The sequence below is a fragment of the Schistocerca americana genome, chromosome 11 (assembly GCF_021461395.2).
Source record: "Schistocerca americana isolate TAMUIC-IGC-003095 chromosome 11, iqSchAmer2.1, whole genome shotgun sequence".
Taxonomy (NCBI): domain Eukaryota; kingdom Metazoa; phylum Arthropoda; class Insecta; order Orthoptera; family Acrididae; genus Schistocerca; species Schistocerca americana.
This window is the reverse complement of record NC_060129.1, coordinates 34,714,094-34,786,182: the sequence shown is the minus strand read 5'-3', so window position 1 is coordinate 34,786,182 and position 72,089 is coordinate 34,714,094. Positions and strand designations below refer to the sequence as shown.

General features: G+C 42.3%; 1 protein-coding gene across 1 annotated transcript; it reads right to left on the bottom strand.

Moving 5' to 3' along the window:
• Window positions 1–16,608: 16,608 nt before the first annotated feature.
• LOC124553208 lies at window positions 16,609–64,045 on the bottom strand. The gene is made up of 6 exons (XM_047127101.1): window positions 63,884–64,045; window positions 63,259–63,506; window positions 55,709–56,001; window positions 45,481–46,054; window positions 25,437–25,574; window positions 16,609–17,130 (listed from the first exon to the last, which is right to left on the bottom strand). Exons 1-6 carry the CDS (start codon window positions 64,043–64,045, stop codon window positions 16,638–16,640), a joined length of 1,908 nt encoding a protein of 635 aa, XP_046983057.1. The 3' UTR covers window positions 16,609–16,637.
• Window positions 64,046–72,089: the final 8,044 nt, after the last annotated feature.

Sequence of the window (72,089 nt, the reverse complement as noted above, 5' to 3'; positions counted from 1 at the left end):
AAAACCCCATCTCGTAAAACTGAATTAAGAATTGCAAGACTCATGGATTTTCCTTGTCCACAGACATACAGAATTTTACTGTTGCGATTCCTCTGTGAAGCAAGGAAGGAGGGGGAATCCTTATGAGGAATGGGGAGAAATAATTGGACATAAACTGCTTCCATCTTTATGACATGTTGGTAATTGTGAAACGGAATTCATGCACAACAGAGTTGGACCAGATCCTTTCTTCAGCTCGATAATGGCTGAATGAGGTGATGTGAAGGGCAGGTGGGGGGGGGGGTAAGGACACTATATTAGGATTGGTCCGTAAAGGTTAGCGTCCAGCTTCGTTTCAGTACAGTGCCGAAACCACAGCTCACAGAACTGTCACAATTTCTCAAGAACTGCTTTACGCAGTTGAATCACTTTTTGTTTCATCGTCGACATCTCGGCATATACTAATCAGATATCTCTGTGCCGTGATGCTTTATATATCCAGTCATTTTCTTCCTCCTCCTACTTACCTTCTCAACAACAAGGAAGTGTACATATATTTTCCCTTGAATAGCATCAGCCTTTTCAGTTATGTCGGTTACTTTCTTACTGACTTGATTAACTAGCTCATTTAGCGCATTCAACATTCTCAGAAGAGTCTAGTAATATGTCTGTAGTTCCCTGCACATACCTGCAACTTTATGCGCCATAGCCTGAAGTATCGCATCCAAGTACAAGCGAATGTTCTGTCTGTGTACATCCATCCTATCGGGTTGAGAGGTAGACATTCGCTCAGATTGGTCCATGGTGTGGAGTTGACTGATGTACTAACATCTCTTACCATGCTATATATGTAAAAACTCTTGAAAGTTTCGCCTGTACCTCTTGTTTTATCAATGACGAGAAATCCATACTGTGAATTACAAAATCAATGAACAACATGTCCAGTCCCACATGTGCTTGGTAGATGTGCTTTAAATTCAGATTGTCTTGCTTGAAGGCTATAATGAGGTTTGTGTTACCCTAACAAGCTGTTTGGAGATTCTTGAATATGTTTGATTTAGATAAAATACGTCAGCACCCATACGAAGACCGACAACAAAGCCCTGCCATTATACTAAATGAGTCATGCACGGTCATGTAGTTTACCTATGTATGTAGAAAATACACCTGGAAGGATAATAATAGATTTATGTGTGTAGTCAGTATAGTTCCATCACTTAACCGATTGAGCTATAATGACTACATGAAGAAAACAAGTATATATTTTACGCTTGAAGAGTAGCATGATCATAACCTCAGAGAATATTCCCAGAAGACTATGTCCAGCGCGAGTATAAGGCCCAAGCTGTGACATCAACGGGGCGAGAGTGAAAGTTGACGATCTTGAGCCATCGGCCGACATCGCTGCACCAATAGGAACTAGGCCGACACCACATGGTGGATACTCTGGTCGCAGCCATCTTGAATAACGGTATACGTGTCATGTTCTGACGTCCAGGTGGCGCTCGCTGGTGGCAGAGATATTAAGTACACTCTGGACCTCATACTGGTGGACAGAGTAGATGCAGCCATCTTGAATAACTGTACTTGGGTCATGATCTGATGTGACAGTGGCACTCTCTGGTAGCAGTGACATGAAGTAGTTTCTAGACCTCATGGTGGTTGACACAGTAGGTGCGGCCATCTTGAATAACTGTACCTGCATCATAAGCTGACGTCACGGTGGTGTCCTCTGTTGGTGGCGCTGTGTACTATACCTCGTGGAGAACACACTGTTTGCCGCAGTCTTGGATAATGGTACTTGTGTCATCATCTGACATAACGGTAGCGCCCTCTGGCAGTGGTACTGTGTACTAAGTTATTTGGAGTTCGGACCTCGTGGCGAACACACCTGCATGAAATTGTTTAAATAAAGTCTTACGCCCAAGGTAGCTCACTTGGCCTATCTTCCCCCAATTTTCTTTGCTTAGTGGAGATAAATGGGTTTTGGTGCATTATCTTGTTGGAATCTGACCATGCCGGCTTTTTTTTCTGGAGTGTTAGATTAGTAGCCCAATTGACCTATCTTCCCGCCAAAATACGCCATCTTGGATGACGTCATGCACTGTTGCCAAGTCTACATGACGCCACCTTGGATGACGTTATCGCCGCACTTCTTGGATACATCTGGCAATGGTGGAATGTGGGGTAGCATTATCCTTGTCCCACTACTCCCAGTAAGTTGTCCCCGACAGTGAGTCTTCATCATAGGCATGGATATTGTCATGTGTGCCCCAGGGAAGTGTAATAGGACCACTGTTCTCTATATACATAAATGATTTGGCGGACAGGGTGGGCAGCAATCTGTGGTTGTTTCCTGATGATTCTATGGTGTATGGTAAGGTGTCAAAGTTGATTGACTGGAGAAAGATACAAGACGACTTGCACAAAATTTCCAGTTGATGTGATGAATAGCAGCCAGTGTTAAATGTCGAAAAATGTAAATTAATGCGGATGAATAGCAAGAACAAAACTGTAGTGTTCAGATACAGTATTACTGGTGTCCTGTCTGACATAGTCAAGTCGTTTAAGTATCTGGGTGTAACATTGCAAAGCGATATGAAATGGAAAGAGCATGTGAGTATTGTAGTAGGGGACACGGATGGTATTGGGACAATTTTAGGAAAGTGTGGTTGATCTGAAAAGGAGACAGCACGTAGAACACAAGTGCAACCAACTCTTGAGTACTGCTCGAGAGTGTGGCATCCCCACCCAGTTCATATTAAAGGAAGACACGGAAGCAATTCACAGGCATGCTGTTAGATTTGTCACCGATAGATTGGCTCAGCGGACAAGTCATACAGAGTTGCTTCAGGAACTCAAATAGGAATCCCTGGAGGGAAGGCTATGGTCTTTCTGCGAGGCACTAATCAGAAAGTTTAGACAGCCAGCACTTGATGCTGTCTGCAGAACGAATCTCCTGCTGCCGACGTACATTAGGCATAAGGATCACTAAGATGAGAGAAATCAGGGCTTGTATGGGGGTGTATAGACAGTCGTTTTTCCCTTGCTCCTTTTGTGGGCAGATCAGGAAAGAAAATGACTACTAGTAGTGCAAGATACCCCACGCCGAACTCCATGAGGTCACCTGCGGGGTATATATGTAAACGTGTGTATGTATTTCTTTGGTTGGAGTGCATACAGAGTGCATCCTCATGACTTAAACAGATTAGCTGCAGGGTCGATGACTTGTCCTCATCCCCAACCTTTACGCCAAAGTATGCAAAGTACATTTCACGGACAAAGTCTGAAATGATACGATACTGGAGTCCCTTTGTTCTCTGGAATTATGACGTAATTTCCTTCAGACATGTATGCATGTTCAAAGGAACAGGTGCAGTGGTGACTGCAGCCGATATGAAATACGTGAACTGTATTTGCAGTTACAAATACTGACAGCCATCAGCTTTACAAAGGAAAATTAATGCCAGTACTGGGACTCGAACCCGGATTTCCCACATTGTGTGAGGGGTTGCTTTACATTTTTTTTTGTTTTTTTCGTTTTTGCTGATCTCAATCTGTTCTATATTGTTCGTTATGTTTGCTCATGTCGGACGTCCGATGAGACCCATTTAGGTTCTTCGTTGATACATTCACACACTTTTTTGCTACAGACGGTAGCAAACCCTCTGACCAAACACGCTGAGCTACCGTGCTGGCACGTTTAGGCTATCTGAGCATACTACACGGCAAGAGACAAACTTCCGTATGTGGCTGTAGACACATGGTTGACGACATACACAAGTTTGGGTCAGTGCATGTAGCGTGCTGTGGTACCGTAGTGGTAAGGTGAGTGCTCGCGAAACGTGGGAAATTCGGGTTCGAGTCCCTGTCTGGCCAAATTTTCATTGTTATTCCTTTGTACAGCTCATGCTTGTACATGTAAATCAAAAAGTACCGACTGGTCCTTTTTCATTACAGGTTTGCAACACTTGTAGCAGAAGTGTTCAGGTGTACTAATATGACCTCTCGAAGAAATGAAACTTCAAAGGACAGGCATAAGTTGGCTTACCACCCGTCACTGAAGTACGTGTGAAAAACTAGATCTGAAACAGAAATATGTTCCTAGATGATACACTATCATATATATATATATATATATATATATATATATATATATATATATATATATATATATATATACACACACTCCGGGAAATTGAAATAAGAACACCATGAATTCATCATCCCAGGAAGGGGAATCTTTATTGACACATTCCTGGGGTCAGATACATCACATGATCACACTGACAGAACCACAGGCACATAGACACAGGCAACAGAGCATGCACAATGTCGGCACTAGTACAGTGTATATCCACCTTTTGCAGCAATGCAGGCTGCTATTCTCCCATGGAGACGATCGTAGAGATGCTGGATGTGGTCCTGTGGAACGGCTTGCCATGCCATTTCCACCTGGCGCCTCAGTTGGACCAGCGTTCGTGCTGGACGTGCAGACCGCGTGAGACGACGCTTCATCCAATCCCAAACATGCTCAATGGGGGACAGATCCGGAGATCTTGCTGGCCAGGGTAGTTGACTTACACCTTCTAGAGCACGTTGGGTGGCACGGGATACATGCGGACGTGCATTGTCCTGTTGGAACAGCAAGTTCCCTTGCCGGTCTAGGAATGGTAGAACGATGGGTTCGATGACGGTTTGGATGTACCGTGCACTATTCAGTGTCCCCTCGACGATCACCAGTGGTGTACGGCCAGTGTAGGAGATCGCTCCCCACACCATGATGCCGGGTGTTGGCCCTGTGTGCCTCGGTCGTATGCAGTCCTGATTGTGGCGCTCACCTGCACGGCGATAAACACGCATACGACCATCATTGGCACCAAGGCAGAAGCGACTCTCATCGCTGAAGACGACACGTCTCCATTCGTCCCTCCATTCACGCCTGTCGCGACACCACTGGAGGCGGGCTGCACGATGTTGGGGCGTGAGCGGAAGACGGCCTAACGGTGTGCGGGACCGTAGCCCAGCTTCATGGAGACGGTTGCGAATGGTCCTCGCCGATACCCCAGGAGCAACAGTGTCCCTAATTTGCTGGGAAGTGGCGGTGCGGTCCCCTATGGCACTGCGTAGGATCCTACGGTCTTGGCGTGCATCCGTGCGTCGCTGCGGTCAGGTCCCAGGTCGACGGGCACGTGCACCTTCCGCCGACCACTGGCGACAACATCGATGTACTGTGGAGACCTCACGCCCCACGTGTTGAGCAATTCGGCGGTACGTCCACCCGGCCTCCTGCATGCCCACTATACGCCCTCGCTCAAAGTCCGTCAACTGCACATACGGTTCACTTCCACGCTGTCGCGGCATGCTACCAGTGTTAAAGACTGCAATGGAGCTCCGTATGCCACAGCAAACTGGCTGACACTGACGGCGGCGGTGCACAAATGCTGCGCAGCTAGCGCCATTCGACGGCCAACACCGCGGTTCCTGGTGTGTCCGCTGTGCCGTGCGTGTGATCATTGCTTGTACAGCCCTCTCGCAGTGTCCGGAGCAAGTATGGTGGGTCTGACACACCGGTGTCAATGTGTTCTTTTTTCCATTTCCAGGAGTGTATATATATATATATATATATATATATATATATATATATATATATATATATATATATATATAACGAATACCCATATTTTATTATATTTTCGTGTAGCACTTAAAGTAATATGAATGTTTTAGTTGGACCACTTTTTTCGCTTTGTGATAGATGGCACTGTAGTAGTCACAAACACATGGCTCACAATTTTAGATGAACAGTTGGTAACAGGTAGGTTTTGTTAAATTACAATACAGAACGTAGGTACGTTTGTACATTTAATATTGGTTGTTCCAATGTGATACATGTACCTTTGTGAACTTATCATTTGTGAGAATGCATGCTTCGACGACCAATCCACCTGTCATTAAATATGCTATTCAATACTGCTTCAACCACATGAGAGCTATGTGCTGGACATCCATCATGTTGGAAATACATCGCCATTCTGTCATGCAGTGAAACATCTTGTAGTAACATCAGTGGAACATTACGTAGGAAACCAGCATACATTGCACAATTTAGATTACCATCGATAAAATTAGGGCCAATTATCCTTCCTCCCATAATGTCGCACTATACATTAACCCACCAAGCTTTATTGGTGTTCCACTTGTCGCAGCTATAGTGCATTTTCCGTTGCCCAATAGTGCATATTATGCTGGTTTACGTTACCGCTGTTGGTGAATGACACTTGTCATTAAATATGCTATTCAATACTGCTTCAACCACACGAGAGCTATGTGCTGGACATCCATCATGTTGGAAATACATCGCCATTCTGTCATGCAGTGAAACATCTTGTAGTAACATCGGTAGAACATTACGTAGGAAACCAGCATACATTGTACCATTTAGATTACCATCGCTAAAATTAGGGCCAATTATCCTTCCTCCCATAATGTCGTACTATACATTAACCCACCAAGCTTTATTGGTGTTCCACTTGTCGCAGCCATAGTGCATTTTCCGTTGCCCAATAGTGCATATTATGCTGGTTTACGTAACCGCTGTTGGTGAATGACACTTTGTCACTAAATAGAACGCGTGCAAAAAATCTGTCGTCGCCCTGTAATTTCTCTTGTGCCCAGTGGCAGAATTGTACACGACGATAAAAGTCGTCCCCATGCAATTCCTGGTGCATAGAAATATGGTACGGGTGCAATCGATGTTGATGTAGCATTCTCAATACCAACGTTTTTGAGATTCCCAATGCTCTCGGAATTTGTCTGCTACTAATGTGCAGATTAGCCACGACAGCAGCTAAAACACCTACTAGGACATCATCATTTGTTGCAGGTCGTGGTTGATGTTTCACATGTGACAGAACACTTCTTGTTTCCTTAAATAGCGTAACTATCTGGCGAATGGTTTGGACACTTGGATGATGTCACCCAGGATACCGAGCAGCATACATAGCACACACCTGTTGGGCATTATGATCACAACAGCCATACATCGAAACGACATCGACCATTTCCACAATTAGAAATGGTCCATTTTAACATCACGAAGCAAATACCGTCCGCACTGGTGGAATGTTACGTAATACCTTTATGACTGTTACAGCGCCACCTATCACAAAGCGAAAAAAGTGGTCCAACTAAAACATTCATATTTCTTTGCGTAGTACACGAATATGTAATAAAAATGGGGGTTCCTATTTAAAAAACGCAGTTGATATCCATTTGAACTATGGCAGCGCCATGTAACAGGCCAACCATAGCGCCATCTGGTTTCCCCCTTCAAGCTAGAATAGTTTCGTTCTTTGTAGTTTTTTCATTTGATGCTTATTTCTTGAGATATTTGGCCCAGTCACTATCAATGGACCACCCTCTATGTGAAGGATATCGATTTATTTAATTTGCATAAATTTTTTATATCAATGTGGTGTTAGCGGTACAATACTTAAGGGGAGGCTGTGCGTGAGTGGGTGACATGGAGCAGAACAGCAGGTTAAGTGCAGAACATTAGGTTAAGTTGCATATTTTTTATGTAAAATGCAGTACAGTAGTTTAAGGGGGTGGGTGACGAAGATGACTGCACCAGAAATGTCATTCAAAAGCATGTGAAATTCGGAAGGTGTACCAGAAAATGGTGGGAGGACATAACTAATTACTTAATTTGGTATCAAATCCGGTACAATAGCTTAAGGAAATGGAGGTGACATGGCAAACCACTTAACAGAACAATAGGTTAAGTGCCGACAAAGGACCAAACATAAGGCTAAGATACCCAGAGTACAGTGCCAAACATCGGGTCATGCAACATGTTTGCCCCATGTAATTAGTTTTTACAACACCTACATGTTTCCAAACAGCACAGAATGATGAGCAAGAGAAATCGAACTCCCACAAATTGAATTTTTTATAGATAAACAATATACCCTTGAATTTCCTGTTATGAGATCCTTCCTCTCCACCAAAGAGCCTCCAATTTCTGTGTATTCCATACACTGCCTTGAGTCCCCTGAACTGTTTAAATAAACAATATTCCACACATTGTCTAAATTGTTTGAACTATATTCCATACACAACAATCGATTTCCAGACAAATTCTTTAACTAATTAAATAAACTATGTTCCATACAGTGCCATAAATAATTAAATAATATTCTATACATTGTCTAAACAATATTCCACATATTACAACCGAATTTCCTCCAAATGACCAATCAACTCAGTCTTTTTCCTGCTAATCTCTGGGAGGGAGGATGGGAAGGGAGGGGGTTTACCAGAGGGGGAGATCAATTTAATCAAGTAGTCAACAAATTATTAAGAGTGAGAGGGGCTATTGTAGCAGCGATGGGGGAGGTTTCCTGACGAGGGGGAGGGGCGTGGAATGGGGAGGGTAACCATAGGTTAAGTGCCTGTCAGTCAAAAGGAAGGATCCTTTTAGCAGAACAACAGGTTCATGACCTGTTAATCAAAGCAGAATGACAGGTTAATTATCTGTCAATCAAAGCAGAACAATAGGTTTGCCCGTGAGAGGATACCGGCTCCAGATGTAGGCAAACTGCACTAAAGAATTTCACTGGCGTCCTTGTTGTCCTACTACCAACACGTCTCTCTTAATGGAACAAAATCAACAGATGTGGCTTGAATTCAAGGAAATAGTATCAGCAGCAATTGAGAGATTTGTACCAAATAAATTAACAAACAATGAAGCTGATACTCCTTTGTACACAAAACGGGTCAGAACACTTTTGCAGAACCAATGAAGAAAACCATGCCAAATTTAAACACATGCAAAATCCCCAAGATTGGCGATCTTTTACAGAAGCTCGAAATTTAGTGTGGACTTCAATGCGAGATGGTTATAACAGTTTCCACAACGAAACTTTGTCTCGAAACCTAGCAGAAAATCCAAAGAGATTCTGGTGGTATGTGAAGCATGTCAGCAGCAAGAATCAATCAATGCCTTCTCTGGATGATAAGTATGGTGATACTATCGAAGACAATGCTGCCAAAACAGAGTTACTAAAAACAGCCTTCCGAAATGCCTTCACAAAAGAAGACGAAGTAAATATTCCACAATTCGAATCACACACAGCTGCGAACATGAGTAATGTAGAAGTAAATATCCTCGGAGTAGTGAAGCATCTTAAATCGCTTAATAAACGCAAGTCTTCTGGTTCAGACCATATACCAGGTAGGTTCCTTTCAGAGCATGCTGATGCATTAGCTCCATACTTAACAATCATACACAACCATTCGCTCGATTATTGATGTGTATCCAAAGACAAGAAAGTTGCACAGGTCACACCAGTATTCAAGAAAGATAGTAGGAGCAATCTACTAAATTACAGGCCCATATCATTAACGTCGATATACAGCAGGATTTTGGATCATATATTGTTTTCGAACATTATGAATTACCTCGAACAAAACGGTCTATTGTCACACAGTCATCATGAATTTAGGAAACATCGTTCTTGTGAAACACAACTAGCTCTTTATTCGCATTACGTGTTGAGTGCTATTGACAAGGAATTTCAGATCGATTCCGTATTTCTGTATTTCCGGAAGGCTTTTGACACTGTACCACACAAGCAGCTTGTAGTGAAATTGCGTGCTTATGGAATATCGTGTCAATTATGTGACTGGATTTGCTATTTCCTGTCAGAGACTTCACGGTTCGTTGTAACTGATGGAAAGTGATCGTCTGAAACAGAAGTGATTTCTGGCGTTCTCCAATGTAGTGTTACAGGTCCTTCGCTGTTCCTTATCTGTATAAACGATTTGGGAGACGATCTGAGCAGCCGTCTTCAGTTGTTTGCAGATTACGCTGTCGTTTATCGACTAATAAAGTCATCAGAAGATCAAAACAAATTGCAAAACGATTTAGAAAAGATATCTGAATGCTGCGAAAATTGGCAGTTGATACTAAAAAAAGGAAAATGTGAGGTCATCCACATGAGTGCTATAAGGAATCCGTTAAACTTACGTTACACAATAAATCAGCCACATCTAAAGCCCATAAATTTAACTAAATACCTAGGAATTACAGTTACGAACAACTTAAATTTGAAGGAACACACAGAAAATGTTGTGGGGAAGGCTAACCAGAGACTGCGTTTTATTGACAGGACACTTAGAAAATGTAACAGAACTACTAAGGAGACTGTGTACACTACACCTGTCCGTTCTCTTTTAGAATACTGCTGCGTGGTGTGGGATCCTTACCAGATAGGATTGCGGGAGTACATCGAAAAACTTCAAAGAAGGGCAGCACGTTTAGACTCATCGCGAAATGAGGGAGAGACTGTCACAGAAATGACAGAGGATTTGGGCTGGACATCATTACAACAAAGGTGAATTCCGCGGCGACGGAATCTTCTCACGAAATTCCAATCACTGACTTTCTCCTCCGAATGCGAAAGTATTTTGTTGACACCGACCTAAGTAGCGAGAAACGATTACCATCATAAAATAAAGGAAGTCAGAGCTCATAAGGAAAGATATATGTATTTGTTCTTTGCGTGCGCTATACAAGATTGGAATGATAGAGAATTGTGAAGGTGGTTCGATGAAACCTCTGCCAGGCCTTTAAATGTCATTTGCAGAGTATCCATGTAGATGTAACTGTAATTTCCAGAGTACCCCAAAGAAATATCATATCATAAGCTGTTGCTATTACGGGAGGCTGGCGAGTAGGTAGGGTGGCAAGGCAGACTCGTCGGAAGACGCGCCAGATGGATGCACAGCGTGAGAACGGCCAGGCTAGCGAGAGCCGTGTAGTACTGGAGGGGGGAGAGAGACAGCCGTTTAAGAAATATACTTTTTACCCCGGGCGAAAATACACCTTTCCCGTGCTAAATGACAAGGTTTTCCGTAGATTTTCCGTCGGAACTGTAAAGCCCATCAATCCTTTGAGCGGTTAACGTTTTATACACTGGCGAAGTCCTTCCTGGCAAAAAATGGAATGGGGGAGAGGTTTTGAAATGGCGGTTGATGAAAGAAAAGGAGAGAAGTTTTGGAAAGACTTTTGATACCAGCAACATATACATTGCATATTTTCGTATTACAAAAGTATAAATTCGAATTGCACCGAACACACCACGTTTCTTTCCAGAGCTTTGAAATCGAGATTGCGAGACCCTTTTGGAAGCCAATCTTATCTTATGCCAAGTTACCTCTCCAGCTCATGGCAGCAGATATTCAGTGCATAGGACACGTGCTGTAATAAGCCAAGAGCAAGATAACTTACGTAGAGCGAATACACAAAGAGGAAAAGTTAATGGTTTACATTAATATACATAGAGTAGCAACAAGAAAAGCCAAGCTTTCTCATATACTATTGGTCTCTAAGATTAATAAGCTACAAGAGAATCTAAGTTTTCACATGTAATATTGATCTTTTTTGCGTGTGTCATACTTAAGGTACGCCACATCAATGTGCCAGTAAATATGAAATAATGATGTAAGTGTATGGTCTTCTGGGCTCGAAATTATTCTATGTGGTTGGTCCTCAACGTGTTCAGTTATAAACGAGAATCAAACGCTCTGTGATTTAAGAAATTCATCCCAGTTTTTCACACGTAACATTATGCATCTTCCATAAAAGGAAATTTACTTTGAAAGCAACGCTTTTCAAATTACCATTCATTCACAAAATTATCCCGAGACTGTCAGAAATAGGTTCGGTTTAGCAGTTGCCAGAGAGCACCAGAAAACAGGCGTAATTGCGTGTGTGCAGGTGCACTGATGTAGGAAGCTCGCATGTTTGTATGTATAAAGCATAAAGAGCTCTTACATTACGCCATAAAAGAAAGATGACATCAGAGGATACTCCATAAGCATCGGAATTCCTTAAACTGTACTAAAGTGCATAATTCGGCCTAAAGTGCACTTCGGTTTGTCCACATTCACAATGAAATATGTCCCACCTGACATTAAGCTTTTCAGTATGGTTTTTGGAACGTAAGTTTTCTTGGAGTAGCAGTACAGTACTAATCTCATGTTGATTCTTCATTATGGCATAATGCCAAGTCATTGTTCTGCACGGTGAATAGTGTTTGACTGCTAAAAACTTTGAAATGAAATAAAATCCAGGAAACAAACTAATATGTTTTTGCCTTCCATAATTATGTGAAATTATTTTAATTCTCTTGATAGTTCTCAGCCAAAGAAATACATTTTTTCATTTGACGTGGCAGCTGTAAACGAAGAGGAAACAGCAAAATCACTGAACGCAAACATGGGTCATGTGTAGACTACCCCCCCTCCCCACTACAACTCAACTCTGCACATGCACAAATCTGGCAGCTAGGGGCCTGAGAAAAAACTCTCAGTAGCATTTGGCTGCTTGCTGCTACTGCTAATACAGTTATCAGCCACACTTGAAGTAATCGGAAGCAGGAGAAGGTATTCCTCATATGCAAGTGAACTGCGCATGCGGATGAGCCCGCTAGCAACTGCTCAAATGAACCTGATGTAAGCGGTTGTGACATCATGCTCATAGAAAGGAGTTTATTGTTACTAAGTATTACATAGTCTTCACCCTAAGGCCACTTGTCAGTGGCTGTTTGCAGACTTGTGGGAGCACAGTGTTTTCTTGTTATAAATGGCATTATTTCATTGCAACTAAAGATTTATTTTTTTTTCATTTATGTTTCATTGCTGCAGTATCATTCTACAGTGCCAGGATACAGCAGCATTCTTTGCTAGAGAATCAATTCTTACCAGTCAAAATAACAAAAATTTAACAGAAAACTAAAACAATGAAAAATTCCTGGGTTTTCACTGTTTTCTACCGGATGAACAAATTTCCGGGTTCTTCCCAGATTTCTGGTTGTCCTGGGTTGTATCCATCTTTTAATTTTGCACACCCATTCTTTGTACAAATATTTAATCCTTAGCTTCGTTCCAACGTTTTCTTACGTGCTGACCCCCAATTGGTACCCAGTCTCTGAACATTTTCCTAAATTTAGCCATGACTAAAAAAAAATTGTACACACCATTCTCCACCACTGGTCATTACTTCCCACCCAAGACTGCTACAGTCAACTATTTCCTGTATAGTCTTAATGGGTTGAAGCACCGCATTTCCTCCTTGTTCTTCATGGGTCTCTCAATGTAGTCACTTAAGCATTTCTTGTAATGTAGCACTATGGATTCCTGTTGAGAAGCAAGTAGACAATCTGTGTAATTTGAGAGTAAGGATAGCTAACCCATTTGAAATAAATTCAGAGAAGCCATTATAATGAATTTAATAATGAATGCAGTGAAACAGTTAACATTTAAATTGGTGAAACTGTTCAACACAAGTTACTAAAAATCAACGCGTATATGTCAGGAGTTCACTGTGATCTGTGATCTGTGCTTGGATGAAATATTTTTCTGTGCCCAAAGCCGAAATTGCAACTGTGGAAAATAACTTTTACAGTAAACGGTGAAGATACATTAATTTTTTGGAAATTGGTCTGCCTTTTATGCAAAAACACTTGTTTCTTGGTACCCAAATATTGTTCGGCACCTCTGTACCATCTCAGTGGGATTTTGTTATTGGAAACTGTAAAAAGTGAACATATTTATGTTTCAATTAATCTAAGAAAGTGACATCTAAAGAAAATTTTTATTCTTCTGTGATTTTTACATTATACACTTTTTGCAGGACCATCTGTATGGTGTCCTGGACTGATAGCTTGTAATCTGCCAACCAAATGCTGGAAATGTGATGTTTATCAGCAACTTAACATGTCTTGATTCCTAAACGACGTGATTTTGGTGTGTCAAAGTATTTTGCATACATATTTCTTATTACTCAGGTTCTATTGTGACAGTCTCTTTTTGCTTTATGAGGGCACTGCACACTCACACTCATGTACTTCGTGTAATTTTGTTCTTACAATGTTCTTGTGTTTTCTAATTCTGTTGGCATTCATTTGTTATAAACGAATTTGAATTTCGTTTCCTCTCTCTCTGTCTGTGTGTGCGCGTGCGCGCGCTCTACAAATGTTTGATTTCTCTATCATACGGGGCTTGCAACCATTTTCCTCTTCTACATTTTTTATTGTGTCTAGCTCCTGTGTCTGATCCTGTTTGCTTATGGATGTTCTGTTCAACCCGTGGAGCATGAATCTGAAGCTCTCTTGCTTGCTTGCTTGTGATTAGACACATCATGAATGGTGATGCTCATAGTTGTCAGTTTCCCAAATATTGTGAAGTCATGTGGACTGTTCTTTTTCATATGGCGAAATTCAGAATTGTCAGTTTCTATTTCTATTGTGGTGTGAAGTTTTGAGTATAAGTTGTTTATTTCATCATGTAGCAGTTATACATATGACCACTTACCATGCCACAGCTGCACTGATGACCGATACTTACTGAAGGAAAGTTCCAGATCACTCACCTGAGTACTGGCAGCACCCAATCACAGAGGCCATGGGCTGCGAGTGTCTCACGGCTCCACGGCTGACTCATCGTCATGCCGCATGGTGAATCTCCTGCAGCCGCCTGCATGGGAAACGGCTTCTCGTTCATCACCGCTGGTGTATTCTGCACTGTTCCATTAGCTGCAGTGTCACATTAAAATGTAAAATTTACAAAATTGTTGTGGATAGTAAAAGCAACCACACATGCTCAATTCAGACAGTTCATTTCCAACTTCAACACTTTATGAGTCTTTCACATCACTTGATGCTTTAAAAGAACCTCTTCTCTGCGCACAGGACACATATCTCTTCCTTCCCTGTAACTACCAATCATGTAGTACTGCCGTCAAAGGCAACATCTAGTAAAACTGTCATAGTGTGTTTTGTTTTTCACATACCCACTGGTTGTTCCATCATTTTTATTAAACACTATACACTGAAGTGAGGAAAGTAATGGACTAGAAATATGCATATATAAAATGACAATAGTATCACACACACACACACACACACACACACACACACACACACACACACACACACACACAGGGTATGAAAGGGCAGCTGTTTGGTGAAGCTATTCCTTGTACTCAAGAAATTTGTTTGATGTGATTACAGCCATGACAACAATACTAGTTTCAACACAGAATGGTAATTGTACCCAGATGCATGTGACATTCCATTTCGGGAATCATTAGGGAATTCACTATTCCAAGTCCACAGTGTCAAGAGTGCACAGAGAAAACCGAATTCCGGGTAGTGCCTGATGGACTTCACTTAACAACAGAGGACAGTGCCATTTGCATGCAGTTGCCAGTGCTGACAGACAAGGAACACTGCCTGAAACGACCACAGCAATCAGTGTGGGACACACAACGAACGTATCCATTAGGGCAGTGCGGCGACATTTAGCATTAATGCGCTGTGGCAGCAGACGACCAACGTGAGAGCCTTTACTGAGAGTGCGACAGTCTGAACTGTGAAATGCTTGCTGTCTGCAGAGATGGTCACCTGCTTTGACACAGAATGACATATTCCTCAAAAATTCTAAAAAATTATGCGAGTTTGACACTCGATGCAAATTACATTGACACAGACATCTATAGTTCAATTAACTAACCTAACAATAAGTCGCTTACTAGGTTCACACCAGTTGGAATTACTTCACTTATGGGTCAAAGTCGAGAATTTTATTTCTTTTAATTTTGATGATAATGTCATCTGTACGAATCACCCTGATCTGTGACACATTCCGTGTACATTATTGTTAAGTGTGTGGTAGAAGTGCTGCTACAAATGTGAGATTGTGATTAAAGACAAGTATTTGCATACTACAGATACAGAAGTACACTCAGCATGAGATCGCAACTGAAGATACGTTCTAACTGAACAACTTGTATGACAGTAGAATGAGATTTCCACTCTGCAGCAGAGTGTGCACTTATATGACACTTCCTGGCAAATTAAAACTGTGTGCCGGACTACGACTCGAACTCAGGAATTTTACCTTTCATGAGCAAGTGCTCTACCAGAAGTACTGGCAGAAGTGAAGCTTTGAGGACGAGGCATCAGTCACGCCTGGGTAGCTCTGTTGGTAGAGCGCCTGCCCACAAAAGGCAAAGATCCCGAGTTCAAGTCTCAGTCAGGCACACAGTTTTGTATGACAGTAGTTTGAGTATCGTGCAGTTTACACTGGTGCAACATAGCACCATGCATGCTGCCAGTTATCAGGTAATGTCGGCGACTGGTTCGAACAACAGACGTTAATGCAACTGCATGATGTGCTAGACAATCAACACTATTGTGCCATTAGTGTCTTCAAAGAGATTGGGTATTCACATTTCAAAATGCAGGCAGTCATGATAGGTACTGTCTGTATCCTTGTAAGTAACTTGATTATGTTGTATACGGTGAGACAGAGAGGTGATGTTTATTAATAATGGAGTGTTTTTCAGTTGTTGACATTTTGAAAAATCTATCGTGAAGTATTTTACAGACTCAATCCTCAAAATAATGGTTCCTCATGTTAGTTTACAGCTATCTCTGATTGTTGTAGTTGTCATGTGTTACCGGAGTAGTGATATGCAGCACGAAATGTTAGGTATAAATGAGTGAACAAAAGATCATTTTTCTGTGTTCTTTATTTATGACTAAGACATATGGTAAAACTAATTATGTGGTGTTTAATGCTGTACATCAGCGTTGTTGCAGCATTTCCACCAGCTGCTGCTCATTGTTCTGCATGGCGAGGTCCAGAGGGGTCCTCCCCCCGCCATCCCTGGCCACACTGTCAGCTCCCGCCTGCAGCAGTTCAACCGCCACCCCTGTCTGGTCCCATCTTGCCGCCAAGTGTAGTGGCGTGAGCCCCAAGTCATCTCTGCCATTTGGGTCAGCAGATGCATCCAGCAGCACCTGCACCAAAGCCGTGTGGCCATTTGCTGCAGCGAAGTGTAGGGGTGTCGTCTGCCTGCTGCCCCTGGCGTCGACCTCCGCGCTGGCCCCTATGAGGCAGCTGGCTGCCCCCACATGGCCCCAGACTGCTGCCCAGTGCAGGGCAGTCCGGCTGTACCACGCTCTGTCCCTCACCCCCACGTCCGCTCCTGCCGCCAGCAACCTGCACAGCTGCTCTACCGCCCCCTCCTTGGCTGCTTCTATCAGCCTCCTCCCTCTCTCTGCTTCAGAAAGCAACCTGCACAAAACATCAACACTCTTACACTCTGCTATAAACACTCAGACACCAAATGAAAAAACCATCACAGACGTAAAACTGACCAGTCGTGTATACACTTCTGCTTAACGACAAGTTACAAATCTAGAAATCTCCCCTCTACAATACAGATCTATCAGCATATTGCTGACAGATACTTACCAGTAGCCCACAACACAAATCTGCAGCCACTTCCCATTAAAAATTGGTTCACTCCATCTCATTACTAAATGAGCTGTAACTTTCTCCTAATTCACTCCAAAGAGTCACCTCCTTTGACCTGTGAATCCTGTTGGTAACCAATGGTTGACCTCCACACGAATACAACTCTAACACTACCTTCTGTTGGCAGCAATCCCTTCTGATACTTAGGAAGAAAACACAAGTAACTAATCACATTTCTAAGTAGTGAAATACGTCATCGCCTGTCAACAAAACGTAGGTGCCAACACTGACAACATTATTGAAAGCGAAAGCAGTGAATATTGGATCTATTACTGGGTTTATGTATTAGTCTACATCAATGTCTTCATCAAAACATTTCCCATTACATGTTATACATTTATTCCAGTGTTTGTACCAGTTACTGAAAAATTCTGGAATTGTCTATGAGATAACCCTTATCTCTCAGGGATGTGTTTCGAATATGATCTGTGTATGAAAAAGACTGGCCTTTAAGGTTTGTCTTAATTTTTCGGAACAAAATTTCATACGGGATGATCGTGGTGCCAAGGGCATGACTACAGTATGGTTTGTAGCCAAACATGGAAGAACACGCAACAAATTGTAAGCAGGTGCATTATCACAATGCAGAGATGTTTGTTCCACAACAAATCTGAAGGCTTTTTTTTTCTTCAGGCCAGTGGCGATGAGTTTTAAAGTTGCACTGCTTGCTGACCATTTCACCTTGTGACAGGAAGTCGTGGTGCACTAAACTGTTGAAATCTAAGAACACTGTGAGAAACATGACATTCACTTTTGACCGTTGTTGGCCATCTGGAATATTATCACAGACGATTGATTGTTAGCTCAAACATCATATCGTGAAACTTATTTCGTCTTCTTTTATGAACCTTTTCATAATCATCATCTTCGAAACATGTGTATCAGTCGTAAAGACTAGTTTTACTGATGGTAGACTCACCAAAAGCAGTATGTAATATTTCTAAAACCTTGATGCATTTCATTCCATTCTTGTAACAACATGTAATACAAATGCACTAACCGCTTTTACCTTAAACAAATAATCACCACTACTACTAACACACCAATAACCCTGTTAACATCTGACAACACACTAAATAACCTATATGCCTGGTGTACACATACTTTTGAGATATGTTTACCAACATGACAAAAAAGTCATGCAAATGAGTTGTAGAACATGCAAAACAAGTTTTACATCACTTTTGAGCACAAGAATTGTCGCATTTCAACACATCCCATGAAAGGAAAGCCTTAAATTCTCCAGTATACCTGCAGTGTTTTTTGTTTAATATCTTATCAGACGGAATATATATGCCAATTTTGGAGGAAGTTGTAGACAAACACATATTCAGTGGAACAGGCATTCGGTTTTATATTTGTAACATATACGGGAGCCCTGACTTTTGATTCCTGTTCCCATGTTAATGTAATTTACTCCATAACATTGCATTTCAGGAGTGGGCAGTTGTCTGCTGCATTATGATAGTGTCAACTCATTTACATAGCAGTAAACACTGCCAGGATGTGTCTCCACACTGGGTCACTGCTGATTTAAAACATGCGTTGTGGTACAGCACTTTGAAAGAGCGCACAGAAGCATCTCATGACGTAGGTGGGTAGGCAGAGTGGGCACTCACTGGCTCGTTCACTCACTCACTCCACTGACCGACAACACTGCATCATGAACAAAAGATAGTCAGGCAAGGCTGCACCAATGTAAGTGACCTTTCAACTGTTTACTTGACTGCACTGTAGAATTAGCACGAACTGCCAAGTCTATATGCGAGTCTCTTGTGCTTCAGTATTCTTCGAATGCAGGTATGTACAGCAATGAGAAGTCAGACATGCTAATTTTATATCAAGGATGTCAAAGAAATTCTGTTGAAACAGGAATATCTTCTTTCCATCATTGTCCATTGCACCAGAGCCTTGCACGAATAATTAGGTCACCGGTGCGATCAGAGAGCTCCAGCATCATCACACAGAGGACAAGGACGAAGACTGTGGCTGACAGAGCACTTGAAGACGCTGTTCCAGCTACGATGCTTGTCAGTTCAAACAGTAGCATGAGACGTACCGATAGGAATGTGGGAGACGAGTGTCATTCGCACTCCACATTCACATAAATGTCATCCCTACTGTCTGTCAGTACATCAGAAACAGTCGAAGACATTATTTTGAACATAGCATACAATTATATCTATCTGATCTGCAGTGCCTGCACATGACACTAAAAATCCATGCTGGCTTGGTCAGGTACAATACTAACGACCTTGAATTGCGAATGTATGGTGTGGTATGATAGGAAATTACATTGTGGGACCTTACTTCATGAAAGGGGGGAGGTTAAATGGAAGTACATATGGACATGTTCTTACAAACATTCTGCCCATTCTTCCAGATGAAGTACCACTGGATAACTGACAGTGTATGTGGTTTGAACACGACCATTGCCCAGACTCTTCTCCTGCTGTAAAGCAACCACCAAATAAGTTTCCTGACTTCTGGGCAGGATGGAATGCTGCAGCACATCAGCAGGCAAGCTACCCTGGTTTCACTCCTCTATTACTCTGTATGGAGAGCACTGAGATACGCAGTCTGTAGTGAACTGCAACTATGTCAGATGATATGAGCCATCGAACCGCCATACAATGCAACTGCATATCATCCAACACATCTCCTTCTGTTCATCTATTTCTCAAACAGCAATTCCACATGTGGCTTGAGGTGGATGGTCCACAACTTGAGTACATACTTAAATTTAAAACCGCATTTTGTTCACAAAAGTATGTAGTTTGTGGGTGAAAAGTCATCAGTTACTTTGAACAAAACGTTTCACTTACTTAAAGTTCATTGCCTCTGTTTATAATGGCAAGTAGTTTATAATTTCGACCTGACAGTATATGTTTCACCATTAACAAGCACTTGTGTGCCTTCAAGCAAAGACAGGTCAAGTATTACACGGAGCTGACGAAAGTCGTGGGATACCGATGTCTACATACACAAATGGTGGTAGTATCGTGCACTCAAGGTATAAAAGGGCTGTGCATTGGTCGGGCTGTCACTTTTACTCAAGTGACTCACATGCAAACATTGCCGTCGCCTTAATGGCTGCACGACGGGAATAAGCAGACTTTGATTGCAGAATGGCAGTCAGAGCTAGACTAGGAGTGTTGATATTTTTAAGAATATGGAGTATCCAATACATGAGTATTTATTAAAATGTTTATATCGACTCTTGACATATTGAAACATATGTGTCTATCGGTGGACAAAATATTGGGGCTCTCCTGCCTATAAAAATATCGGCTACACGTTGTAAATATACTGCTGGTTTTCGAGCTGTAGAAGTATCTATTTATTATTACATATTCTGTACATCAATAAGGTAGCAACCCGCCCATCTCCTTTAGAGCAAGAATTGAAACGAAATGTTGGATGTTCACGCATGCCGATAAACACTTTGTTAAAAGTGGTAACTCCACGCAAGTGGCACAATGAGAGGCATCTGATGGGTCAATTGTTTGGTTTTGTCGCATATATAGGATTTGTCTGATACACTTCATGTCGCCTTCCCTGTTCTTTCATTTCCGCAAATGCCAGCGACCTAGCAGCTGTAGTGTCAAAATTGCATGGTGAATCTAAACATTTGCAGTTACTGTTGGTAGTGCTAGCCACCAATTATGTCAGCATTTCCCCTCACACGTCTGCGCCCACTGCAACTACCATTCTCGACATTTACATTTTTGTTGTTGATTTTCAGCAACTGTTTTTAAAGAATATCGATTCAAAGAAATAGCACACTAGTTGCCACAAAAATTGTGTTTTAACGCCACTGGTGTTCTGTTTCTTATCAGTCTTGTTACTCCATTCAAACCACCACCCCCAGTGCAATCGAAATTGTTCTGTGCCACATATACTTGCTTTACAGTGTCAAACAAAAAGATCGGAAATGATGAAAGCTCAAAATGTAGTAGGACCCCTTCACACAGTGGAAGTAAAATTATGTCCTACTACAATTTAAAAAATACTTCAAATATTTTTGGAAAATTGTGAAAAAATATACTATAAAACTGAAATATCAGCAGTTGATATTGCTGTTTTGATATCGATACAATGATATATATCAGTGTCACATTTTCCAACAGTATATCAATATTTTTTGGAGAAATTAATGATATATTTTCATTTCATCCTGCAACTAAGCTAGATGCATGGGAAATTCCATTTTCGAACCATTCCAACATCCATAGTGTCAAGAGTGTGCTAAAAATACCAAATTTCAGGCACGGCCTCTCATCACTGAGAACACAGTGACCTACTGCCTTCACTTAATGACCGAGTGCTGTGGCATTTGCATAGAGTCGTCAGTGCTAACTGACAACCAACACTGTGTGAAATAACCACAGAAATCAATGTGGGACATTATGAAGAACACATATATTAGGACAGTGTGGCAAAATTTGGCCCTAATGGGCCTTGGTAACAAGACCGACGTGAGTGCCTTTGCCAACAGCGCAACATCGCCTGCATTGCCTCCCTGAGGTTCGTGGCTGTATCAGCTGGACACTAGATGACTGGAAAACTGTGGGCTGGTCAGATTAGTCCAGAGTTCAGTCGGTAAGAACTGATGGTAGGGTTTGAGTGAGGCGCATATCCCACAAAGCCATGGACACAGGTTGTCAATGAGGCATGATGCAAGCTGGTGCTGGCTCTATAGTGATGAGGGCTGTGTTTATATAGAATGCACTGGTCCTCTGGTTGAACTGAGCCAAACATTGCCTGGGAATCGATATGTTCGGGTACTTAGGGGAGGCCATCTGGAGCAATTCATACACACTTCATTTGCCCAAACAATGATGGGATGTTTGTAACTGGCATTGCACCATGTCACTGGGCAACAAGTATTTGCAACTGGTTTGAAGAACATTCTGGGAAACTCAAGCGGATGATTTGGCCACCCAGATCACCTGACATGAATCTCATGCACTATTTATGGGACATAATTGAGAGGTCAGTGGTAACACTTTCGCAATTATAAAGGGCTGTAGCAGCAGCACGGCTCTATTTCTGCAGGGTACTTCTGACAACTTGCTGCGTCCCTGCCATGTCTAGGTCCACCACAATTCAGGAAGTCTCCCATGACTTTTTATCACATCAGTGTATTATCATTGACAGTATTGCAGTGGCTGTGTTACGAAGACCAACAAAATGTTCGTTTGTGAATTTGTGCATATCCAAAGAAAAATGCACTCCAGCGGCTGCAGCCATTATGAAATGCGTGAAATGCTTTTGCAGATGTGAGTACGACAGCCTTCAAGTCCATAAGAGAATGTTGGCAGTGACAATTCATGCCAGACCTGGACTCGACCCCAGATTTCCCGCTTTACGTGAGTGCTCGCCTTAACCACTTTTGCTATACATGCACAACTCATGGCCAGACCCAAACTTCCAAAATGTCATCATTCATGCATCACTAACTGTACTCATACACACATCAATTTCTGTACTGGGGAGGACGCTTTGATTGAAAGCCATTGACTGATGTGGGGAGATAAAACAATGAGGCAGTGCCTCTGTTGATCAATTATTTCGTTCATAACAGATGTAGCTGTCGCAATGCCTGCTCCTTGAGACATGCATGCATGTCCGAATGAGCATTTCATCATTCTTCTTAAAAAGTTTGGAGACTTGAGCAAGAAGAAGGAAGGAAATCGGCTCGTGGCATATATATGCTGTCCAGGGAACAGTCCAATCCATGAAGCTGTCAGGTGTTGGTTAGGCATTGGTTGTACCATGACTGTCACTGGGTAACAGCACAAATTCCAGACAGTTACTGGAACAACAATTAATAGCAGCCAGCAGTAGTATAACATATCGGCTGAGAATTGTTTCGTCAGTTACTGGGGAATACGCTGCTCACAGTTGCTCACTGGGTTTGCTGATATTTCACAGAAACACCATGATGCTAGCTCCAAATGATGATATTTTCTCGTGGAAGTTCGCATGCGGCACCAGACATGAGTAGGACACAGCCCGACGTCTCTGCACTGAGAGCTGCATCCACAAGCCTACGAAGAACAACTGGCCACTCACATCTTGTTAAACCCTTGCCATGTACTGCCACTGTGATTCCAATGGAGCTTGTCGTTACTCTCAATAATCTTAGCCTCATCAATAATTTTAGTGTAAAATCCAGTAGTAGCATGAGTAACATTCACTATTAGTGTGTAAGCTGGGCTTCACTCCTGTGGAGTCAGGGTGGTTGTTCTGGTGTCGCTATTTTACCAGTAGCCCACAGCGATTCTGTGGAGCGAGTGAACAGGCTGTTCACCACGTAAGAAGTTTATATGTATCGAATGTTCACACATTTATTGGGCTATGCAGGTGGGCATGGCACACAGGCAGATTGTGTTTCCATCAATGGCAGCTGAGATTCGCGATATATGCAACAAACATATCAATATATGAAAATGAACAGGTGTTTCAGTATACTGAACTAGGAGAAAAGAACGAAATCAATAAGGGAATCTGATGGGGTTCTGGGCAGTGGAACACAAAGAACTTAACACTGACAGTTTTACTGGCCAGAACAATGGAACCCTTGCTTCACTAACACAATAACCAAATTGGATAACAATAGGAAGCCGTGGGACCCACTGCAAGTAGATACACACATTGCTCATATCGATGGCTGACCATTCTAGATAATTTGAGTTATGGAATCCTTGAATCTCTGTACAGGTGGGAGCAATGAATTTTCTTAAGTCAATTCATACATTTCACATGCCGTTTAAGTTACAACATATGCATTGCACCCACTTTCCCACTTGAAAGTTGGGACACACTATTCCATAACGTCTTGCTGCATTCTTCTCTGATCAGTTTCAAATGGCATGCTGAATAGTCACACTGTTGGTCGTCCTATGCCCGTGCAGGTACTAGTCTGGTACATTGAGCACATTCAAGTTAAGAGGGAACTGCAATGTCAGTCTAGTCCCAATGAATGCATCTTTTAAACCTTTCAATTCACTGTCGGACAAATTTTTGTTATACAGCCAACTGTCTATGACCGTACCGTCGGTCGCTTATTTCCAATAACAGGGAATAGTTATGTGAAAGCAAGCAAGAGCGGGAAAATGGGCATAAGAGAACTGCAGCTATAGTATGAGCACTGCTTCTGACCAACAGCTTGTTAAAATGTCTTGTGCTCAATTCCTGGTCTGCATATAAAAACCACACTCCTTTAGAGCAAATTATCCCTCCTTAAAGGTGTGTGATACAACAATTTGTATCACTGGAAAATTCAGCCTCTAGATGTAGGTTTGTTCTATGCCTATAAAATGTACTATCGCACTATCTCCATGTACACCTTCAAGGATGGCGAGTTTCATGATAAACTCCATGACAGACTGTTTTGCATTCGTTTGCGTGCCATCAAATTCCATCAGTTGTTATCACACCATTACACGTGTATCATTTAAAAGAGTGGATGCTTAGCTGAATGTTCTGAACAGTTTGCCTTTGTGACCTTTTATCATTTGTGCTCATGGTTCAAGTTAATGGTCTGTCCTGAACATTTCTCGGGTGTCGACGATGTCTATTCTGTTAAGTGTAATTAGTGTGTCGTATAGGAGGTTGATCTCTGAACCTCACGGAAACATTTTTCTGTCACCCTCCTGATGAAGATGGTGAGTCATTAGCAGTTAATTTTTTCCATCAGAAATGTTAACACTTTCAAATGAGTGAAACACAGTCTGTGACCTCGCACTTAAAAGAGGTTTCTTGTGAGAATACATTCACGTGACATGTAAGTTTCGTTGAATGTCAGTGCACTGAAACCTTGTCTTCTCACCAACTTCTTTTAGGACTAATTTTTAAGGTACGTCAACACCATCAAGAGCCCCAGCCGCATTAAACACACCAATTAAATGAAGTAATTTTTCCTGATAGCTCCAAGCTCAGCTACATCGAAAATTTAAAAAATTTAAATTAGAGCCTTTCAGTGTAACATTTGGTTGACGCGGCACTGAGAGTTACTGTGAATGTACAAGTCGTGCATTGGCAGTGATGGTACTCACCGCAGGCGGGAGACGGCCGAGTCGTCAGGTGGCGGGGGAGTATGGCGGGCAGCTGCGGTGGGAGTGCGGTCGCAGTCGCTGAGCGGCTGAGTGCCGTGGCTGGTGCTGGTGGGCCTGCAGTCTGCAGTGGCCAGCACGCTGAAAACAAGAGGCACTGCGTCAGCGGGTGGGCGCACAGGGTATTGTGGGGGGGGGGGGGGGGGGGGGAGGGCAGAAGGCCGCTTACTGCAGCCGGGCAGTGGCAACACGACACACGCTGTCTGTGACACTGGTGGGGAGCCTGAGTTCAACAGCCCACCATTTTGTCAGTTTACACACTGGTTTTCCCGAGTTCCACCATAACAGCAGCTAAGTGTACCAAACAAAAAATTGTTCAGAAAGAACAAACCAAAGGTAAATGTAAGGGTCCAGTATCCCTGGACTGACAGGATTATTGAACAGGACACTGCAAATACGTCACTAAAGCAATACTCAAACTAGCTCATTTATCAAAGACTGAACTATAACAGGCACACAAACATTAAGACAGCAGATACTTAACTTTGCAGGGAAGGTATTTCAGATAAGGCACGAGAGAATGGAGCTAAGCCAGAGGAAACTTTTAGTCATTAAAAAGTCATAACATCATTTAAATTTTGTCCACTAAATAGTGTTGATAGACATGAGGAAACAACACACTTGACTCAGTAGGCCCATACTAAACATCAGACTACAATGCCGAATGAGTACGAGGAAGATCAGTAATGAGGACAACGTAAATGTGTTACCGACATCTTGTAAGAGGCAGCCACGGAATCAGAAATAAAAGTTCGAATTATTCACTGTATTCAGTGTAAACATATTTACATGTTTTTGAAGGAAAAACACCTACACAAGCTAATTGATTTCTGTGATAGCTCCAGGAATCATGATTGCACAAAGGGAGTAAAATTACTGAACAGCACCTCAACTGTACGTTTATTTATTGAAGATATGACTGGTTCCTGCCTTTAGTGTTTGACCATTTTCAAACAATGATGTGTAGAGATAAAATTTAAAAATTTTCATTTACACAGGGAAATCACTGAACACTAAAAAGAGTGTGCTTTGCAATGGCGTATCGTTAGCCATGGGGCTGCCAGTGCCAAGCTTTGAGGAGCTATGCTCACCTCAGCTGTGAAACTGCTGCTGATGGCTGAGGAGCCATGGGTTAAATTTCATGGAAGAGGGCGCGTGACATCAGTGGGAAGCAATTCACATGTAAAGCTATGAACATCTATTTTTAAAAATAAACAACAATTTAACCAAAATAGGGCTTCCTAAACCCTACGGATATCGTGTATTTTAAAAATAGTTTTATAAAACTAATAATAAGCCTATCTAAGAGGTTAAACTGTAACCCAGAACCTCATTTTGAGGCGATTGTTTGCAATACAAAGACACTGTTTCCATAGCAACTGCTATTAAGTTATCTCTCATATTCATAATGGCCCATCGGCCTGGAGACTTAGGGGGCCACCGGCAATGACGTTCATCTTCCGGTCCTTCTCTTCCAATCCAGCATCTCAGACCTCACACGTTGTCACTTATCTGTGGGGCTACGTAAAACATCAAACTTCTACCTCCCCCATGCCTGACACTCTTCAAAGTCTGCAACATCGCACTGTTGAATCTGCAAATTCTATAACAAGAGACCAGCTGCTTTGTATGTGGCAGGAAATGAGCCCTGCTTTGATATTTTTGTTCAAATGGCACTGAGCACTATGGGACCTAACATCTGAGGTCATCAGACCCTTGAACTTAGAACTACTTAAACTTAACTAACCTAAGGACATCACACACATCCATGCCCGAGGCAGAATTTGAACTTGCGACCATAGCAGTTTCGCGTTTCCGGATTGAAGCTGCTAGAACTGCTCGGCCACCACGGCCAGCTGATATTTTTTGTGTATCACATGGTGCTCACATTCATTCAGTGCATTAAAAGTTGATTTCTATTTCCAGGAATGCTGCAGCTGTGTGTCTTTTGTATTATGGAAGCAATACATGTGAAATCTGTTGCCTCTTTCTGAGTAGCCCTGTACATAAGTGATAACTATGGCAGTTGCTATGCAAACAGCATCTTCGCAATGCTAACTATTGCCTCGAGGCAGTGTTCTGGGTTACATTTTAACCTATCATATTGGCTTATTATTTAATGTATCAGAACTGTTTTTAAGACATACGAAATCTGTAGATTATACAAACCCCTGTTTTGGCCATTTACAGTTACAATTTTATACATTTTAAAAAATGGATATTCAGATCTTAACATAGGAGACAAATTTCCTCCCATTGGCTAACACTGATGCTGTTTAACCTCAGCCATTGGCAGCAGTTACACAGCTGAGGTGAGCACAGCTGTTCTAAGCGTCTTCACTGGCAGCCCCACGTCTGACGATACTTTGTTTCAATGCACACACTTTTTTATGTTTGCTGACTTCCCTGTGTAAATGAGAATTTTTAATTTTTACCTCTACAGAGCATTATCTGAAAATGGCCTACTTCTAGAGGTGGAAAACAGTCATATCTTTAATAAATGATTGTGTCGTCGAGACATTTTTACAAATTTTGCTTAACTGATATACTGATGTCTCCCAATAATGTTATCTAAAAATTTTGAAGGAAGTAATTGTAACATCAGCTGTCTGTGACTTTTTCCTATGAGATTTAGAAGCTAATGTCTGCAAGCTGAGTGGCAATCTGAACTATATTTACATGTAATAATGAGTAACAAGATTTCTTGAAAAGACAAATAGTTGTGACGTGTTTCCGTTTCAAATATTAATCACCATGTTAAATTACATAGGAGGATCATCTGTTGTCATATTACAAGAAACAACTATTTTTATTTGATTATAAATAAAATTATATATAAAATTATGCCACATTCCCCTGTACTCCTTGTACATAGTAGAATAAATTGACTACAGAAATTGCTGGCATACGCCATAGACATACCAAGGAAATGAAAGACAATTACACAAAGTAAAGTCTGTACTGCAGCAGATGCATTCAGTGGCAAGAGCATAAGGAACACCAGTTGGTGATTACACTGACATCACACTTCTGAGCAAGCAACTTAACGCTTTTAGGACGCTGTGTTTTAGTCATCCCATGGATCACACTTCAAGGTACCATTATGCTCCAAATGCTGTGCCCCAAAATACGGATTTTCAGGGGGTCATAACTCATGTTCCGCTGGTGACAGAGACAAGGCATGTAGTGTTTCGGATAGCCCTTAGCCTGAAGGCCATTTGTATACCAGACAGAAGACATGTCATACTGTTGCTATCCTTCAGTACAGAGTCAAAATTTAAACACCACACACTCCTTCCAGCCCAGGCAAACTGAGAAAATCATCTAGTTATTTTGCATTAGGTGTGGCTCACGCTGGACCTTAGGTGGCTTATGAAAGCACAATTTGTTCATGGGCAGTTCCTGGGAAAGCCACAAAGGACCAAGATTTTTGTGTAGGGAAAGCACCAATTGTGGGGACAGTAATTTCTATTCATGACAGCACCTTCGCCATGTCTTCTTAAGATGACATTTTTCAGTAACTTTGAAACTTTTTGGATATCATTATCCGTTATGATATCTAAGAGTTCATATTTAGTGTTTATATCCACTCAAAGTATGTGTGTGATATCCCATCTGAAGTACACATATAGTTTTAACTGATGTAATGAACACATGGCAAGGGTTTTAGGGCCATTGCATAGGTTCTGAGGTCATGAAACTTGGTTTTTACCCAGCATTTTTCCATCAATAAAACCTTATGACATACTACCTCTGTATAATAGGCACTTCACACATATATAAATAGATGGGAAGCTGTACTACAGTGCTAAAAATGGCCTCATGAGGGTTTTCACATGTTGAAAATAACTTAAAATTACTGTTAAAAACATATATAACTGGAAAAGCTGTTGATTCTGTAAATTATTACTAACAACATTTTTACATCTTAAGACAAAAATTTCACTTGATCAAGGTATACAGAAAGAAACCTAAGTCAAATGATTTTGTGTTAACTTCATACTATGCATACTTATTTGTTGTTTATACACTCCTGGAAATTGAAATAAGAACACCGTGAATTCATTGTCCCAGGAAGGGGAAACTTTATTGACACATTCCTGGGGTCAGATACATCACATGATCACACTGACAGAACCACAGGCACATAGACACAGGCAACAGAGCATGCACAATGTCGGCACTAGTACAGTGTATATCCACCTTTCGCAGCAATGCAGGCTGCTATTCTCCCATGGAGACAATCGTAGAGATGCTGGATGTAGTCCTGTGGAACGGCTTGCCATGCCATTTCCACCTGGCGCCTCAGTTGGACCAGCGTTCGTGCTCGACGTGCAGAACGCGTGAGACGACGCTTCATCCAGTCCCAAACATGCTCAATGGGAGATAGATCCGGAGATCTTGCTGGCCAGGGTAGTTGACTTACACCTTCTAGAGCACGTTGGGTGGCACGGGATACATGCGGACGTGCATTGTCCTGTTGGAACAGCAAGTTCCCTTGCCGGTCTAGGAATGGTAGAACGATGGGTTCGATGACGGTTTGGATGTACCGTGCACTATTCAGTGTCCCCTCGACGATCACCAGTGGTGTACGGCCAGTGTAGGAGGTCGCTCCCCACACCATGATGCCGGGTGTTGGCCCTGTGTGCCTCGGTCGTATGCAGTCCTGATTGTGGCGCTCACCTGCACGGCGCCAAACACGCATACGACCATCATTGGCACCAAGGCAGAAGCGACTCTCATCGCTGAAGACACGTCTCCATTCGTCCCTCCATTCACGCCTGTCACGACACCACTGGAGGCGGGCTGCACGATGTTGGGGCGTGAGCGGAAGAAGGCCAACGGTGTGCGGGACCGTAGCCCAGCTTCATGGAGACGGTTGCGGATGGTCCTCGCCGATACCCCAGGAGCAACAGAGTCCCTAATTTGCTGGGAAGTGGCGGTGCGGTCCCCTACGGCACTGCGTAGGGTCCTACGGTCTTGGCGTGCATCCGTGCGTCGCTGCAGTCCGGTCCCAGGTCGACCGGCACGTGCACCTTCCGCCGACCACTGGCGACAACATCGATGTACTGTGGAGACCTCACGCCCCACGTGTTGAGCAATTCGGCGGTACGTCCACCCGGCCTCCCGCATGCCCACCATACGCCCTCGCTCAAAGTCCGTCAACTGCACATACGGTTCACGTCCACGCTGTCGAGGCATGCTACCAGTGTTAAAGACTGCGATGGAGCTCCGTATGCCACGGCAAACTGGCTGACACTGACGGCGGCGGTGCACAAATGCTGCGCAGCTAGCGCCATTCGACGGCCAACACCGCGGTTCCTGGTGTGTCCGCTGTGCCGTGCGTGTGATCATTGCTTGTACAGTCCTCTCGCAGTGTCCGGAGCAAGTATGGTGGGTCTGACACACCGGTGTCAATGTGTTCTTTTTTCTATTTCCAGGAGTGTATATGACGAAGTACCTAAATGTGCCGAAGTACGTAAGTAAACTGTCTAAATGTTGTTGACTTACAGAATTTGATTGATACGTGGCGTACCACCTAAACTTTTCACCACCATTATCTGTGGAACCACCAACAGATACTGACTAACAGCTTTCACGGGTATGAATGTACAGCAGGGGCTCAAGAAAGTAAAAACTATGGGACATTCTAAACTGTGCGGAAATATTGGTTTCAACAGAAAGTAGTAGTTATGGCATTAAAATATAAATGCCATGTGGCTAGGGCCTCTCATCGGGTAGACAGTTCGTCTGGTGCAAGCCTTTCGAGCTGATGCCACTTTGGTGACTTGCATGTGGATGGGGATGAAATAATGATAAGGACAACAGAACACCCAGTCCCTGAGAGGAGGAAATTCCCGACCCATCCGGGAATCAAACCCGAGCCATTAGGTATGACATTCCGTTGCGCTGACCACTGAGTTACCAGGGGCAGACAGTAATGGCATTGATTTCACCGCAATGCATCAATTACATTGAGAAATTGGTACATGAATTTGACACTTGAAATAAGCGGAACATGACATTATTGCACTTTTCACAATATAAGAGAAACCCACATGTTGCTCGAAATCGCGATGTGATTTAAGTACTATGATACAACAAAGCTGTATTTACGTATCGCTATGTACACTGTTAGTACATGGCCTAGGAAACACACAGATGTCCAGTCACCCGCAAGATAAACAAGGGCATGGTTTACTCTTATGTGCTTCATACTACTACAGTGCACATAACTGTAAGAAAATACTGGTATCCACTGACCAGGGTAAACAAAATTAATGGCTGTCAAAGGGTCACACAGAGGGATACATGCTATTTGTACGTAGTTTATCAATTACACAATGGTACATGCCATGTACAGGACGTGTCACTGAACATCTTTAGTGACTGCTGTCACTATATCCTTGGCAACACAGCTGTGCCCACTCCGTCACTGATCCACTCGTGGTTATCAGTGTTTGTGATGCTATTGCAGAGCATGCAGCACGAATATAGGCTGTAGTGTTCGTACTTGTTGTTGGGACCTGCTGGTACGCCGCATCTTTGACATTTCCCCAGAGGAAAATGTCCATGGGCGTGAGGTATGGCGATCCTCCTGGAAATCCCTCGATACAATTGCTCTGTCCAATTCATCGATGTGGGGTGGTTAGTTTAGCTCCTACTGTCCCACTGTGGCATTATGCACAGGGCATCCATCATGTTGACACCACATTATTTGATGCAATTGAAGGGTAGGTCTTCCATCAGGTTTTGGAAACAAATACGCTGCATATTTTCATATTAGTATAAATTCGAATTGCACCGAACACAGCACGTTACTTTCCAGAGCTTTGAAATCGAGATTGCGATGCCCTTATGTAAGCCAATCATATCTCATGCAACATGATCTCGGCAGCCGATGATAGATATTCAGAGAATAGGGCACACCCTGTAGTAAGCCAATAGTGAGATCACTTACGTAGCGTGGCTACACGAGGAGGAAAAGTTAACAGTTTACATTAATATACGTAGTGTGTCAACAAGCCAAGCTTTCTCATATAATATTGTCTCTAAGATTAATAAGCTACAAGAGAATCTAAGCTTTCACATGTAGTATTGATCTTTCTTGCGTGTGTTATACTTAAGGTATTTCACACAAATGTGCCACTAATTTGGAATAATGATGTGTCTGGTCTCTTTTCTTTTTGGTAGGGTTTAAGGGCGCTCAACTGCTGAGGTCATTAGCGCCCAGTCACTGGTGTTAGAGCACAAGGAACCTGCTAAAACTCAAGTGGATGGGGGGACATCAAAAGGACCTGACAAAGATGCAGATTAAATAAGTAAAAAGGTTAAATGTCTTTGGTCAAGCCAGTTAAAGTTATAAAACGCAGACGACGAGCAGCTGCTCGAGCGTCATCAGCTAAAACATCCGGTAAGGTAGATGGCAGGGACAGGACAACACGAAATTGACTAAAACGGGGACACGACAATAAGACATGGCGCACCGTTAATGCCTGACCACAAGGGCACTGCGGGGCTGGGTCACCAGAGGTGTCTGGTCTCCTGAGACACAAATTATTCTACATGGTTGGGCATGAAAGTATTCAGTTCTAAACGAGAGTCAAATGCTCTGATTGAAGAAATTCATCCCACTTTCTCACACGTAACATAATTCACCTTCCATAAAGAGAAATTTACTTTGAAAGTAACGCCTCTCAAACCACCATTCACAAAACTATCCCGAGATTGTTAGAAGTAGGTTCGATTTAGCAGTTGCCAGAGCGCGCCCAAAAACAGGCATTAATGCGCGTGTGCAGCTGCAATGATTTAGGAAGCCCGCACGTATGTATGTATGTATAAAGCATAAAGAGATCTTACATTACACCATAAAAGAAACATGACATCAGAGGATATTCCAAAAGCATCGGAATTTTGTAAACTATACTGAAACTCCTAATCCGGCCTGAAGTGCACATTGATTTGTCAACATTCAAAATGAAGTAGGTCCCACGTGATATTAACCTTTTCAGTGTGGTTTTTGGGATGTAAATTTTTTTCGAATAGCAGTACTGTACCATCTCACGTATAGTTCTTTATAATGGCATAGTACCATACATGTCACAACATGAGAAAGTGGACTTTAAATTCAGTGAACAATTGAAACTAGCCAATACTGTGGCATGAAACACTTTGGTTCAAATAAATTGATTGCCTCAGTGGGAGTGATTAATAAAGCCAAATTTCTTTAGCAAACAGAAGACGGGAAGTTCATTGTTCTGCAAAGTGATTAATGCTCGACTGCTAAAATCTTTGAAATAAAATAAAATCCAGAAGACTGAAACTAATATATTTTTGCCTTCCATAATTATGTTAATGTATTTTAATTCGCTTGATAGCTCCCGGCCACATAAAAACGTTTTATTTTCATTTGACTTGGGAGCTGTAAAAGAAGATTATACAGCAATATCACTAAACGCAAATACGGGTCACGTGGAGGCTAACCCCTCCCCACTACAACTCAGGTAACTCTGCACAATGCGTGAAGCTGGCAGCTATGGAACGTAAGAAAAAATTCTCTCATTAGCATTTTGCTGCTTGCTGCTACTGCCGATAGAGCTAACAGCCGCACTTCAAGTAGCCAGAAGAGAGAGAAGCTATTGCTCATATGCAAGTCAACTGCACATCCGCCCGCTGACAACTGCTCAAATGAACCTGATGTGGGCAGTTGTGATGCCACACTTACAGAAAGGAGTTTATTGTTACGAAGGTCTTTGATACATTTTTGCTGTTTGCAGATACTTGTGCATGCAACATGATTTCTTGTTGTAAATGGAGCATTTCCTTCACAACTAAAGATTTACTTTTTCCTCTCTCGTTTATGTTTTATTGCTGCAGTATTGTTCTCCAGTAGTATTCTTCGCTAGAGAATCAATTCTTACCAGTCAAAATTAAAAAATTTAACTGAAACTAAAACAATGAAAAATTCGAGTTTTTCACAGTTTCATATTGGCAGGCCCGATCCCTTGAGATACCTTCAGCAACGGCCTGCGATTTTGGCCTGTCGTGGAAGTCCACCCATGTGGTCAGTTATTTACGTGTCACAGAAACCATGCTGATGAAGTGAGTCCACGGTGATCAACCCATACTGAGCTGCAGACAGGTGTGTAAAAAAGACCAATCACACACTCAACTATATTTTCGGCCATGGGCTTTGTCTGAAAACCAAAACAAACAAACACGCATGCGCGCACACACACACACACACACACACACACACACACACACACACACACAGCAAGAAGTCATGCACACACCACTGCTATCGCCAGTCGCTGTGTCTACAGTCTCTTGAGAATCAGAGCCAAACAAACCACTCCTCACACTTCCCTGCCTCTTGTTGGCAGCTGCTGGGCTAATGGAAAGAAGTGGTGGCAGCACTGACTGCACGTGAGGGGACAGGTGGGAAAGGGAGAAGCAGAAAGAACGAGGGAAGGAAGTGGCGCACATACTCAGCTGCCCCCCGCCAGTGACTGCTTGGCACCTCAGTAAACAAACCATTTCATCTACTGGGACCAAAACAAGATATTTCCTGTGTTTATTTTTTTTCAAATTTCCCTTACTCCCTGACATTTTTGAAATTCCCTGACTTCCACAGCTTGTGGCAACTCTGCACTGACACTATTCCTGGTGATTTTGAACGTAGTCGTTATGGAGGACTATGTACTGCCACATGATACGGGTGGTATCTATGCCTGTGCAGAATACATGTCACGCTTTCATTCGAGGAATTCCCACCCGTCACCATTTGACGAATACTTGCACGAGGCTTTATTGCAGGGATCACTACAACAACTCCATCTGTTGCTTCATGTGTAAGGCCCCTGATGCAGAACCACATTCATGGACAGAACTGCCCTGTCACACAAAGCCTTCTGACAATACTTGTGGAGATGTGCCATATTTGTGGCATTCTCTGTACAGTAACATCATGTCAACCATTTCCTCATTTTTGAATACCATGTCAAATGCCTAGAACAGATTGACAGGTAAATTAATACCACGATTACAACTGACACCAATCACAGTGTACAGTACACCAGTGCCATGTACCTGTACATACTTTCACAAAGAACAACCTGCATCACAGTGAGCCATTCCCACATACAGTGCCGATTGCAGCCCACTGCTGTACGCAACTGCAGAGGCGAAGGGTTGACCTGGACACTGTAACGGGGCAGCGTACACTGGCAGGTACTGTTCCACAATCTGTACGTAGATGAATACGACAAGTATGAGGGACACTTATGTAGATATCAATGGTTGTGGCAGAAACCCTTATTACTTCCTCAGGCCCTCATGATAGCAATGTGTGTGTATATTTTGCAGCTTGCACTACAGCTGTAGCGGTTAGAAAGCTAAGTACTGACAAACTTATTTGTCCACTGTTATACAGTTATTAAATTTAATAGTTTTTGGCAGTGTTTAATGCTGTTTGAAGCGAAATAACGATTTAATAAACTTTTGGAATAGTTCGCTTGCTGTGCTTTTTTGAGTTTTCTGTGCGTTTAAGAAGTTTAGTAAATTCCGTACATTAGTTTTCACCCAACAATTCTTATTGTTTCTAGTGAAATACTTCAGTAAAATTTTCATTCGCTGTTTTAACTTCGTTTAATGTTCCAGTAGCCTTTCGAATTTTTTGGTTTTAGCTAATAATTTTGTGAAGTTTTGTTGGTATTGGTATTAGCTGTTGTGTAGTAGTATTTATACAAGTAGTTGCTTTCTTAGTAGGCAGAGAATTTCGAGAGCTTTATTGTTAGTTCTATAAATAATTCTAGTGGTGTAACAACTTTGGTAACGTAGCCATATAGTTTTTTCAGTAATTGTAAAATTTTACCATGAGTGAGGAGTGTGGGTTCTGTCGTAGGTTTGTGAATAGTGGGCTATGGTGTAGGATTTGTTCAAAGTATTTTCATCGGGGGGAATGCAGTGGCGAAGCCAGTGGTCATTTTAGTGAGATCCTCTTCTGGGAATGCAGAATCTGTAGTAGAAATAAGTTGATAGAGGAGCAGTTACAACACGCAAAGGAGGAACTAGATAGGTTGAGGCAGGTGAAGGGTAGTGGGGGAATGGGAACTGGCAATTGGCAAGAAGGCAGCTAGGAAGAGGAGGTATTCAGACAGTTTTACTTCGCATATATGCAATACATTTGACCAACTGTCAGAGTTGAGTGGAGAGGAACCTTGTGTAGCTGTAGATTTAGGGAACATGCAGCAGTCCTCAGCTATTAGGAGGCCTAGGTTAGTCACAAAGTCATTTATTTTTATCTGTTATTACTTTTATGTTGTAATTTCATGTACTGACATGTTCCATGGCCTTTGAGATTTGCTCCTCAATTTGGTCCTACAGAACTTACTGTATAAACAAAAAAAATTAAAAAATGAATGTAAGAACATGCACGTCAATCACTTCGTGATTACGAGCAATGTGCGGGTCACACTCGTTTAGCGGGAAGTACAATAACAGCGCATTTTGTTCATTTCATGCAGCAAATTTAGTTTCAATTTCTTGGAATGTAATTTATGTATTGCAATGCAACCAACGCCATTATTATTGTGATCGCTCTTGTTATTGATTGTGTATGGAATAATATGGAGTGTCCATTTTTTAAAAAAAAAAAAAAAAGTAAGTGAGTTGATACCAGTATTTCCACACCATTTAGAATGTCTCACAGAATTTACATTCTGCCTTATATTAATAGCCGGAAAAGCCGTTTGTCAGTATGTATCATGGTTCCAGAGATATTGGCTGTGGAAACTTTAGATGCACAGGGAAAGACTACCAGGGGAAAAATGCTATCAGAGCATGAAAGGGTGAAAATATTTAACTATTTGAAAGACTGACAGCAAAGTAGGGAACCAGCTGCCTCAGTCGTCACTGCACCTTCCTCACCAAAAATTTTGGTGTCTGGAAATACTCAATTTTTTTGTGCTGAAAGAGTAGTAGAGAGAGAGAGAGACGGCAAAAGCTAGGAAAGACAGTGCCAGTGGGAGAAAAAGAGGAGGCTAGGTGGCGGGATGGAGGTGATAAAGTCGCAGTGAAAAATTGAGATGCATGAAGACAACAGCAATGAAACCAAAAGAGGTAGATATTGCTGGTCAGTGTGAGACAATAGCAGTAGAAGTGAAAGAGATGGATGGACATATACCCAATAGGAGAAAAATGGAGAGATGACAGTGGAAATGAAAAATAGATGCGTGGAGATCCTACACATGCTTTGTGAGTCTGCATCCTAATACACACAGGTATAGGGGGACAGCACATTATGGACTGAAATTTTGAACACATGGGGATGGGAAAAAAATAACATTGACACCACAGCATTTTTGAGCTGTTGCAGTTAGGTGGAGACAGTGGCATTGCAAAAGAAAGAAAGGGAGACAGTGTAAGTAAGAAAGGGTTTCCATGTATTGCTGGGAGAGAGAGGGAGAGAGAGAGAGAGAGAGAGAGAGAGAGAGAGAGAGAGAGAGAGAGAGAGAGGCAGTGGCAGTGGGAGTGTGCATGAATATCTTTGCATGATAAAAATTTTGGTACGTAAAGCAGAACGAGGGCTCAAGCAGCTAGTTCTCCATTTTTCTGCACAAGTCCTTCAAAGAGCAATATTTTCACCCTTTTGTGCTCCGACAAGGACATCTTTCCCCTTTTGTCTTTCAGTCCAATCACAATTACTGATGGAAAACTTCCCAGTTGTCAGTACCTCAAAGATGCTTGTGAAAGCTGGGGCTACCAGAAGTCAGGCTGCTGTCGTGTGCACAGGACCAACTGTCAGTTCCAAGTGTCGTCTCTGCTGCTGAATGTGTACTGTGAGATGTGAATGTGGGACTGAACTAGGCATGGTGACATGCTTCACTACATCTAGAAGTTACAACAGGTTATCATGTACAACAATGCAATGTGTGGATGTATTGCTGCCCTGTGTTCTGTGTAAGCTACAGCAGTATAAGAGTACAGTGACAGGAAGATGAAGAAATAAACAATTCCTACTGAATGATCTCCTACCTTGATGTCACTGACACACAACAGACCATGTTCAGGGAGCACAAACACACTCCATGCAATTCAGCTAGTCACCCACCCATTTGCACATTACAAAGTTGTGGTAGAAATAATAGAACTAAAGAATAAACGAACTCCAGATCCAGAATGGATGCATTCACAGATACTCCAAAGACTATCATCACAGATCACTCTGTACTTACCAGAATTAATATATGATGCCTTAAGGCTAGGCTCGCTATTTACAGTTTGGGGAACCATAATTGCAGGAATCATCCAGAAAATGCGGGCCAACTTTCCTCAAAAACCAGAATGGCTAAGGTGCACAAGCTACTGTACAGCTGCCTCCAGGCTTCGAGTGCTTCGGGGCCTCGGCCCACAAGATTTTGGTCTTAATAAAAGGAAAGCAACAGACGATGTAGTTAATCAAGCTCTGGAAATTGTCAAAAACATACAAAACAAAGATGCCACAGCCATCGCGAAAGATATTGCATATGCTTTCGACAAACTCTGATGCCCTACAATATTTGCTAGTTTCAGACAACTCTAGGTGCTACAATCCTTAGACTATTGCAGGTATGCAGTAATAGAATGGTTTGTGGGCACTTTTCAACCAGTACGTAGGCACACTGAGTAATTTGAACCAACAAAACAGCTGCTAGATGAAGGCAGAGGAGTGGCCTGCTTAGACTGTCAGCTGTGTTTTCAGCATCACTACAGTGGTAACACTGTGTGTGGGGATCAGAACAAACCCAACTGATATTGCTACCACATATTGGGCAGCAATGTACTGGTTAAAGTTGAGTAGACTAGACTAGACGAAGTTGAACTAATCAACTGTGCATCCACTAACAAGTACCAACTTAAACTCTGAAAAATGGAGACCTGGGAAGGTGATTAAAATGCAGGCAATAAGGGGCAACAAGTCTGTATATTTCTCCCCACATCTCACACAAGGTTAAGAATCAAACATGTCGATCTGAGCTCTGGCACGCTGTACTTCTAATCTGGAAGCTGACATTACCACAAGCACTTCAACTGCATGAGTAACCAGAGACAATGTTTCACATTTAAAAAATTAGGAATGCCTTAAAACACAGACCTATTCTGCAGGAATTAAAGAAATTTCAGATACCACTGACAGGTACACAATGTAACCACCGAACATTAAATATATGAAGCCATGACCTCAAACAATAGAACCAGCTAACCAAATTGGGAGACTAAATTTCTAATACAACTTATCAAGAATCCCTACGCACTGTGCCATAATGGGGGGGAGGGAGGGGGACATTAATGGGCAGCAAAATGAGAACGCTTAGGGTGGAAGAAGAAAACAAATTAAGTGACTTTCAACTCCAGACACCAACAACAGATGTATTATATAGACACTGGTCAGCCACAACATTATGACCTCCGACCTAATAGCCAGCATGGACAAAAGCAGTGACTCTTAATTGCATCGAAGAAATATGAGGCCTTTGTAGGTCACTGGAGGGAGTTGGCACTGCATCTGCACACTTCAGGCAGTGTCCTATGTGAGTGACAGAAGCGAGCGACTTCTGGATATGTGACACTCCAGCGACAAGCAGCAACATCAGGCAAGAGCTCGGGTTTCCTGCGTGCGAGCGAACATGTCGTGCTACAAGAAGGCTGCTTAGAGCCAACCAGCTGTGTCTATAAAACAGCACCCTTAAACTGTAGAATACTGTAGCTGGAGAGTAAGTCTACAAATTTAGATTTACCAAAGAAAATCAAGCGAAAAGGAATGCTGTGCATGAAATTTACAAAGGGAGGAATCTCCATGGAGAATTTCATAAATATCAACTACCAAGATCACCATACAAATCTTCAAAGACACGTGGATGAACAGAGGAGCATTCGACTATCTCACCAGTACATTAAATACAAATGTTTTTTATGTGATCAAGAACTTTTAACAGCCAATAAATGCAGAAGAATGACTGACTACATTACTGACTACCATAAATAGACACGTAAGTACGTAGATTGATAACTGAAGGACAGTTAGATGTGTAGAGGTAGCGTTACAGAACATGAGTACGATTCGTTGTCCTAGGTTCGATTTCAGCTGCATCTTATATTTTAACTGACTCCGTTACAATTCTGTATAATACACTTTATATATACTGTTTACACTGCGTTGCTAAGCATATTTTAAGGTCTTGCCAAAGAACTTTATCTTTAAGTGTATACACACCTCTCCCAGTATATCACAAACATTAAATTCCTAACAAATTACAATGAAGCATGAAATTTTACAGATATCTGCAGTTACAAATGTAATTCATCAGCAGTCAGAGTTAAGGCCAAGCGTTACCATTAATCTAAATAGTGTGTAAAGGTAAAGCATACAAATTTTTTAAAAAGAGTCAAAGATTTTGTGTAATGATTTGTCTAAAAATAAGATATAAAAAATATTAGGGAAATGTTTGGAGCACCTCATTTTCTGTTCATGATTTTGAGCATCATTCAAAAGCATGTAGAACATTTCTCTGATCTACTTATTTCTTTTACACAAATCATTTCATAAATTATGTGGATGATTTCTTTCCTTTTTGATTTTCAAGTTTTATTCAGGAGGAATGATTTACTGACTCCTCGTTTGCCTTTGTAACATACTTGATTCGATGGAATCCTTTTTGACATTTAAATACCAATGTATCTTTTTATGTGCAAAATAGCTAGGCCTTGAACAGACGAAATTTTTGACACTTCATTTATATAGCTTGGCAGCAGCTTTTTGTGACATATTTCAATTTTTCCTCACCTCATTAATTAAGTTTTTTATAATTACCCAGATTACTTTCAAGCAGTTACATATGTTCATACAAAACTAGAGCTCATGCTGATCACTTTGATACCTCGTTTACTGTTTCTTTCCCTTTGTTTGGCTATGAAAATTCAGAAAAAACCTCATGGTGTAATTTAGAGGGAGTCTTGTTTTTGCTCTGCTCACGCGTTTACAAAAGTGAATCGAGTGTCAATCATACGATAAATAGTCCTTTCTGCGTGTTATCATTTCCAAATATCATCTTTTCAATATCTTGAACCGTTTATGAAATACAACAATTTTTACGACCACTTGATTCCCAAAGCGCAGGAAAGGTTCCGCCCCGTCCGTGGATGTAACAACCAATATCTCAAGAATGAAAAGAAATATTCCGGTCTCAATTTTAAATACAGTTTAGATATATTATTACATTTCATACACAATAATGTATGGCCTTAAATGAACTACATGGAAAGTCTATGCAATGTGATTTTACCTCTGCAAATCCTTCAAAATTTCATGCACCCATGTACTCAATTTCGTGCAGCACAGTAACTATGATGAATAACGAAAATAAATTGAGACGTTTATCAAGCGACGATATCAAGCTGTAATATGCAGATGAACCAAATTTTTTCACCAAATAGTTTTCTTATAATCTCCTAAATATTTCAATGGCTGCCGTCGCGTCCGCTCCACTGCCTTGCCGAGAAGACACGTGGCTGTATCTCTGTCACACATGCTGCAGCAACAAGATTCAAATACGTTTGAATTCAAACATAGCCAGTTGCAGCGGGAGACAGGCAGCGACACAGACGTCGCTCACGTAGGACACTTCCGTAACTACACCTGCGGTTGTGTTTTGTTGCCTGAAGCTGTTGCGCACTGTCAGTCTCTTCTGTTGCTCACGTAGGACACAGCCTAAGTCATCTAATGTCCATCAATTCCAGAGAGGGGGAGATGAGCTCAGACGCCACATTCCATCGTATGCCAGATGTGTGCGATCAGGTCGCATATCAACAAACTCGCCAATGTGCTCCTCAAACCACTCCATCACACTCCTGGCCTTGTGACATGGCACATGTTATTGAAAACTGCCACTACTGTCAATAAATGTGAGTCAAAGGGCTGTGCGTGGTCTGCAACCAGTGTATAACACTCATTTGCTATCATGGTGCCTTGAGCAAGCTCCACTGGATCCACAAGATCTCCCTGTGAATGTTCCCCACATCATGACGGCGGCACTGCCAGCTTGTCTCTCCACAGAACAGATGGGAGGAGCTTTTCCCCTGGAATATCATTCATGCCCTACCATCCGATTGATGAAGAAGCTATTGGGACTCATCAGACTGTACAATTGTACAATGCTCTGCCACTGCACCAACGTCGAGTGCCGATGGTCACATGCCCATTTCAGTTTTAGTTGCTGATGTCACAGTGTTAACATTGCCACATGCAGTCATTACCTGTGGAGCCTATCATTAGAGGTGTTCAGTACACTGTGTTGAGACACAATTGCACTCTTCCAAGCATTGAAGACTGATGTTAGTGTCACCACAGTTCGCCACTTGTCCTGCTTTAGCAATCTGTGCAGCCTGTGACACCTGACAATGGGTATACTATTCTTTGTGTGTACTGTTTCACCCTGTGTATGCCATAAAGCATTTAACTGTGTCTGAGCCATAACAGGTTACCTCTCAACACAAAGTTCTTCAATTTCAGGTGCAGCACACTGAGCAACTGCTGCTCAGCATCTAACAAATGACTAAGTTGCTCCACAGCCAGTCACTCCTCCCAAGCACCATTAGTTTAATGGTAATGAAGAGGATTGGTCTGAATATCACACGCAAGTCGAAGCCCACTTTGACACATACAACGTTACAGCTATGATGCCCATTGCTTTCTCTCCATCATCTGTCAGAACTGACATACTGACTGTGTTTCAAACTGTGCCCCAATTCAGTGTTCAAAATTGTGCCCCGATCTTCGTCATGATGACCTTGTTTGGAAGTTAGATGAACGTTCTGTTGCTCAGATATGTATCACTGCAGTGAGGTTCAGATTTATTCGTCTCAAGAAGTTGCCCAAACAGTGTTTTGAACAGTGGATAGCTGAACTTACAGGGTTAAACAAGATATTTCAGGTTTACGTGCTTTGGGCTAAGCCATAGCATTATTTTGTTACATATTGCAGTCACATAAAATGTGTCAGACACATACATTTGCACAGCTGTTCTAAAATTGCTTGAACACAATCTGAAAACACTTTTGTCTATTGTGGAATCCAAGTACGGTGGACACAATTGAAGTTGACTGATTCTCCATCTATTTCTCTTGTTAAATGATGCACAAGACACCCAGTCTAAAGTTCATCCTAATGTTTAAGTGAATAAAACAGTGATCAGATGAACAGTGAAAGTGAAGGTAAAAACTTTCGGTGGCATCGTATGTGAGGTTCACTGCAGAATACAATGAGAAAGTCGTCTTCAGTGCTTTTCAAATTACAGGAAACATTGTCCTTGGTGTGACACAAAATGCTTCCACTTGGTATGCAAAGACCTAGCCTGACAGTCTGTTTACAAGGCAGCCTGGGCAAGCACAGGTCCGGTGCACGGATTCAGTGAAGCTTACACGAGGTGCATTTTGTGTCAATGTCACCAATAGAAAAAAAATTTTAGTTTGCAACTGGTGCATCAATAAACATACACGACAGTATCAGTAGCCCACATCATCAGATTCCTACTTCTGTAGTATCTACAGATGGCGCCAGTACTGTGTGACTGTGTGTGTGTGTGTGTGTGTGTGTGTGTGTGTGTGTGTGTGTGTGTGTGTGGCAGTGGGGGGGACACTTGCGCGCGCTCACGCATGCAACATGCCAGCAACTTTTCGTGAACTTGCAATATATGTTTCATGCACTCAGTTCTAGGAAAAGTGCAAAGATTTTTGGGTTAGACTTGTTCAATTTTTCAGTGCCTCTCAGTAAAGTCTGTGTACCCATGTGACAAGAACAGCAGACTGTGTGACCTAGATTTGAAGAGGACTAAAGATTGAGGTGCACAGAACCATTGAAGACAATGCAAAGCCACATTTTTTCATGTTTGGCCTGTCACACGTGCGATCTATGAGGAAGTTGCTCTACACAAACATTGACTAAACTGCCCATAACATTTGAGGAAACATCCTGGCAACTAAGTGCCAGAGTGGTGTCAACCGAGATTGCAGCCTGAGCTGACATCCGTGTATCCGTGGAGGTGCCGCCCACAGACAGCCATCACACTGCCCCAGGTGTTTCACTTGCCATCGACCCAACCGACAGCATCTGTGTTACTGGATACGCGACTGCCACATGGCCAGTTTTTCAGTCGGTGCTCCTAGTCATTCGCAAGGTGGCTATCGTGGTGTGGACAACAAGCAGCCGTTGGCTGTTGTTCCACTTCCTCTCTTCTCATCTGTGTTCGCATTCAGGCCACCTCTCCCCCACCATCACCATGTGACAACACTAGATGACAATGGTATGGAGGTTTTGTGGTGGGGAAGTGTGGTGGTGTCAAAGAACGAGGTCCCATAGAACAATCGGTACCTCAGAATGAAACCACAAGTAAGCACTGTCACTGCCAGTTGCAGCAATGATTGAGAGATTTTTTCAAAGACACACCCTCAACAGTTTCTGTATGCCACCACTGCTTAAATAATTAACGTGAGACCACAGTCTTGTTTAACTTTAACTCCGCAATAATTGCTTAAAATGACAGTATCGTCCCTCTACACAGCCAGCAGCGCAAGAGTTCGTTAGACGCCACCATGTAGTAAAGTTTACAGTCATACATTGAGAGGAGGTACTTATGTGGTAAATTAGTGTTTAGCAACAGTAACAAACGCCACATTCCTGTTAACATGGATTGTTTCAAAGTTAACTATTTCATCTTCTTCAAGTTATGATAAAGAAATACAGTATAATAGTTTGGGTGTGTTGTAGAATCCACTCTGCCTTCTCCAGCAGTAAATCTAAGAAATCCGCATAGTGCTAACAAGTTTTTTTCATCAAGCACAACAGTTCAGAATATCGCATGCGCGCGCACACACACACACACACACACACACACACACACACACACACACACACACACACACAGATTAATGGTGATCATCTTGTGCTTACCTGGACTCTGGTGTCTCCGCGAGCAGCTTGCTGACCTCTATGACGTCTTCTGGCTGGGTGCGCACTGCGTCAGCCCAGCCCTGCGTTGCCATCACTTCATGCGTGCGCCCCTTTATGTAGGAGATGGCGGTCGGCCTGAGGCCAGGGCAGCAGTGACGCACAGCAAGAACAGCTGTGGCCGCCGCATTGTCCACAGCCAGTGCTGTGGCCAGCTGCTGCTCACACTGAGCCTTCAGGCTAAGCACGCCATACTTGTCAGCGGCGACTAGTAATTGTGCAGCCATGCTCGCCAGCTGGGGGGCATGGAAGGTATACATGAATGTCAGTAGCTCTCTCAGCACTGGTCCGTCCACATCTCTTATGTCTACCAGGCCACTGCCTGACTCCTCCATGTCGTGGCGAAACATTGCGGCAAACACGGGGCTCCCGGTAACTAGGACGGCTCTGTGTGCCACCAGCCGTGTCTCCCCCACCGCCAAAGTCACCATGTTACCTCCCCCAGCGTCTAGTAGGCCACCCAGGTATGCAGGTGTGCTCTCCTGAACTCCCTTGCCGGCTGCCATGGTAGTCGATTCTGAAACACAGCGTTACTGAACAGCACTGTCGTTACGCAGCACCGTCAACAAGTGTAGACCTGTATCGATTGACAGTTCGTTAAAACTGTAATATATCTGTTGTGTAATATTGTTGCAACAGGTGAAATGCTACAAGTCTTTGATATCACAATTTTCAAGGTTTTCAATTTAGTTGCAGCATCCTAATTTTCCACAAGATGTCTTCAGAAATAGAGGAGACCAAATTTCTTCAATTTGCAGTTAAGTGCACAAATCTTGCAGTCTTTCAAAATGAAGGAGCTTAGTGTTTTAACATACCATCAGCATCGAGGTCATCTGGGTTTGGGTACAAACTCGGATTAGCTAAGGATGGGGAAGGAAATTGGCCACGCTCTACTTTGAGTTCATTCTAATGTCATTTACATTCAATCGAGCCACAAATTACCTTAACAAATGGTTCAAATGGCTCTGAGCAATATGGGACTTAACATCGGAGGTCATCAGTCCCCAAGAACTTAGAACTAATTAAACCGAACTAACCTAAGGGCATCACACACATCCATGCCCGAGGCAGGATTCGAACCAGCGACCGTAGCGGTCGCGAGGTTTCAGACCGGAGCGCCTAGAACCGCATGGCCACAGCGGCCGGCTTTCTTTAATAGCACATATGCGAAAATGTCTGACCCCACTTGAGTTTGTAAAATGCAAAATATTTATTGAAATACTACAATGCTTGTAGTACCTATAATACTTTGTTGGAAATGGGTTTGTGTTATGAAAGAAAGATATTCATGAACTGTAATTTTAAAAAAAACAGTTTCTACAATTTTTATCCAATACTCTAAAATGTAGTACTTGTACAGTATAAGCAGAAATTTTTCCAGGGAGGGGGGCATAATTTATCACTTTTGAGATGTTATCATGCCTCCAGAACTCTCCACGAAATGATCGATGTCAACTCAGTATTTGTATTTATTATGGGTAAATTACTTTGATACTTACAAGACGGGCATGACTCAATTACCTTCTTTGAAGTTAAGCCTTTCTGTGTTATTAATAGGATTTTGGACATGACACTTTTCTGAAGTTGACGATCTAACGTTTTATCATTCTACGATAGCATTCAACATGTGTTCAAGAAAATGACCAATAAGTTAGGAAATAAAACTGCAAAATATTTAGAAAACATTTTTATCAAGTACCATTAACGTTAAACTGATAGCGAAAATGAAAAATTTGAAGTATAAAACGATTAGAATTGAGAATAGTATTTGTTATAAGGAAAATGAACAAGTCAAAGAGCCTTTGAGTAATCTTTCAGGAAAGTGATAAAGCAGAAAACAAATTTTAAGGCATAGCGTAATGCACAGGCCATTCTGTTACTACATTGCTCCGGAAAGCGCTACGTTTAGCTACTGATGATTCGTTACGAAACCTGTGACGCACACTGATTCCACGACAGCGGTTAAATGCCTCATATGCAACTCCACAGCAATATTTCAAAGAAGGCAGTAAAGGAAGTCGACAGAGAGGCTATTTTCAGTCTTTTTATGATCCAAGGTAAAATGGCATGTTTATTGTTGTGGAAGGCAGACCGACTTACAGCCGAACGAAGCCCGCGCTCCATAACCATATGTCTGGTGTCACATTTTCTAAGGAGAACATGACAACTTCTACAACATTATTTCAGTGGTACAGGCTGGCGCACGAAAAATCGGCCCCGAGTATTGGACTGCCCATTGTCGCCCACCAATCGTCATCTATTGTTTTGCAGTTGGGACTCGCATTGGCTTATTTGGTATTTCTTTATTGCCTAATTGTTGTTGTTGTTGTTGTGGTCTTCAGTCCTGAGACTGGTTTGATGCAGCTCTACATGCATTGCCTAATTATTACATGTTTATCCGTTTATTGTATCTGCTCGTAACGGGCTTAGTTGGCGAGCAGTCTTTAACCGGGGCCGCTTTTCCGTGAGCGACCCTATACTATTTCACTGCAATCAGCCATGTAACGCTTCAATTGGCTACCACGAGAGGTTCTGCAGAATCACGGAAATTACTTCAACAAGTATGTGAGTTCTGCAATGAATAAAAACCCTGTATTCCAGAGGGAAGGCAAGTGCCCCCTCTTGGCGGCTTCCATCCTTCAGTCACCTACACTACTGGTTTTCAATTTTTCTTAAGAACCGTATACCATGCACAAATGAACGGTGAACAAATAAAGATGAACGGCTCCCAAAAAAGAACGATCACCAGTGAACTAGTGCCGAAGGATGAACGTGTCTGTCCATCTCTACACAGCACCCAGCAGCCATGTACCGCGGCAGGGTGGGTCAATGATGCGTTTCGTGGCAAATTTTACTTTTAAGATTGCCGCATTACTGAGAACCGACAATGAAATTCAACCTCTCTTAACATTTTCATCGTGCATAGAACTGGGGGGGGGGGGGGGGGGAGTGGGGGGCAGCTAGGTAAGAAACGCGGTATTTGTTCGGAGTGTTGGGGCCTTACGACTGTCGTTTTAGAACGCATTTTAAATTGACGAATTTATGTTTCGTTGCCATTTTATTGAAACGTTAACCACAAAAACACAGTGTCAACGAGTATCACTTATTCCGCATTTCACTACAGGATGAATGTCTGGTACCATTTTTTTTCTTCGTCGTCTTGTTCTTCGAGTAATGCTAATTCAAAAACAAAGCTCGCAAGTTGAAATCTTGCAAGTGAGCTTCTGTGGGTGGATTTTGTTCTCTCCAAAGAGTAAAAAAGCAGCGAGCAGAGCTAAGTGCAAACTTCGGCAAATTTGTAGCTGCAGACTTGTGAAGTCGTGAAAATTTACGTCGGAGGGCACAGAACTCTGGGAGACTAATGTTGCTATGAAATTAATCACGCACACGTCACACTACAGGTGTGTTGAGTTCTGGCTATGGCCGAGATTCCACACTGTCGACGTAACCCGAGAATCGGTGAAACTGCGGAACCCTTTGCAAGCTGGAAGGCGGTACGGAAACTCGACCTAACCGCAGATTCATTCGTTTAGCGTTGCCCCTGAAAACAAATGTACTCTCGTAGAGAAAATGCTGGGAAAATTGAGACGTTTATTTCTCTGTTCCTATATGATGAATACTTTCTTCAGTCTTTTGCAAGGAATCTATTGTAATGTTGTTAACTGAATTTATCGTTCTGTTCAAAGTTTTGAAATACACTGATCGTATAAAGACAACATCGTATCCAATACACATATACACTAGGCAGGCATCCTGCACCGACAATGACGATGTGTGTGACCGCTTTGAAGTGTCTGACCCGACCATCGTTCTATTTTTCATTCCTTTAAAACCAGCTACTTTCCGTTTCAAAGAGAGACTACACACTGAAGCTTCATTTTCTTCAAAAAGAATTTAATGGCTATTTCACATATTTGGAGTGTTTACTCTCAGATCCCAAACGATCTGGATGTATTCGAATTACAAGTACAGCTAAGAATTGTTTGAAACACGGACTGCGTAAGGGGCTGCACCACACCGAAAGATGCGGAAATAATTTTTTATTTCTATCACCATCGAACGAAACCATCTTTTCTTCGACCTTGAAACAAACTTGGGGACAGGCTTCCGGCCTGTCCAGAACAGTGTCCCTCGCGCCGCCCACTGCCTGCATATTTTCAAAAATATGTTCATCTTGTAGCGCACATCTTTCTGAAAAGTCGAACACAAAACATGTGTGTTCGAGGAAATGTCATACATATTATTTGGTCTTAAGTGTGCCAAAGTGCAGTGCTCTTGATAAAGCATTCTTTTATCGCAAGTCACTGTATTTCGCTCTGTGGAATTGATACATGTATATTTTGTAATGGATGCCATCAAACTATATTCAGGACAGTGGACATTGAAACGTCTTGTGGTGCCGCTCCTGCTCCCAGTCGGCCGGTTTGACAGCCTGCCCCTCTTTAAACAATCTCGCAATTAACAGTGGATGGGATTATTTGTAATCGGGAGAACAACAACTAATGAAAAAATTTGCACTCTTTATTTCCTATTAGCTAATAACTGTTTTGTGTGACAAAATTAAACATAGGATACATAAAACCAATAAAGACAAGAGACAAGGAAGAAAGTACACATTTCTTCAATCCTTAGCTCCTAGCATATTTTTCTCTCTAATCTTGCTATAGCTTTACATGGCGTGCTTTCCTTTCTGCGAAAGAATCTATTACCTCAAAGTTCATCGAACGTTTTGCTACATGAAAAATCTAAATGTTATCTAATTATTTTCCGGTTAGGCGTTATTAAGTGTTCGTACAACACGTTTTCCGCGTTACTTCCAGAATAGAACTAGTGGCTGCTAGCCGGGGACTGTACAACTGGTCCTTACTAGAGTAGCTATCTGGACAAAAATTTTCTGTCAAAATTTAATTTTCTTGGATACACCAAGAAGATAATACGTAATCTTTCTCACCCATTATTCCTGCCAGTCGTTTATTTCCATTCTGGTAGTATGAATCTATGGATTTCGCTAGTAATTATAACAACCCCGATCATTCCCAAACCCAATCAACCACACAATCCTAAGATAGCGATTGGCATTCATCCGTTCGGCTTTACTCTGCTCAGCTCGTATAGCCCCGTCCCCTTTTGTCCGCGTGAAGTTTATTTCTAGATTCGACGAGGATTCTCCTAACGCCGGCCGCGGTGGCCGTGCGGTTCTAGCGCTGCAGTCCGGAACCGCGGGGCTGCTACGGTCACAGGTTCGAATCCTGCCTCGAGCATGGATGTGTGTGATGTCCTTGGTTAGCTAGGTGTAAGTAGTTCTAAGTTCTAGGGGACTGATGACCTATGATGTTAAGCCCCATAGTGTTCAGAGTCATTTGAACCATTTTTTGATACTCCTAACAGAGACATTACGTACAATATGCACGCATTCAAATATCAACTTATGATTCATTCAGAAATCAACTTAAAATGTGTTCAAAAACCAGAAGGGAAGCTTTTCAAAATCATAAGAATAAACGATAGACAAACGTGCGCTGGATCCTAGGCGCTTGGTGAAACAAGTCCCCCACCCCCCTCAAGAATATGAATTTGGAGGCCCTTTTTACCCGGTGGCATCTAGCTGCCTGCTGCGACTGCTTCACAGCCAACAGTGACATTCCCTTGGCCAAAGTGGGAGAAACTACTCAAACGCGACTCAACTGCTAACGCGCATGAGCCCGCTCGTAACTGCTAAAACGAATCAAATGTAAACAGTTGTGACTTCACGCTCATCGGAGGCAATTTGTTGTTATGAAGCATTGCATAGTCTTCCCAAAGCCTTTGACACATTTTGCTGTTCGCAGACGCTTGCACGAGCACTGTATGTCGTCGTTGTACATGGCGCATTTCCTTTGCAATTTATTTTCGTTTTTTCTCTCGTTTATGTTTTATTGTTGAAGTATTATTCTGCAGTAGCGGGAAACAGTAATATCCTTTGTTAGAGTACCGGTTCTTACCAGTCAAAATTACAAAAATTTAACTGAAAACTAAAACAATGAAAAATTCCCGGGTTTTTGCCGGTTTTCTCCCGGATGAAATTATTCCCGGGTTTTTCCCGGATCGTATACACTCTGTGAAACTTTCTGCCAGGTGCACTTATTTCCGTGTTGAGGTTTTGCTGTATACGAAACCTACTTTGAGTGGCCATCCGCCTCGTTCACCAAGTAGCCTGTTATGTATTTAGGTATTTGCCTGTCACGATATTAAATTGTAAAAATAAAGAAAAGAAAAAGTTTAAACAGGCAGGCAGATAAAATATATCGTAAAGTGTAAATATTACTGCCTCATTTGAAAGAATGTGTACATAGTCATATTTAAGTAAATAAAGGCAATACATGGAAGCGACACAAAGTACTTCTCAGGACAGGGAATCGTTACTAAGAAATTACAGAGAACTTGCTGCAAATTCGTGTTCCGCACATCAATACTATTAATTCGGTCTCTCAGAATCTAGAGACCCTGCGATGAAATACATCAATAGATTACAAAGTAGTTTAAATCTGCTACGTGGTTAACACAAGCAATCACACACAGCAATCATGCCTACAAAAGTGTCAAACGTGCGGCATCCACGACAGACTTGAGCCTTCGACAGACGTGATGATCGGTCATTCTTCCAGCAAAAAAGTAAAACCCTCTCGGTAGCTGGAGACGTCTGGCAGTTTTCCAGATCTCACAACTCGAGTACCGTATTTATATACTTCCCTCAAATGGACTAACTTGTACTGGAGTAAACGAATAGGTCACGTTAAGTATAGGCCTATTTCTGTTTTGTGTTACAGGGCCCTACACTTAATGGAATAAGTGAACAAAGCCAGAAATTGAGCTTCGAATTTTACCTACAGTGCTGTGGCAAAGTAACGTACTTTCTTTCACAGCTGCGATGATAACAAATCTACCTCAATTCTCCCAATTCTTACACTCGAAATGACAATTTCAATTCTACCGTCGTTATCGGCTGCGCGTAAGAATTTACACTTCTCTTTAACCCTTAACTCACGAAGTGCTATCTCCCAGTCCGCGTGAAAATTTCGAACTGTCTCTCGAAGGTCAATTCTGGCAGAATGCTTCTATATCCCCACCTGCCTTTTCCCTCAAGCACCAACTCCACAATATTTTGTGAGCTGCACTACTGTCTTCTTTGTTGTTTACACGTGTTACTGACAAGTGATGTCTCCTAGACCGCGTCTCGTGAACTTCTCAGTTTTAACGATCGAAAGTTTAATGAAACCATTTGTCAGTGGACATGTCAATGACGAAGGTCAAGAAATAGCCGGATTTTACGAGATCCAGTGATCGCAGTTCTGCTGGCGAAGGGTCATTCAGAGGAAGAACTTCAGGACAATTGTGATGTGGTCCTCTGTTTCTCCAATAAAATTCTTAATGCTTTAGTTAAAATTTTATGTTCACTGTGGTGATATAGAAAACTGAATGTCACTTTTTCAGACTTTCGTTTTGTATCTATAGAGCAGTTTTTATGTGCACGTTGAAATCCCAGCATTTAGTAGATGTGAGAATTTACTTGCTACAGATGTACTGTAATTTTTGAGAATCTAAAATTCAGTTCTGTAAAACTTCGTTTATGTCTACTATTTAAAAATCCGCACAAAATGTTAAATAAGAAGTAAACTCCTGCAAATCAATAAAGATTATTTAAAAAACACTTAAGTAATTCTAAAACGAAATGTCATTTAACTTAAAAATATCAAATTATTTGCGCCTTAATTCTCAGATTAAACACTGGGATCTCAGAGACCCCATCTCGTAGTATACGTTACAGAAAAGTCACTTTGATAGTTAAGGATTAATCTCGTCATTTGACTCATTTTTTAACACATTTTCACGTGGCACAAGGGAGCTGCATGAAAATAAATTTAAAACGGTGGTAGAGACATGGCTGAAGGAGAAAGCATTCTCTAGTACAAGTGAATTCATATGTAATAAAACCTTTTACACAATGAAAAATATGATAGTCTTTTATATAATGAAAAATAAGATGCTCTTTTATATAACAAAGTGTGATTGTGAACTAACAAAATTGTATCTTACGACATACAACAAAATTTGTCTGTGCAACCGGTGTAACTAATTATGGACGAGTAGAAGATATGCAATATTTACGTAATAGTATCTATATGTTAACCTTTTGTATAACCATCTGTGGAATTATGTATCTACTCTTTGTATAATTTGTGTAACAAACTGTATAATTATGTAACAAATGACGATGCCTTATACAACAAAGGTTGTCTACAGGCAAATAAAATCCAATTCAATTCAAGTAAAGAAGTTGGTAAGTGACATCGCCAGAACCGGTAACATTCGTTGCTTCGTACAGAAAAATACGACTAATGCGAAAGCATGACTGCAACAACTTTTCTGCACAACAAGCCGCACACAAATCCGACGCGTCTCAAAGAGATCTCTGATGCGTTGTAAACGCAGCATGCTCTCGTATCACGCAACTTTTAACACGAGAAAAGCCAAACGAAGCGCTGCAGCACTGCAGAGAACAAAAAACGTGTGGTATTTGATCGCTTCCCCCTCAGCAGCAAATCTCAAAAGAGGAGACGTGACAGAACGATAAAAAGAACTAAGATTCATTTCATGAAGCACGAACATTACAGTAACTTTTCAAGGATTCGCAAACTACTCACCCCATCTTCGGCTCAGTCCAACCAAGATATAGGGGAACGCAACAGATCGCACGTTCACCACTGCCTCAGTTCCAGAACATCGTAAAAAATATTGAAATTCACGCAAGCGCCGTGTTTCACCGCCAGAATCATGTCGGCATGTCGCCACGTGTTCTGCTTCGCGAGTCGATTCGGAACGCCCGCGCACGAAACAGCTTTTCTTCCCCCAAGTTACGCGTATTTTTGCATTTATTTATGAACATAACATTATAACAATACATGTACAGAAAAATGTAACTGCGTCTGATTACTTTAGAAATGAGTTAAAGTGTGTAATATTTGTCATATAAAAGCGAGAAAAAGAGAAGAACGATTTGAAATTATTCTGAACGTGTCTTCAATGCCGCCAGTATTCTCATTATGAAACGCTGTATGAATATGCTCTCGTTAATTTGCACTCCGTTTTAAGCAAAAACAAGTTTTTGTCGTGTCTAAATATTTATGACGTATCTCCTGACGCGTTTGCCGTACAATGATATAATTTAGCCGATACTTTCAGTGGAGTATGTGGATACTGTCTGCGAAGTGCGCAGCAAACAGCGTCGCTACTAATGAAGCAACAAAACGCCATGTCTGATGCCGAAGGTGACTGCACGAGCAGCGAAAGTGTGGCTGTTCACGTTGTGTGTGGTTTGTAGGGCCAGGAGGAAAGAGGATAGCGAGAGAAATAACAGCCTTTGAAATTTTGTTGAGTTTATCGCAAATCGCTAAGCTGTCGCGTTCTCAAATACTGGGTGACTAACGTCCGGGAATTTCAACGCCTGCGAGAGACACTAAGTGGACTGTGATACTTTTCTTACTGCGTGAGACCCGTAACAAAATTGTACCTCTTAAATACTAGATTACGACAGCATTTTAGATGTTTAAATTCGGCCAGTTTATGTGAAACATTCAAAATTAAATTTCTGCTGGGGGTTCCGTAACAGAGATGGCTACGGCTGATGGAACCAGAAGCAGAAGACGTAATGTCGCACTAAAACTCACTCAGTCTGCTGCATTTGATGGTTATCGCCGACTTTCGTCCTACGAACATATTTTATTTCGATGCAGCGACATAATAAAGAACGCGTGGTTTTGACTTTAAATATGTGTGGTACGAGAATTCTGCAGGAATCTACACTGGCACATCGAAACACTGACCGACTGAATGTGGCGCTATTTTCCATTTGTACCACGTTATTCTCTTTCAGGTTTTCAGCGATTAAATGACTCTACAAAAGGCAGGAAATAACGAGCAAAAAATTATTAAACACTCGACACGGTAATTTAACACACTATTCGCCATTCGTAGCGATGCTAATTTTCTGTTTTCAAAGTACGACGCCGTATTGTAGAGGAGCAATTTTGCTGAGTTTGCGAGTTAGGCGACGGACCACACAAAAGCGTGGAAAACAGCGGAACAACGTCCGCAGCTTCCAGAAATTACAGTAGAGGCTGGCTGCCCGCCTTACCTTCCTCTGGTATTCCCCCGGAGAAGTGATAGAAAGCAGCTCTCGAGCAGACAGCACCGCGTCGCGCTGTTCTATACGCCTCGCTCCTCACTCCAGAACTGGGCCGCACAAACAGCCGAGGCGCGCGGCTACCCCCACCCAGCGCTGACGTCACGGGGCGGCGTTGCCAGCTGGGCCCAGGGCAGGCGAGGGAGCGGCTGCGGCAGAGCCGGCCGGCGAGGCGTCTACGTCTGTGTGCGCACTGCCGGGCCGCCTGCCTCCATCCACACCACGGTGTCTCGTGGTGCGCTTTGCTGTTCGCAAGGCAAACCCCGTTTACGTGAGGCTCCCAACACATGATTTCGTAAACCGAATTCCCAACACCGCTTCTGCGTAGTCATATAAACACTTCAAAATCTACTCTTTTTTTTTTCCTGCCTTTGCACAGGTGTTCAATAGCACCCGCTGAGATGCATGCCATTTGTCAATGCGGTGCTCAAATTGTTCCCACACTGCAGCGAGCAGGTTTCAAGTCACAGCTTCCATAGCTTCTGTTCTGCGATGTTTCAGTTCATTCAAGTAACGGAACCACATAAACAGTCTTTCATAAGCCCCCACAAGGAATAATCACAAACAGTCCGGTCCGGTGACCTTGGAGGCCAGTAATGTAAGACTATCATTTGGTCCATTGGCGTGAGCTGCAGTCCCTCGGCGTGAGGCCGCATCAGGAGTGTGAGCAGGGGGTTGGGTGGGGTGGTGTGGCGGGGGCCGCGGCGCGCAGCCCTCTGCTGGTGCGGCCTTGAGCGCCTGCGGTCGCCGCCTGCCCCCCCAAGGCTGCCACCCCGTTGCCGCTCGCTCCTGAATTGGGTTCCGCCACGGAGGAAGACTGCCGTTACCATCGCCGTTCTGCTTCGACGCGATTCTGACACAACACAGATTACACGTTCAAATGTGTCCTCACACATAATCGAAAGTATTATTTCGCTGAGTAGGTTTCATTTAATTTCAGGTGCCTTGCAACAGCACGTTAAACAGTCGAGTTCTCTCAACAAAAAAAACTTACATTCTAATTTTACAACATCTTAAATTTGGCGTGAGTGCTTTACAATTGGCGTACCATTTACAAGAAAAGATTCTCTAACCCAGGAATATTTAATCTAAAGTGTGCCATGATTACTTTACATGTAGCAAAAGTTTAGTGACAAAATAATAGGCTGATCTGCGAATATTTTAGTCCAAAGTGTGTCATGAATATTTTACATGTGGCACATACATTTGAACACAAAATTGTCAATACTCTTTCCCTTTGATGGGTCAGTCACAGGATGAGAAACTAAAATTCGTCACTGTTGGGAAATGTTTGGCTATGAGGTTGAGGTAGCTGAGGATGCGGCCGCTTTTACCAAATCGTCTCTCCCGATCATGCAGTAGTTCGCAAAGTTTACTACGTCACTTTCTTCCATCAGGTTTTCATTCTCATGTACTCTATATACTGGCAAACTGATTAAACGAGTTAGTATCCCGAAAGTTAGAGTCTATGCTAACCATTTATTCTTGAGGTTCATTTTATTTCTTCACTATTGAAATTACTCCACGAATTAGTAATATCATAGATGGAGAAATCAAGACACTTTAAAGGTCTCAGTAACATGCAACCCTTCACTCGCAGCATTGAGGCTTAGGTGCATTTGCTCCTTCAATTACATGTGCAAAAGTCCATTAAGTCACACAGTCTGAATACTAGCCCACAATTACTAACGTTACAAACAGCGAACAGTATAAAACAACTAAAAGACTCTTTTAGTAAAAATACAATTCCGTCATTTACATCACTGAGGTTAAGGTTTGCTTTTGCTCATTCACTTTACTGTTGTCCCTGATTAGGATGTCTTCCTTCCAGACCTGTTCTGTGCCCATCGTTTCTTATCTGAGACTTTCAATCTTCATTGAGGTACCATCAATTTGTTCAGCATTAATGTGTTAACACGTGATTAACAGTGGCTATGTTATCTTATCTAAAAGTGTTTACCCAGGGGTATAAATTCCTCATGGATAATTTCCTTTACTAGTTATTTGAGATTGTGCTAATGGCAAAAGTTTGCAACAAATTTAGCTACCTGGTATAATGTAAGTTTATGTCTAAACTTAATTTAAAATCATGGTAGTTAACGATAAAATTTCTCTTGTTAATGATTATTTAAATATTTATGCTTATCAAGGTTAACCATTATGATTCTTTTATTTTTACATACTTATAAACACTGCTTTTTCTATTCCCTGTTCTCTGCTTTGCCTTGAAAGGTGTCTCATTGTAAGGAGAGTTGTGGAACATTGTCGCTGCAAGTAGATCTCCATCACGATATGGTCTGGTCGTGGTTTCCGTCGGCACAGTCCCAGATATACTTCGTCGTCCTGAAACACAGAATTCTCAGGCTCTTCCCTCTGTCGGAGTTCCCTTTCTTGATCTACACTATCTTTCTACAACGCATGTGCTCCCTTACGGCACACAACATATCGCCTCTATGGGCTTCTCAACATCCACTCTTTACATGGCGCATTCCGCTTTAGAATCGCTTAAGACGTTCCTATACGGCGCAAATCTACTACTACTATCGACGCGACCAGTGCTCGTCCATTCTGTTTCCTTTTATTAGAAAATGCACCTTGACCTGCCTCTCATTCACTCGGGCATACTGCCTTGGACTGACACTCAACCAGACATCAACCAAATTACATGAATAACTTGCCTTATTGAATTTGCAAGTGACAAATATTCAGAGAACTATGATTTAAACTTTTATTTGTGAGTTGAGAAACATAGTATGACATAAACCTTCGTTCTAATAATGATTACATTAAAACACAATCGCTCCTTTCTTAGTACCCTATTGCTTCCACAGTGGCCGGCCGGAGTGGCCGAGCGATTCTAGGCGCTACAGTCTGGAACCGCGCGACCGCTACGCTCGCAGGTTCGAATCCTGCCTCGGGCATGGATGTGTGTGATGTCCTTAGGTTAGTTAGGTTTAAGTAGTTCCAAGCCTAGGGGAATGATGACCTCAGATGTTAAGTCCCATAGATCTCAGAGCCATTTGAACCATTTTTTTGAACTTCCACAGTTTTAGGTTGCTGATGTGGTGTAAACCACGGGATTTTCTCGTACGAAGAGTGTGTATTTCAAATGCATTATCGTGTGCCACTCTTTTTACACGAAATGGTCGGTCATGCAGATTGAAAAATTTACTGCTCTGATAACTAGGTTTCTTTGACAACCGGTGAAAACGGACTAGGACTATCTCCCTCCTGCACATGTATCTGGCGCAATGCACCTTTGTGCCGTCGTTTCCTGTTTTCAGCTTCCACTGTGATACGTTTTACAGCGTGGCGAAATACTTCCGTATGTGTCAGATTCTGTGACGCCGGAAACTTCACGATCTCTCTGATCCTGTCACGTGGCGTTTTATTCTTTAATAGAGTTATCGGACAAATTCCAGTTGATCCATGGGGCATTTAGTTCAGTATATTCTCGAATTCCTCTATATACAGACCCCAGTTCTTATGTTGTTTGTGGCAATAGATTCTACAAAGTTTACCTAGTTCCTTTATCGTTCGTTCGGCGGTATTCGAACGCGCGCTGCATCTGGATATAAAGATGGGCGTGATTTGTCTTCTGTGTAACAGTGATCTCCACTCTTTGGACCCAAACTGTGGTCCGCTGTCGGAAATTATCCCTTTTACGCGTCCGACTTCGGCGAGAAAGTCTCGCATGAATGCTGTGCATACCGCTGTGGCAGTCGCGCGGTGTAGCGGAGTGAATGCGACATACTTTGACACCAGCTCTGCCACTACCACAACATATCGACACCCATTTATTGTCTTAGGTAAAGGCGCGAAATTGATTCAATTGTGTTGGCACTATCGGATATAACGGTGCTTTGAACGGCACAGTTGGTGGTTTTGCCTTTTTGGGAACTTTTACAAGTGTCGAGGGCAGTTCTAATGCGACTGGCCATGTTGTGAAAGAAAACTGACTCTTGTAACTTCTTGCAACATTTTTGTGCCTCAAAGTGTCCGTAGCTTAGATGACACTACCAGACTAGTTTGTTAATGAGCTCATTTGGAATGCAAAGCGCCAGTTTATCTCATTAGCGCATTTTCGGAAGAAAAGTACACCATTTTTAGTTGTATATTATTCCCTCAAAGATGAAGTTCTTTCTTCGTTCACTTTATTTTTTATCAGAGACCATGTAGGATCTTTATCTCATTCTTTCCCTATCCCTGTGAGCGTTAGAATCATAAAATTTTCAAATGGAACTAGTTTCATGTATAATACATGGAACGGCATCTCATTTTGTTCCATCTGCGCCTGTCATGAGTCCGTCAGGACTACGCGATAAGGCATGAGCCACGATATTTTGTGACCCACGAACACAGATAAGTGAGAATTGAAAATATTGCATGTATACTGCCCACTGTTTACGTCTGCCACGTTTTAATTTTGCGGTCATGAGAAACGGCAGGGCCTCGTGATCGGCATAAATATTTGTCTTTCGGCGTAACAGTTAGTATCCAAATTTGGTAAAGGCCGAAGTGATTGCTAAAGCCTCCAATTCTGTGACGGTACGGTTTCTCTCGGGCTTCTTTAATACACAGCTAGCAAATGCTGTTCATAGTTTGGAAACAGCGTCATCCCCAATGCAGCTCATGCACCACCTGTCCATAGGCAGAACTCCTTGTTTACATCGGGATGTGTGAGCAGTGGAGCAGCAAGAAGCGCCTTCTTCAATTCGTCGAAATCGACCTGCGCCCTTCCATCCCAGTTCCAAAAGGGTTTCTTCCTAGTTAGAGTGCATAGACGGGGGCCGTCACGCACGCTAGTTTCACAAAATGTTTATAAATATTTACTAGTGCTAAAAACCTGCGCTATTGTATTCTTGTTTTGAATACGGGAAAGCCCTGTATTGCACTGAGTTTTTCAGGATCGGGACAGATTCCCTCTGATGACACAATGTGTCCCAGGAGTTTCACTTCCCTTTTACCAAATTCGGATTTACTCAAATTTACAGGGACACCTTTACCTCTGAATGACTTCAGTTGAACGTCGGGCAATTTACTGTGCTCTGACCGCGACCCCTCTGCAGTGAGCACATCGCCCACGTACAGAGTCACCCTGTCCCTAATTTCCCTCGGTATCACAGTGTCCAGCGCCCGCACGAATGCAGAAGACGAAACATCAAGCCCCAACGGAAGTTTGCGGAATTGAAAACATCGCCTGTAGCATGAGAAGGCAGTGCATTTTCTGCAGGAGGGAGCGAGATTGACCTGTCAGATGCTCCGTCGAAGGTCGCGTGAGGTCAACACTTTTACTCCGTGAAATCGTTGTAATAATCCGTCTAGCGGTTCAGGGCGGTCCGTTTCCGGCTCAGTTATTGTATTAATCCTTCTCGAATCGAGCACGAGTCGGACAGAACCGTCCTCCTTCGCCACACGGAGCAACGGGCTGTTGCAGGGGTTCACAGCTGTCTCTATGGTGCCTTGTGATAACATTGATTGCATTTCTGCCTCGACTTTACTTCGAGACACTGACGGTATCCCATATGGACGAACGGAAAATTGGCGATGTCGCTTGACACGAAATTCGTCGACAAAATCCCGTATTGTTACTGAAGTTTCTGAAAGCACTGCTGCGTTGTGTTGCAGAATTTTCTGCAGCTCTCTCCTGTCTTCCTCCGTCACGATATGCTCCGCTTTGTTTCTCATTACACCTGCGTCTTGGTTTTAGTTTTGCATACTGCGTACAAACCGAGTACTGCCTAAAGGTTCATCCGATTCTATTCTCATACCGAATAATTCGGACACGAGATCGTCGGTGTCCGTCTCGTTGTTAAAATTTATTTATGCTGTGCGCCCTTGCAGGGCTAATGAAACACAGCTCCGTTTGAAATCAAGAACAGCTCGATACGTAATTAGAAAGTCGCGTCCGAGAATCATCTCAGCTGCCAGAAACGGTAGCACCAAAAATACACCGTTAAATACATGTGATTGGCACGTGAGTTTTAGGTGTACTTGTCTCCGCACATCTACACATTTCCTCTGCACGGCGCCCCTAGCTTTTGTTTTCTGCAGTGGTAAGGATGACCACTCACACTTTGTACTGCAACGATTCAAAACGTCTTCCCTAATCACCGACGTTTCGCTGCCTGAGTCTAGCACAGAAGGCACAATTATTCCGTTAATTTCTAAATTTATTACGAGGGACTATTCCGAAATTATATCGTCTCCTTCTTTCAGTAATTCTTCACGGATGTTTTCAAAATCCACGGAGAATATACTGATTTGGTTTACCTCCTGTTCTTTGCGTACCCTCCGTCCTATTATCCAGTCATTCTTGCGTGCTGCGTGTCGTTTGACGCTGACGGTCTTTGTGGCGTGGGTCCGCACATCGCATCTCAGCTACTCGTTCCGAGTCTCGGCCGTTATTTGGCGGTCAGCGACCCACATCACGTGGTCTCTGATTGTCCTACGGACGCCAACTCCAACTTCCCCTCCCACGGTTTCTGTCCCGCCGATCATAATTCCTGCGCGGTGCGGAATGTTACGGCCAATTCCGGTGGTCACCATTACATGGGGACGCGTTTTCTATGCTATTTCTGTTTTCATTCGAATTATTTTGGACTCTCGGTCGTCCAACTTCTTGCAGGAGATGTTGAAAAGAGGTGACATCTTTTAGTCCTCTTCCTGCTATCATTATTTCGCTCCTGAACTTTTCAGGTAGTTTTGTTAAACATATTCAAATGAGCTGAGAAGGTAAGTAAGGTGCATCGAGATCCTGATCTCGTCGAGCTAAGTCGCGGGAGTAAGCGGCAGGGTGTGGACGATCACCTTCGCTAGCATTCGCAACAATTGGTCAGAAACGTGGTCAGAATGGAAGAAGACAGAGCATGTGAGAGGATTTTTGACGGCAAGGCTGTAGGCAGACGGCGGAGGGGAAGCCCCAGAAAGAGATGGGTGGATGGAGTTGAAGAAAACATGAAAAAGCTGTGTGTCAGAGGATGGAGACGGAAAGCCAGGGATCGGATAGAATATTGCGATGCAGGCCAAGGCCCTTCAAGGGCCGTGGAGCCGAGGAGTAGTAAGTAAGTAAGTGGATGATCACAGTCGTTATAGTCTGCGTTCGTAAGAGTCACTAATTTTGTTCTTTCTTGTTCGGTCTCTGAACAGAATTCTCGAATGAAGCATAGGCTTCGTCTCGGAGGTGGTTATACACGAACTTCATTTGTTAACAGCTCCCACGATCATGTAGGTATGGCCCCGTTATCAAGTTGTGAATTCCAAATTCGGGAGTGTTGCAAAGTATTTGGGTCTGGAAATAACGAGTACTTCAGTACCGAAGTGAAATGTTTCCAACAGTTTTCGTCTTCTGTTGTCGTGACCGCAGTTTCGTTAACGGAACTCGAATCTGCATCTGTAGATTGAACAGGCGCGCTTCCATTTGACGAAGTTCGTCATGTACCTGACTTTGGTTTGTGTCCGTTTCCCTATCATATGATCCCCCATCTACTACGTGTCCGCGCCTGGCTGCCTCGCGCTCGTTCACTTGCAGCAGTTGATTTGGCAACTCACGGTTTCTTCTATTTATGTCATTCTGCGTCTGTTTCAAGCGTAATAGTGGCTGCGCCTCTTCGCTATCACGAACAGCCACAGGGAGTGTCCTATCAGATCCATTTTCCCTCCGTTCGGACGCACTTTCGACTGCCAAAGTCGGTACGCCTATTTTCTGCGTGACTTGGGCCATAGCGCCCGCTTGCGCCTTCAGTGCAGCCTGTTGTGGACACACTTACTGGCAAACACTGTTTAGAGTTTCCTGCTGAATTCGATTTTCTGTTCGCTCGGTAATTTCCTCCATATCTTTACGTATTTTACGGCTTCGGTACTTATTGCCCTATTACTTGATTGGTTATCTGTCGCCAACCCATTCACGCGGGTTTCGAGTTCTCCAAACTTTTGCGTTTGTTCCGCAAATCTTTGTTCCTGCTCATCGAACCGTTTATTCAGGTCTTCTGCTATGACAACAATTTTGTTTGTTAAATCTTCCGAAACTCGTTTCTGTTCTTCCGACTGTTGGTCTAATTTACGGTTTTGTTTTCGCACGAGTTTAAGAATTTCTCCTAAAATGTCATTATTGGTACCAGCGGTAACCGCGAATGTTGGTTGCGCGCTTTCTACACACGCCGCCCGCTCCAGAGTTTCATCTTGCGGAAGCGTGGTCTCGGCCGCCCCCACCCCCACCCCCGCCTGCTCTAACGGTTCCTGCTCGCCCGACTGCAGCCCGCTGCCGTGCTCCTTTGTGCAGCCCTGCATACCCTGTGTGTGTGTGTCAGCGTTTACGCGCTCTCGCTTTCTTGGCTGCCGTTAAGGTCTCCATTTCCTCTAAGTTGCACTCTGCGTTTTCTATAGCTCTACGACTATGCGCTCGCGCCCTTGTAACTCGCATACCACTATACGCCTAACGAAATGATTACACCCCAAAAGGAAAGAAAAAACTAATAAATTGTGCATAAATTTCTTTAGCCCTCCAAAAGATTACACACAGTTAAAAAACAAAATAAAAACAAAAGCACCGCCGTATTTTCAACGCCGTTATCAACGCTGTAAGAGGACACAAAACAGAATTGTGGATGCCTGAAAAAGAAGTTTAATTAGTACATCCTATCACAACTGACTGCTCGATCTGAAAAAACCGGTGTCCGAATGAAAATCCTGGCAGGGGCGTCACACTAGTTTTGTTTGCATTTCATTAACTCTGCCTGTCCGTTCTATATAATTATTGAATTTATAATGGCAGGCTAAAGAGGAAGTTGCTTACTTTTGATAGCAGGAGTTTCTTTCATGCTTTGAGAGAAGATCTGGGCCACACCGTTATTATCGCCGACGTAACCTTCTCCGACTATTATGCCCGTTAATAGACTTAAGGTTTCGGCCCACCTAAATTCTGATAACAATCTGTCACCGATTAAACTTTATTCTCGTGTGCTCTCTTGCACCTGCGGATATTTTACAAGGTCGCAACGGATAATGCAATAGGAAATCGGGGTCAGTCAGAGAAAACTACGTGGTGGCCTGAACTACTCTTGTGCCGAGAACTTAAGACTGGGGCAGCCTAATCATAAATACTATTAACGTGACTCTCTTTTCAGCCATTGTTAGAAATGAGGTAGCGAGAAACGGAAGTTGCTTTCAAATTACAAGTTTATTTTTACTTTCGATTAATCTTTTTGCACTTAACAGTTTGACAAACGTTCATGATATTATTTACAAGGTATCAAATACCTTTCGAAATTCTATTTCACAATACCACACCTGAGAATTACAAGCCGTGTTGGCTCCAATTTGCATAGTCCTGTGGAGAACGGAAAGTCTTGGAGAACACGTGGTCACTGTTCTATTTTAACGACAGACATTCACATGCACTAAATAACCAACACGGGCAGGCAAATGTCGACAGCATTTCAGTGAGAAGATTTTCTTTATACCTCATGGCTACCATCGAGCAGGATTTTGTGGCGACGTTTTGCTAGCGTGAAACGCTTGTAAAGAAACGGACCTGTCTCACAAAACGCGCACTCGGTACAAATTTGGAATAAAACACTCTGAGATCGACGCAAGATTAAAAATGTTCATCAATAATAGAAGGCAAGCTGTAACATCTCTTACTAAGTATAACGAAGATTTAGATTTGAATTTATGGATTTCGTGGTCGCATCTGACGGAAATCACATTCTCACAATACTCTGTATCCGGTTAATTCGACTAAAAGTCATAACCGGTCCCTAAATAATCATCATTGAAACATCTATCACAAGGAAATTGTTGAGTTCAACAAATAACTAAAATTCAAATATCTTTGTCCAGTATTCGACACAGCCGTTCTGAGGGAATGTCTGTCCACTTACCTGTCTTCAAACACTCCCCAGAAATTTTGCATTTAGCGATCAATGGATTTTTTAACGGATTTGTGGATTGATGTCTGCAACCATATTTGTCCGGTTAAGTCAGTCTTTCGATTATACATTTTGAAACTATATTCAGCGTGAAAAATCCTAAACTGGCAACAATACGACTCTAGCTACTTCTAATAATCAGATTTCGGTATAGTGTTTCCCCTGCCTCAAAAAACAGAACAATTCTTTCCTGTCTTGGTTCTTTGCTTTTAGCACTGCACTTGCAAGTTACCGCGGTCTGAAGTCGTTACAGTACATAGAGCTGAATTGTGAATGTTTATGGTGCAGTTAATCGCATTGTAATCAGTGATTTTCTTTGCATTTTATTAGTTGTCTCATCAAAATGTCGAAGCAAAAGGACAAAAAATACACCCAAAATCGTAGAAAAGAGGTTCTTAGCCACAAACAATTGAAAGACCGGCTTGTTGAGATCCCCGCCGATCCTTCCAGTGTGTGATGTCGATTTTGCCAGTGCAATTTAAATTCGCATCTGTCGGATTTATTGAATCATTCAAAAATCAAAAAGCATGTAAAAGGTGCGGAATTCTTTTCCTCACAGAGGCAGTTGCAACTAGATGCTCATGCAGTTAGGCAGTCAAATGAAATGAAATTTCCGTTGCAGAAGCTACATTCTGTTGATTTGTGGCTAAACATTCCGCAATAAGATCTGTGGATCACCTGTGCTGCCTTTCAAAAAGGTGCCTTATAGGTGCTGACCATGTCTCTCAGATGCGTTTGCATAGAAGCAAGTGTAGTGGTGCGATTAAAAACATTGTTTACCTAAATTTCAAGGCCAGTCTGAAAAGGACATAGGATACGGATATTTCTGTTTACTTTCGGATGAATCTAGACATTAGTGCCAGTAGATTGTTACCTGCGTGTGTCATATACTTTTCTGGGGCCCAAGGTCGCATTGTTTCCACATTCTTGGGAATGGTAGAGTTAGAGGAAGGCAACACAATGGCAGTAACTAATGGTTTGAAATCTTTGCTTAATGAGTACGGTTTGAACATTCATTTAATGCGTGGTTTAGGTACTGACGATGCAGCAGCTATGGTAGGCATCAATAACTGTGTGCATCAGAATTTCAGAAGAGAAGTCCCTCATCTTGTCTTAATTCCTGGTCTCTGCCATTCCGTGCACCTGGCGGCATCTTCTGCTGCAGCTGAAACTTTGTCCCAGAATTTGGAAATTTTGTTGTCAGAAACGTATTCTTGGTTTTCCAAGTCTTCACCTCGTCAAATTGCTTGTAGAAAGTTATTCGGTGCAATAAATGACAAACTAATCCATTCAAAATAGTTCAGAAGTGTGACGGAGCTAATCCGTTCAAAATAGTTCAGAAGTGCAATACACGTCGGATGTCTATTTCAGAGGTTGTTTCTCGTGCTTTGTCTCAGTGGGTCGAACTTAAAACCCACTTTGAGATAGCAGCGCTTCATGAGAAGTGCTACACTGTCCAAGTCCTCCATAATATGTACAGTGATGACGTAAACAAAATTTACCTTACTTTTCTGAAACATTATTTGGAAGAATGTCAGCTGGTAAACAAGGAATTTCAGTCAAATTCTGCAGACCAACCACGACTCCTAAACGATATTGTTTTACTAATCAGTGGGCTCGTAAGGAGAATAGTTGTACCAGGCTATAGGGACGATCTTTTAACAGCAGACGTTCGCAGTTACAAGTCACCAAGAATATACTTAGGCCATGAAGTCGAAGCCTTACTGCAGAATATGAATGCTCCCAAGAAAATTTCATCTGAGATTGAGAAAGTCATAAGGAAGAGATGTGAACATTTCTTGTTTCCCTTGCTTCTGAGCTGCAAAGCCGCTTGCCCCAAAATGTAAAAGTGTTGCAATAAGTATCCTTAATTGCTCCACGAGAATGCTCGAGAGCGATAAAAGAACCAATAGTATAGCTGGCTAAGGAATTTGGCTTGTGAGACAGTACAGTAACAAAAATTGATTTTCAGTGGTCAAAGCTCACTACTGTCCAATGGAAACAAATCGCCAATACTGCGGCGTTCTGGAATGAGTCATACAGAGATGCCAGAGGCTCAAATCCTTTCCGAGAACTCTGATTTTGCTATTATGCTTTGGGTTTTACCGCGGTCCAATGCAGAGGTGGAAAGGGGCTTTAGCCAACTAAATTTGATAAGATGGTCTCTCCAGAACAGACCAACTATTCCTATTGTGAACGCCATGATTACAATAAGAGCTGGTCTTAATCGAGTTGTTAAGTCCTGTCACGATTATGAGCTGCTGGAGAACCTTCTCCAAGAAATCGGCACCTTGACAGGATATGCCCCAGTGATATCTTCACCCGGTCCTAGTACTTCAGCAGACAGCCTACTACAGGATGAGAAGGAAAATGAAATTCTGTGGCTTGAACTCTACATTAATGTAGTGAGTGGAATCTGAACTTAGTGAACTTCCTTTTAGTAGTTGTAGTAATAATAATAATAATGGCTGATAGGGGAATTCCTGTAGATATGCAGGACGTGGGAATAAGGCATAGCCAAATAAGCACCTGCGGATCAACTGAGGAATGAGGAAAATGGTCAACGGTCTCGAAGGCAGAAGAGGGGAAATCCCAATGGCAGAGAGGGCTGATGAACTGACTTTGAATCTTACTTGCAACAAGCAGCAAAGTGGTCAGCGTCTGATCACCAGAGGAGCCGCTGGAAATGTGAGTTCTAGAACTATCCACTCCAGTCCTATGAAACTGGACTACGGTCCAAAACTTGTGATGATCAAGTACTACGAGGCGTAACAGGAAACAAATTTTAACCCCAGATGGTAACCAATCCATTGCTGCCATCAACAGGACTACCAGACTATCGGATTCTGTGAAGTCTGGCTTGACACACATACAGAGGGAGTCGAAGACCTCTGGCCAATTTCGCCCAAATACCAAAACATTTTTAGGAACCTTAAATAGAAATACTATCTTGCGGGTAGGGAAGTTGTATGAACTAGAGAAAATCATTAACGAACAAAAATTGGAAATACCGGCACTCCAAGAAACAAGACTGACTGACGAAAACGCAATGGATTTCGGGAACTAAAGACTTTTCAAAAGCAAAACAGACAAACGTATTCTCAAAAATACTCCACATTTAGGAGTTGCTTTTGCAGTCAAAAGAGCATACTCAACTCGGTATCTCATGTGACTCAACTCGGTAACTTATGTGAAGCCTGTAAATAATAGACTAATAACAATCACAATAAAGTGTGCAAACAAAACATACACACTGATAAATGTACACATGCCTATCAATGATGACAATAAAACAGATCACGCAAAGGTAGACAAATCGTGAGAAACACTAGAAGAAATAATATAAAAAATTCCACAAAACCACGTCAAAATCTTAGTAGGTGATTTCAATGCGCAGCTAGGCAAAGAAAGAAAATACAGGAAAACAATAGGAAACTTCCCAGCACATAAATGGACTAATCAAAATGGACGGGGATTGGTCGAATTCTTCAGAATATTCAACCTTAAAATCAGGTCAATGTATCTCAAGAAAACAAATGACACGGAGATGACCTAACTCACTCATTGGTGAATTCCAAACTGATCATGTAGCAATTTCCTATCCAAACCACAGAGAAACGATGAATATCCAAGTAAGAAAGGGTGCAAATGTAGACTGAGACCATTACCTAACGAGAATCAAACTACAGTTAAAAACTCAGAGGTTCACATAAAGGAATCCACTAATCCCCAAATTTGACACTAGCCGGATCCTACCACCATCTTTCACAGAAGAATTAGAGAAAAAACCCTCCAACAATTAGAAGCAAACTAATCGAAACCGCACAAACACTGATACCTCTGCAAAAAAAAAAAAAAAAAAAAAAAAAAAAAAAAAAAAAAAAAAAAAAACCTCCCTTGGTGGAACGAAGAATGTGAACAAGTAATCCAGTCTCGACTGGAAGCATACAGTAATTGGAACAGCAGAAAGACTGAGAAGAATTGAAAAACATTCTTGGCAGTGAGGAAAGAGACAGCCCAATTAATCAGGAAGACCAAAAGGAAATTCGAAAAGGACCAGCTACTTGAAATCGAGGAAAACTTTGACAGCAATAACACGCGAAAATTCTACAAGAATTTCAAAACAAAACTCATAGGATATCAAGCGCAAAACCTTTGTTTCAAGAAAGGAAATGGGCAATTTGCTCTAAACAATCAATAAAATTGCGAAGAACTTGCAAGATATTTTGCAAAACTGCTGAACTGCGCAGAACAAACAGAGATTTCCACCTCAGGAACCTGAATCCACAAACCCAAACTCATTATCACCGGATGTTGAGGAAATCACCAAACAGTCAAACGTCTTGGAAACAATAAAGCTGCAGCTGAAGATGGACTCGTAGCGGAAATCCTCAAATCAGCAGGCCCAAATACTATAAAAGAAATCACCGAAGTAATACATGGCATTTGGCAAACAGAACGAATTCTGGACCACTGGAAAAATGCATTAATTCATCGTCTACTCAAGGAAGGAGATAGCTCGCATATAAACAACTATTGGGGAATTTTATTGATATCAGCAGCTTACAAAATTCTATCCCAGTGCTTTCTCGATAGAGCACAATAACATTTAGAACAAAAAATTGCAGAATATGAGGCAGGATTCCGAGCAGGCCGTTCATGTCCAGAGCTAATTCTGAACTTAAAACTAATCTTAAGACATCGTAGAATAAGTGGCAAACATGTAGTTTGCATATTAGTTGACTTTAAAAAAAGCCTACAATTCAGTTGATCGCCAATCATTATTCCAAATATTAAAAGTACAGGTTTTAGATCTGAAAACACTTGCAATCATATAACAGACATTAATAGACACAAAATTTATGGGAGAAATCTCTGAACCTATTCTGATCAAAACAGGAGTAAGACAAGGAGATGGACACTCTCCACTACTGTTCAATTGCGTTCTTGAAAAGGTGATACAAGAATAGCGCTAACTGAAATCAGTCCTCAAGATCGACCAAGCAATTACTCTCGGCAGAGGAAAATTAACAGTAGATTGCTTAGCATTTGCAGATGATCCAGCCATCATAACTCGCGGCGTTTCAACAGGCAAAAAATAGATTGAACTCCTGAAAGAAGCTGCGGAAAAAGTCGACCAGCAAGTATCTTTTGAAAAGACAGAACATATGACTTGCAACAAACGAGCACCAAAATTCATGGAGACAAAATATATTGAGGCGCGTATACACTGAGTTCGCAACATTGTTCATAACATTGTTCGTGACTAGTAATGGACAACCGATGTTCGCAACATGTTCGCCGATCGCGTGCTGGCTTTCCAGTGACGTGGCAGAATGTAGGCGGATGACCGGGCTGGGGGCCAATGAGACGTGTGTATAACGCAGGTAAAAAAGGAATAATTGAAACAGCTCTGGTTGTGCGAGGTTTTCCATCCAGCATCGTCATACAGGCTGGGGCAAAACAATTTGACCGAAAGTGTAGGGTGGAGAGGCAGCATTAAACATAGGAATTCGAGTATAGCAACTAGGGATAGCAACTGAATATCTTCGGCGCTACAGGAACGCAACTGAAATCTAACAGACGGATGTCTTTACCCAAAATGATGGGTAACTTATAGTAGATGTATACGTAAACAGAATGTTTGGACTAGTAAATCGCCACGATGAGAACAAGATAAGTTTAAAGCATTACTTACACGTGTATCGTTCTTACCTGACGGACCAGGCAGTACTTCTTTAAAAAATGAAGACAATCACATACCCATGCTGCCAGCAAGCGATCAGCAAAATCGCGAAACCAGCATCACATTCGCATAGTGACGCTGTACTGATTGTCAGCACATTTAGACATTAATCGCAGATGCAAGTCGCAGTATTGCGGAGGCCGAGTCTATCTTTCCGTTAATTCTCCGTCTCGTGCAGACCACAGAGCGCTGTCGCTGCATCAGCGGTCGATCGTTGCTGTTGGCGTCACGGAATGATGGCAGTTAAATTGAGACTTTCTCCGGAGTAATTGGGATTCTATTAAATGAATAAAAACGTAAAGAAGTAACAAACATGGCAGCTAGCAGTGAAACTGCACGTTCCTGGTACTTTAATGCCATTTTAAACTATAAATCACGTTGTGGGACTTTACCTGTACACAAACCCGGATTTAAACTTAGCGCCGTCCACACACCAATTCACTAAAGTTATCGTCCTTACCAATTTCAGTTCACACACAACTGACTTCGAGTATTTCTTAAGAACTACTCTTAACTAAGGCTGTAATTCGTGTCGGAGTCGACTATTACTGCTCTCGTATCTTCCTTAGGCAACGAACGAGCAAAATGCTCAAACGAGATAGCGGTCTTGAGTCCAGCATGTAATCATCCAGGACACCGTGTCTCCAGCCACAGCATT

Coding starts and splice junctions, on each gene's coding strand:
- LOC124553208 (XM_047127101.1), bottom strand. CDS start 64,045: ATGCAGGGCTGCACAAAGGAGCACGGCAGCGGGCTGCAGTCGGGCGAG. Junction 25,575..45,480: donor GCGGAGACACCAGAGTCCAG/GTAAGCACAAGA, acceptor TCTTGTTTTCAG/CGTGCTGGCCACTGCAGACT. Junction 17,131..25,436: donor TCGGCCGTCTCCCGCCTGCG/GTGAGTACCATC, acceptor TGTTTTGTGCAG/GTTGCTTTCTGAAGCAGAGA.